General features: G+C 38.6%; 1 protein-coding gene across 1 annotated transcript; it reads left to right on the top strand.

The window, feature by feature from the left end:
• Positions 1 to 37,885: 37,885 nt before the first annotated feature.
• SPOPL (speckle type BTB/POZ protein like) lies at positions 37,886 to 71,868 on the top strand. Its single transcript, XM_051623389.1, has 11 exons — positions 37,886 to 38,121; positions 54,391 to 54,525; positions 54,687 to 54,808; positions 55,074 to 55,225; positions 57,565 to 57,692; positions 60,922 to 61,099; positions 61,197 to 61,252; positions 62,931 to 63,053; positions 65,187 to 65,329; positions 65,414 to 65,467; positions 67,564 to 71,868. The coding sequence occupies exons 2-11, from the start codon at positions 54,448 to 54,450 to the stop codon at positions 67,706 to 67,708; spliced, it is 1,179 nt and encodes a 392-aa protein (XP_051479349.1). The 5' UTR covers positions 37,886 to 38,121; positions 54,391 to 54,447; the 3' UTR covers positions 67,709 to 71,868.
• The last annotated feature ends 221 nt before the right edge of the window (positions 71,869 to 72,089 follow it).

The raw sequence follows: 72,089 nt of genomic DNA, 5'->3' as shown, positions 1-72,089 counted from the left end.
AGAGTGCTTCAAAGAACTGGACAGTATTGATTGGCAAATGCTTTAAGGCCTTCCTGTAAGTACTGTGCTCAGTTAGCAAGTTGCAGTCTATATGCACACCAGCCCAAACCTAGTGGAGCTCTCCTGATAGTAGTGAAATGGTGAGGCTACACGGCAGCAGAAGGCCAGTTTCCTGCACACAGGTAGGACCAACTTTTCAGGTTCCAGGGCCCAGCTTTTATTTCAGTCTGTTTCTCATGAGATACTTTACCAGAGGCAGTATAGCAAATAGAAAATTCAAGGATTGTTTTGTGGGATTCATTGTGAAAGTAGATGTCAGATCTTGTTCATAACTTCGTACAAAAATTCTTATCTGCATACAACAAAGAGCTGTCAGTTTCAGGCTATATTAAAAGCAGAACCCAATGTTCTTCATCTCCCTTTCTTCCTCCAAGATTTTCCCTTTATTACCTTTTTATATGAAAAAAACCCTGAAAACCATAACAGTTTTACACAGTAGGCTCTCCGGGGCAGGTACTGCTGCTTTCTGTATTATTATATAGCACAATGGGATTTCCTCCAAACACTGCAATGGTTCCTACGGATTTTTATTTTATCTTAATTTAGAGACCTTGGTGGAGAGCATTCAGAAGTATCTCCTCCATATAATAACTTGTGATCTTCATATAAAAGGTCCTAAGAGACCAGGAGTACCTAAAGAACGTGGACATGTACAAACATACTACAAACTACATCTGGTTTTCTGCAGGGACCTTTCTTGTCCTTGCTAGTATCTGCTGGGCAGAGGGTATGGAAAGAAACCTGAGGGATGGGAGAAAGGTCATATTGTCCCATTTTCTTAAGAATGTCCCTTTTCTTAAGAAGGTGTCCTTTCACCATGCGATATAGGTGGCTTCCTGAGGAACAATACGTATGTGTAGAAAATACCCACTGTGAGATGTGGGGGGGTGATTCCAGCATCCCACTGCTGACTTATCTCTTAAGTCCTGGAAAATTCTAACTTTCTTCTAGAGAAAAACGACCTATTGCATTAAGAATATTAGAGTTTGCTACTTGTCTCAGTTCTTGATTAGGAAATTAGTGCTGCCCCCTCCCTTCTTCTTCCCAGATTACAGCAATTGTACCTGTGAACAGGTGCTGTAAGAAACTAGCATCCATTAGTGTATTTTCTGGTTTCATGATTAGCTGATACAAAACTGAAATGTAATCAAGTAAGGATTCATTCGTTTGATTAGCCATTGAAATTATTCTGTGCCTAATCAGATGCCTGGCTAGTTTGTCAGCCTACTTTATGGAGTCTATCTCTAATGGATAGTCCAAATGCACTCACAACAGTGGATCTGATTTAAGTATATGTGTGGGTGTCCTCTGACTCATTTTTAAGAGTCAAAATAGACAGATGAAAGAACAGCTTTGATGTGAGCTTATTTCATTCGTTACCTACAAGAAAAAGCAATTTTAAATTGCAAAGACTTGTACAACAGAGAAAGACTAGAGACATTAACAGAGAGAATGATCTCACTGCAAGCTTAGCTATAAAAACTGAGATCTGCAACAAAACACATCCAGACTTAAAATCCCTATCCCAAGACACTGCAGATAGGCTTCTCATTCATAGATAACAAGATTTTTGTATCCTCTAATCTTATGTTACTCATCTTTGGTAAGTTTTCTGTATAGTATCAACGAAGGGCTTCCCTAAGACTTAACAATTGTAAAAAATGGGCATTTCTTTCAGGTCTCTATTAGAACTCATTGTCTGACTATAAAAAGAAAGACAGAAGACAAGAGGCAGCATATGCAGCTTTTTTTGGAAAAAGGTTCTTTCCCAGTTCTTACTTCTCCAAGTGAGTGGACTGTGGGCAGGTTCAAAATCAATCAACAAGCTGGTCTTTGAGAAATATCTTTTTCTCTGGGATTCTTAGAAAAGCAGAGGAAAATGAATGAATATTCCTGCTCTGGGGCTCCTTATCTCCACAGCTTCCCTCCAGGAGAGGAGACTACTGCAGAGGGATGCAGAACTTAGCCAATCATAGCACATGGACTGCCTGATTTGGGGACCAAAAAGTTAGTTAATTTTTGGTATCCAGAGTTATCCAGGGAGGAGTGTGCCCAGAGGACCTATTCTTCTGCCACTATTGAGCCAGTCCAAGTCAGTCCTACAGCAAAATCCATTTCCTCAGCTTAGAGCTGTGATTTTCTGCCCCCAGCAGCTGTCGACTTTACCTGTGTCCAAAGCCAGACCTGCTCAAATCAATAGTAAATTAAATTTTCCATCTACCTAATTATTCAGGTAATTCTATTACTAATCCATGAAATAAATTTCTTGCTTACCTTGCTCCCTCCTTACATACTCTTGGCTTGTTACACTGCAACATGTGTTTAAAAGAAAACTATTTCAGATGCAAGGTTACAGAAAACTTCTTGCATTTGATTATAACACTGAAGTTAAAAAATTGCCAAACAGGAGCAGGAAACTGGCTGTAATTTTACCATTGCTGCAAGCATAACAATTCTTTTAAATGCTAAATATCCAAAAGCATTTTTACCTTTTTTCCACATAAATTATTTGAGCACAGAGTTAATAATGTTTGATTCAATATATTTTTCAAAATATTCTTTTAAAAATACCACTGGTTAAAGGTAACATATCTCCATAAAACACAAGACACAGGGGAGGTGCATTATAAGCTACAAACACAACCTTAGATTGAAACATTGCTGATAGGTAAAAAAACCGGTTTTGCTCTTTTGATTTTCAGTGTTTTGTCATCAATTGCTGCTATTGAAAGCTAAGAAAAAGGCAAAAAAGTCACTACAGTATCTCAAATAATTTTGTAACTTAAAAGAATAGAACTATTTGGCCTTTCAAGTTCAGAAATAGACAAATATTGTAACTATAGCAAATATGTTTAGATATTAGAAAACACTTTACTGGAGAAGCCTGAATGCAATAGTTGGTTATTTTCAGCATTTTAAGCCCAAACTCAGATTAAAAATTGAAGATTAAACTTTGTTTACACTATGACTGACTTGAACACTTCACAAACTCCAGAATCAAAGTCTGCTGGTGTTGAATACCACACAAATTCCAGTTCAGCTGCTGGAGGAAAGAAAGGATATCAGCTATTTCAGCAGCCACACTGTTTATAGGAGAAGTGGTTTTCCAGCCTCTGGTAATGAACAACTAAATTCTATACCAGGTGTAGAACTGTGATTATGATTTCAGGGTGGCAGGAAAGAATACCAGAGTACTCTCAAGCTAAGGAAGCAGTCTACAGAAAATTGATAACTAGACATGCCTTTAAAGTGAGATCTATTCAGCTCCACCTGCTTCACTCAGACAGCAATTTGTATTAAGAACATGTCTTCAGATGAGGCAAATCTCTCTTCCCCCACTGCCCAACAAAATCCAGCTGTCTTGAGTAGTATTTTAGAAAGGATTAATATGACTCACAGTTTAAATTAAGCAGGATTCAAGGTTAAGACATTGCTCAAAAAAGGATCCATTATTCAGATGGAAAAGATAAAAGTCTGCGTTAGTGTATTGACTCTCTTCCTAATTTCAGTACAAGAATCAGTTTAGCTTTTCATTAATATTCCAAGAAATTCTCATTGCCACAAGCCTTTCATTCCCATTTCACCCATTGTTGAAGGTTTCTGCTCTCCATGGTTAGAACAGACCCATGCAAAGAGCAGGGGACAGGACCTTCTAAAAGGGATCTGAGAGAACAGAAAACTTGCAGAAGCAGATCATCACTTTCCCCTCTTCTCTTCTTCTCCCAGTTTTGTCAAATCATATGGTCATCTCTGATTGAGAAGAATTTAGATTGGAGTCAAGAATGCTATATTTTTTTTTCCATTAATCAATCACTAATAAAAGATAAAACAAAGGATCCTAGTTAGAATACCAGTTAACACTCCATGGGTATGTATTTGAAAGCTGATTTAGCCTTTTCACCTCTGCAAGCTAAATACCAACAAAATTGATTTAGTACTTTTGAAATTAACGATCTATTATTGACATCAGTTGTCTCATTCATGACTCAGAAACTGATTAAATTATAGCAGTGACAGATTTACTACCAACCACCCTCAAACACCATTCAGAGTTCTTTTATTGTGTCTAACACCCAGTGCAGTGAAGCACTATTAGAGAAGAAGGCTTTCTGTGCTTTTCTAAAATGAGATGGAACTCCCTCTGCTACTCTGCTGCTTGTAGGATTTATCACTGCCCCATTGAAGCACAGGATAAAGATTTCAGTGTAACTGTGAACCTAAAAGTACGGAAAGAAGTACATCATCCCAGGATCAGGGTAGAATAAGCTAGCAGGTTCACAAAAGTCATGTCCAGCTCAGAGGAACAGCCGCTAAATAGCAAATGGAAACCTCGACCTGAGAAGACCACAGGGGACAAAAGACCACCGGCACATCTGAAGAGAAGGGTGAGACATCTGACTGCAGTATCTTCTTTGGGAACATTTTGTTGTCACTCATCTAAACTTCACTGCAGAAATACTGGGGACTTACTCTGCTGGCTTCCTTCAGGGAACTCTCCATCCTCCTCTTAAGTGTGCAATCAGACAGATCTGCATGTTCCTCACCCCAAGGTCTTCCAGCTGTCATTTGAGTACTGAGGACTATCCAACTATCTACTGGACAATTAGTGGTCCTGTCCTGTCCTGAAGGAGTGCAGGGACTTCATCCCACTCCTTTATGCAGACTCTAACACAGTGTTCATCAAGCCAATGGGAGCCAAAACAATGATCAGATGTAATAATTTTTTGAATCACTTGTAAGCCACTGATCACATGAAAAGTTATCCATTCCTTTCAGTCGTTTATTTCAACAGTCTGCTTTCTAATACTCCAAATCACCTTACAGGATTTCTCTATCTGGAGGGACAGAGTATAGCTGTTCAGTTATTGTGTGGAAAACTATAAGCTATACAGAAACATTAAATTAATGAAGTGACACAAAGAGAAAGCCAGCTGTATGGATACTAGGAAAAAAACCACAAAATCACCAAACCAACAAACAGAACAAAACAAAAACAAAACAAAAAACTAAATTATGTCAATGGCATAAAAAACCCTAGAGAATCTACTGAGCTTTGCTTTGTAGTCTAGCAGCTTGGAAATGACAGCTCATGAGATGTTCTGTAACACAAACAAATATACCCTCTGGGCACAATGTATATTATTGATCCTCAAGTAAAAAGAGAGATTGAAAAACACAGATTATAAAAAGCTCAAAGACAACCTCAATTTCAAGCTTTGTTTTAAGTTTTACAAGAAATGCAATTATAGATGTATACTTGGGAAGTGTTTTGTATCTTCTGACACAGCAGCTTCATAACTGCTGCAGTTCAACATGACATTGTAATTCACAGAGAATTCTCACAGGCTTCAGCTGATGTGGACACTAACTGGAAAATCCAGTGAACAATGGAAACTATAAAAAAGTTACATTTCAAAATACAAAATAGTGTCCTCAGAAAAAGAAAACAAAAAAAACACCCAAAACAACCAAAAGAAAACCACACAACACCAATTTCTATAGAACAAGAGTAAAATGTAAGCTCCAGAAAAGCTTACTATCCTGCAAGAAAAGTCAGGGGAGCTCGTGTACAATGTAAGCAGATATCAATGGTTTGAACTCTGAAACAAAATTAATTGTACTGGATAGTCATCAACCCTCCTGGTGGCCTCTCAGTAATAAGAGTCAAACAACAGCAAAAGGTTATGGCAACAAATTCTGAAATTTATATTACTAGATTTGGCCCAAATTACATAATTCTGTATCTAACTAACTTAACTAGTTTGAATTGCAACTGCTCACAAGGTAGTGTGAAAATGTGTATAATTTGTCTTTTGTTTAAAAAACAGAAGCAACCATCCCCACAAATAAACCCACACCTTTGGATACTTCACTTCTAGTTTAGTACCTGCTCTCAGGAAAGACACTTATAAATGTTGTGTGAGAAAATATAAAAACATTTAGCACAGGCATGTAAACTTCTGGATCACTCAATATTCTATTGTTTAACTCTCCCATCGACTGCATCCTATGTAACTGAAAAGATGTAGGTACTAAAAAGCAAAATCTACATTGTTTTAATCAAGTGTTAAAGTTTTCCATTAAATTTTTGTCTTAACCAGATACACACTGACCCTTTAAAAAGATCTCTGCCTGTAGAAATCTGCACCAAGGATTGGGGACCCATTCTCAGAAACACCTTTTTTAAAATGCAAGTCTTCTTTGATAGTGGGGAACAGAGACTAAATATAGTCTCCTGCTCACAATTAATAGCATTCTCCATCTTCATTGTCTTTCCATTAATTATTTCAGAGGTACTACAACTGGAGCTAGATTTAAATTAAAAATTAAATGTACTTATTATACATGATGTAAATTCATTATGATAGCTTAGTTACAGAATTGTTTATTTGAGAACCTTTTAAACAATATTGTTAAAACAGGCTAGCAAATTGCAAATGCTAAAGCTATGAATAATCATTGTCAAAACACATGGTGAATTATCAGTTATTACACATCTTACACCATGGAGATGTTGTGCAGTTTATATTTGGCTCTGGAAACACTGCCAGAACTGATGCTATCCAGAAAATTGATGTTATTTTGGACAACAGAATAATAAACAAGATAACAAAGCAGACATTTTAAGTAATTATATGGATAAAGTCCCACTTTTCAAACACAGATATGTCTGAAAGTAGCATTTACATTCATATTTTGGAACCTAATTAGAAATCAACTGACCTGAAGAGGTATCAAGACTATACTGGTTAAGTGGGAGCTGGTATTTTCCAGCATCATCAAAGCCCTGGCCTGCTCTGTTTAGGAGCTTACCATAACCATTTCACATTGGCAAAATCTGAAGACCTGCCTACAGGTTCTTATTCTGCATCTCTTGCTCAACTTCACTGCTATTTTACAGAACCTGATGATGTTTGCTTTTTTGTTTTTCAAAGCTTCCTTCCTTTATAGATTCTTAAGTTAGATGTATTTCCTGCTTCAAGAATTTTCTTTTGTATTTACTACACTGACAGCACACTGTTAAGGCTCCTGAAATCATCTGTGTTATTAAATTATTATTTATGCATGAGGTCATGGTAATTACCATTCCTAATGCCTTGCATACCCTAATACCTTCAGGCTGGTAATCTTTAGCATGTCTTCTTCCAGCAAGAGTTAAGAAGCTTATGCTTGAGAATTTCAAACCACTTGGAGAACAAGACACAATCCTGTTGCATTTCCAGCCTCACTTTTAACTGACGTGCCTTTTCAGCTTCAGTTCTCACATGCATTATCATTCTTTCATTTATATCCAATCTTTATACTAAGTCCACAGGGTTCCATCAATTCTCAGACAGTTTTTCCATACTGAGTAATACACTTGTTTAAATTCCAAAAAGACCTTACCAACTGATCATTTCCACACTCCCAGCCCTATTTGTTTATTCGTCTCAGCAAGATCATCTGGAAAGCACAAGCATCTTCTTCTGAAGCCAGATACACTTTCCTGCAGCTTGTAAGGGCTGTAAGAGTACCCAGGAGGCATACTGAATAGGTTAATGCTCTTTGAATAAATGCAGAGATTTCTGCTCCGCTTTTTGAGCAACAAGACAATTGCTACTACTTCACTTACTTTTCCTCATTATATGTACATTTGATTTGTCTACACTGGCATTACATTAAGTAATTCTATTTCGTATACCTTCCTGCATACCATTGCAACTTACATTTCTCATATTTATTACTTGTTTTCTTTCCTTTAATTCCACATCTTTGTATTGGTCTCTTACTTTCCTACAATAGTTAGCTTTTTATAAATATCTACTGGTTATAATCTACCTCCTTCAGCTCAAAACCAAACCCAGACCCTTCTGCAGGTTTCCAACTCATCTCTGTAACTTGCCATTCTAAACCAGGGATTTTCAGCATTTAGCAACCTTCCTCAACCCCAAAAACCACACTGAGCTGGTAATTTACAGAAGCATTGCTCCCAGCCCAACACCCAAGAAAAAAGGACAGCAAAGTTGAAGGAACCCTTTCCACTCTGATATTACAGAGTCCTGAAAGCACCTAAGCATTAAGGCAAGTACATAAGGATCAGGAAGCTTTGTACATGCTTCCTGTCAATGTTAAAGACTCAAATATAAACCCTTGGACACACTCTCCCCTCCCTGACAGGGCTCCATACACAAGGTGAATACAGGTAAATTGAGAGCAGGCATCTGTAATCAGATTGAGCCATGCAGACAGCACTTTGAAAGCAGAGAGGTTGTAACCCTCAATTGCAACATCCCTTTGTGCAGCCATGGCCTCATGCTGCATTTACACCTGCTTGCCCTGAGCAAGGTAAGCAGCCTGTGCAGGCACGGCCAGTGGAGAAGGTTCTACTGCTGGTACCGGCTGCATCTCCATAAGAAGGTTCTGCTGACACAGACAGAACTATGGGAAAAGCAGTTCCTGTCTTTCTTCCATAATAAATTAGCACCAGCTATGTGCTCTTCCCCATTAGCCACTAGGATGACCCTGTCTTGGATTGGATGTTGGCATATGGATCTACATCTGCCAGGCTAAGGCATGACAGAGTTTGTAAGTTTTAGGCTTTCAGATCAGCTTCACACAGCTTAAAGAAAGAGGTGGCATCTGGTCCAGCCTGAAGCCTGCCAGTGGAGAGCTGACTGGTCACTGTTTTCTTTAAGAAATTTGTACCAGCAGAGCAAGGTCACATGTCATCAGAAATTCACATGATGGGAAAGTGCCAATTTGGATCCAAGGTCAGAAGCCCCATTGACTGTCTCATCAAACTGCAGATTCAGAAGTATCAGCAGTGTTTTGAGGAAACCAGTTTGCTCATCACATGCTTGCATGCTAATAAGGAAGCATCCCCGTCACACCTTGAGGTCTTTTTATGGCCACATGAAATTTTAGATTAATCAGCTTCCTGTGCCTCACTGCTGGCATAAAGAAAGCAGTGATGAATAAATGGCTAGCAGGGCATGCCTCAGAACTGATGACCTTAAGCTGATGTGGATCTGCATCCTTACCCTTTCTTAGTAGCAAAGCCAGTTAAAAAAGTTCCTGGTGCCCCCATGCCTTACATTCCTGCACCTTCTGTTATGTTGTTGCAACTGTGTAGTTTCTGTGCTCAGAGAGGATACTAGAGAGGACAGGCATTCTATGAACGTCCTAAGCCACTTTTGCCTCCAAATAAAGCATTTTCCCTAAGTACAAGTTTAAAAGGCTTTTAAAATACAAATACATAATTTTGTGAATGAATACAACACTTTGATAACTACATGACTCAGCTCTAACTTCCAATACAAACTTGAAAAATTAGATTTTATGCTAATTTTCAGCATCAGTAAGTGTTTTGTTGATATATATGGAACAGGCTGCCCAGAGGGGTTGTGGAGTCTGCTTTGCTGGAGACATTCAAAACTCACCTGGACAAGATCCTGTGTGATGTGCTCTGGGTGACCCTGCCTGGCAGGGGGGTTGGACTAGATGATCTTTTGACGTCCCTTCCAAACCCTAAGATTCTGTGCTTCTGTGATATTTTCTTTATTGCCCTGATGACTAGTCATCCTATCAGTAATTCCGATGCTGTTCAGACTCTCACATTCTCCCTCAGCTGAAAGATTTGCCTCATCCAATTACCTTTTCAATCATTGCTAGCTGTTTGGTATAACTTTAAATTTAACTAGAAACCTGACTTTACTCCTATTCAATCTCAGCAATCAGCCACTTGACTGGCCTCCATGCAGAGAAGTTAGACTGAATTTGCTACAAGTTTTGCACATCTACTCTAACACATCCAGACACCTTCCAAAACAAAGCAGCTGGTATTCCAGAACTTCAGATGGCAGGCAGAACTCAGCTGTGTCTGCCTGCTCTTGACCACAGAATCCTCAGGTGCACATGCAGTGTGCTAGCTAGTGTGGAAACACTGACTAAGCCTTAGTACCAAAGCATGCCATTTTCTCTCTGATGCTTCTTCCTGCAGAAGTAGAATTCTTGTGATCCGTTTTGCCCTGCCCAAAATGGAGTGTGCACTCCTACAAGGTCCAATGCCTTATTTTCAAGGGAACAAGAATGTATTAGCTGATTGGTATGAGTTTATCTCCTCAAGGCCCAAAGTGCTGATGAAGACTAATAATTTAATAGCTACACAAATCTGCTCTCAGGAAAGCTAAAGATGGCTCTGAGAGCTTTAGACAATTCCTCCCTCCAGATCTGGATTACTGTCTTCTTGCTGGAGGTGACAGTAGGGTTGTGTTGCAAAATCAGTAATCCAGACAGGCTAGTTCAACAACTCACCCACAGGAAGGCTGGTACCTTCCTTCTTCCTCTGCTTCTCACTGTGCTCTCCAGCCATCCAACCCATGCTGCTTTGGCAAAAACACTGGTAATTTTCTTTCTGGTTAACATTAGATCTGTTCCCAAAAGCTGGTGGAAAGAAAAGGATGAAACCAAGAGGCAGTGGCAGAAGTAGGCTTCCTCTTTGAGACCAGCAAGCTCTAAGAACTGCAGTGTCATTCAACAGTTCATGTTTGTGCTCCTGAGTTGCTTAAGTGCCAAATCTAGACACAAGTTAAAACTGTCAGCAAAAACCAACTCAGAAAAAACCCCATCACCCTCTGGGCACCTAGGCTGATGTTTCTGCTGCTGGCAAGAAATGCAGCATCCAACAGATGGGTAGAATGAGCATCTGGAGGAAACTGTGGTAACATATTTTGAAATATCCTGAGTAGATGAGTTAGAGCTCATCTCTTCATGCTGTCATGACACCTGAAGTATTCTTCTGCTCTTACTTCATGAAGAGCTGAACTAATTGCACATCTGAATGTGATGACTTACTGAAACAAATAATTTCTATGGGTATGGCACCAAAAGCCAGTGGGACCCATTTCATTCTGTCAGCATTGTATTGTGATGACTGCACTGTGAATAGCCAGGGCTCTGGGTGCATGAGCAGAGAGGGCTGGTCTCATGACTATTGGCCCCAGCAGCCTACAGTGCTCTGTTCTGAAAGGCTTCTGTCCCCACTGCAGTTTACAGCCACCTTGTCCTAGGATAACCCAGAATTGGTGCCAAGTTGCTTTTAAAACATTGGGCTAAGACTACTTAAACTGCAACCTGTTGATGAGGTGTCCCTGCCACACTGCCCCTGCACTTGGCAGAAGCTCAACTGTCCCAGTGTTATGCTGTGATCCCATGTAAAATTGAGGGCAGTATAGGCTGATGCTGTCTCTATATCCTCCACTTTTTTAGCCCTCCTTTTCTGGTTTGCATTAGCTCCTGTGTGGCACAAGGGCTTAAAAGTTGAGCAGATGAGGGACTGAAACAAACCCTTCAAGTTTTGTCCCACCAAATCTGTTCTTTTTGACACAGATCTGCACAAGTCAGTAGGTCTTTTCTGGAAGCAATACATATAACTACTCAGCTTCTGTGTTGTGCAGTTCATACATGAGAAGTTTTACTAGGTTGCTTCAGAACTAGGTTTACTAGGTTGCTATTCATTCAAAAACAAGGAGCCTAGTTTAAATTTGAAAGAAATGAGGCTTGATGATCCTTTCTGAAGTTTTCCACGTCTCTCCAGCTCTGAAGAGTGGCTCCAAATAGAAAATACAGAAAGATGCAAATATTTCCAGATCAGAGACATATTAAAAGTTATTTTTAGACTAAACATTAAGATAACAAATTGTCTTTCAATGTTCATAATGGCTAAATATTAATTAATTTTAAATCAAAGGCCAATATAGGTGTTTATAATCCCTATAGGTATTTATAATCCTTGCCACTAACATGTATCCCTACACAGTATGTAATTTTGTAATTCTGTGACTATACTTCCATATTTATGCAGATGAGCTCTTCAATGTACTGCAGCTGTTTCCTCAAGCACGTAAAGTGTTTGCTTGTTGCAGGAAAACATACATAATTACATTAGGTTGGCTGCCAAGAAATAATAGTCCTAGAAGTAAAACCTATTGATCAGACAACTGGTACATCAGTCTGTATGTCACAGCACAGCTGCTGTTGCTAGAAGCTGTGGAATCATGTCTTTGTAAACTTTCCAGCTTTTCACAGATTCATACCATGCTTCTTTCCCTCCACAGAGCAGGATAGCTTAATGTTGTAAAATCAGCACCCTTCATTTCTGCTCATAATGGCAACTGCTTTTAAAAAGGCAAATGTTTCAACTTTAAGGCTAACACGTGTCCTTCAGGTGCACAGCACACATGCACGTACCCTTTGCAGTATCAAGTGGATTTTCAATGGAGGCAGTTTCACAGCAGAAAGTCTGAGTGTTCAATTTTGGATTCTGGAAGTCACTATAGAAATGTAATGGTAGGGATGGAGAGATTTTGGACATGAAAAGTTTGGCTGTTCCTCTGGGCACAGAAGCTGTTCCATCCTCTCTGGGTCCATCTGCACAGCTGGCCTCCAAAAATTTCAGAGACCAGCTGCCCCACAGAATATGCAGCCATGTTAACAGCTCTACCTACTTGTTGCTGAAAATGATACAACCTGGAAATAGCTTATGAATCATTTGGAAGTGATTTATTAAACTACGAGTCATGTCTGCTGGAAGCTTTACTGGATTATTTGTATCTTCTCTAAAGTCAACAGGTTAAAACAAAGCCCACCCAGACAACAACTCGCACTGACCACTTTGGCTCACTGCAGCCACTAACAAGCAAAACCTTTGCAGCTTGCCAAGCACTGAGATAGCAAGGCTGATGTTTTTGGCAGGGATAGGCAGAAGCTGCAAGTCCAAGACAAGAGAGATGAGAAGCTTACAACCCATTAACAACTACAGCTCTAGGTGATCTGGTCAGCTCTGAGACACACTTCTAGTGGTTTCACATCAACAGAGCTTTTTTCTCTCCCACAAAATGTCCAGGCAAGCTTGTAAAGATAACAAGAATCAGACCTGAAAACTGGGTACTGCTACCACCAACCGTGCCTTTTGTGTGTATTTATTTCACAATGACCCACACCACAGCCTCTAACATAATCTTTTATACACATCAAATGTTTTATCTGCTATGCCTTCTTGTGATCACTGAGTTAAGGAAAATAAAAAGTTCACTGCAAGAAAAAACAGTCAGCTGTAAACTGTTTGCCTGCACTTGCAGGCCTGTGAGCTCTCTAACCTCCTGCTTGGTTTCTGCTTTGGTGTGACCATGAAGGCTGAAGTGTAAACCCCTTTGCCCAGTATCCCAAAATAATTGTTCAACTGTAACAAAACACTTTAAAGAGTCAATACATAATGAAATATATGTCTCTCTAGCTAGTTATGGAACACCTAGCTACCAGTCTGAGATTCAAACTTTAACAATTACTTTAGAAAAATGCTTGACATGTTTATTATCCTGTCAATTTTCAAGGTAAAAGAAAACCAAATAATGTGCACTTTTAAAACACTTGATCTTTACTCTGTGCATATACATGGCCAAGTTTTAGCAGACGCAGTTACCTGTTCTTATGTTCAATTTGGCTTATTACAGCTTGAAATCTATTTAGTTTTATCAGATGAAATAAAATAGCTTTGTCAACAACAGAATATATTTTGTAAAAACCCTATCTGCATGTAAGCTTTGTAAATCTCTGAATTTCTTCTCAAATGGTAGCTTGCCAATGAAGAACAGTAAAGAGCAATGTTTCATCACAGAAAAGTACGCTTTTTCCTTCAATTTGTTATTACCACATCTAAAGATCTGTCCTCCCTGCCCTTCTCCAAAACAGAAGATTCCTTCTCTTTTCCTCACAGCCTTGGACTTCCCCTTTCATTTTAACCCACAGAACTCTTACCCTGAATCAGCAATCCAGTCACGGGAAGTTGGATGTACCTCACACTAGAGTGCAGCTGAGATGCAGTGAAATAAGGCACATTTGCACCAGCCGAGTATGTTGCTTTATCAGCACTCATAGCCCCTGCCAGCTTGAAAATGAAGGACTGAACTCGAATTGGTGATTCATTTTAGTACAGATGAGCCACCAGCTCTGTTCGCAAATTATATTAGAATTCTCTCTTTGTCTTCTGTTGTTGACAAAGCTCTGCAACCCACTCATGAGAACGGGTTGCTGGTATCTGGCTAGAATGTATTCAGCAGCCTGCAACCCATGGAACAAAAGTAGCCAGCTCAGATCTGCCGAGTAGTCTCTACTGCCTGACAACTGAGGGATAGCTTTAGCAATTGACAAGTCAAAGCCTGCAAACCTCTGCAGAGATACCCACAAGCACACTGAGATGAAACGCATCAAGCTGAGACTTGTCACTGGAGACATTATCTGGTGAAAAAGGCTGCTCTGACCTGCAGCCAGCCCCGTCTCACACCAGGCAGGTGTAGAGCTGTGGCAACGGGTGTTCTGCCAGCAGTGCCCGGCAAAGCCTCTTTGTCACCTCGTCAAAACACTCTTATCTTTAATTAAATTCAATTGTCTGCTCCTGGAGCTAGAAACACAGTCTCCCAGGAACTGCCATGTCTGCTGAAAAACAAAGTCACAAGAAAGTGCAGTTTGGACTACTAGAAAAAAAGGTAACTTTACAGGTAATACTTCACTCTTTAACAAATAAGCCAATACACAAATTTAAAACAAACACGTTGGTGAAACAGTTTGATGGGGTGCAGAGGACCAACTGAATGGATGCTAAGGATTTCACAATCCCAGAGAGGCATCCCACAGAGCACTGTAAATGAACTCCCACTCAATCATTGTAGAGGAGACAACAAAACACTTGTTAACAAAGCTGCATAACATCTGCAGGTAAAACCAGTCACTGTGAGGACTCGCTGAACCCAGAGCAGATGCATTACAGAAGTTCTTGCAAAAGAGCAGGAGTGTTACTGGTTGAAGCCACCCAGTGCAGGTGAGGCCAAAGGTAATGACAGTAACCCAGCTAAGAGTGACAATACCAACCTGTCCATGAGAATTGGCCATTATCAGTGGTTAGTGCCTATTTCAGAGTAGACAGACTGAGGATAAACTGATAATTAATATTCTCAAACAAATTATGACAAATCATGACTACAGTAATCACTGCCATCTTAGTAAAGCTATAGATCTACTCATTTGCCACTTAAATAACAATACACTCCTTTGTTAGTGTCTGGACTGGATGTGTTCCAACAGGTTTAGTAAAAGACTGTATCACTACTCTAAATGTTCTACCTGTTTTCTTTAGAGTAATCAAAACAAACAAACAAACAAAACCAGTTAGTGTGTGTGAGAACTGATTTCTCATGTGTGCAAGTGGAAACAATGAGCTTTCAGCTGCTTCTAGAATCAAGGCTAAACTACCAGCAAGTACAGAATCTGTATCTGAAACAAAAGTTCAAACAGGGCAAAATAATTAGAGCAAAGGGAATAATCAGCTTTACCCCAAAGACCTTCTTGTTTTCTCTTTAGGCATATTCCAGTTCCTAATGTGGGAATTTCATTGACTTCACTTGAGCCTTGTTAATTTTTTTTCACTGTTACTATGTGACTCAGACTTGAGATACCATGCTCGTAAATCTATTGCCAATAAAAGTTAAGCACATGAAAAATTATTTCCTCATGTATTCTGTCCCAAAATCAGCCCCAAAACGTATTATCAATTTGCACTGTTACTGCACTTGGAAGGTTTTCTTTTTTTACTTCAGACACCTTTTGCCACCAACAGAATAACCCCTTCAAAAAATAAAGATACTTATTTAACTAGAAGAGAGAAGATCACTAATAGAAAACAAAGCTTTAATCCTACACATAACTATGAAAGAGGAAGTAAGGGCCCAAATATATCAATTCTACTTTGGAGGACTTACTAAAAATGATAGACTAAAGAAGTTTATTTTCTTGGAGATGGTTTTTTGGTACAGCAATATCTGACATCAGTGTGAGGCCAGCAAAATTTCCTTAGTATGCAATGAATTGCCTGATCTCATGATCAGGCAGTCTCATGATCCAAAACCCCTACAACAGCACACTTTAGCAAGACTGGATACTTCTCTTCTAAATAGCTTTTAAGAGAAGCCAGGATTTTAATTTCAACTTTAACTCTTTCTAGAATACATAAATCACACTCCTTTCTGTCCGTATCCATTTTTTTTCAGCTGGAAATGTTTTTACTATTGTAAAATCTACAACTTAAAAGACAGCAAACCATCACCTGGAAGATACTGATACCAATGTATAACTGCTGATATGGACTCTGGCACTAGACCATAGCATCAGGACGTAATCTTGACCTTCTTGAACAGGACACAACAAATAGGTCCAACTGGATTTTGTCCACATTATTTTAAAACACACAGCTTAAACCACACAAACACACAGTAACAAATGCATGCTTGGATATTTCATCCCTTTGGTGAGAGGAAACACAAATGATCTTTTCCTCTGGAGCTATGTTCACAGTAGTCCTATTAAAAAGCAGAGAGACCAAACACTTTTATCACTTTATATTACACATTCAACCATTCTATTAGAGGGAGACTGATTGGATGTACTCTGCCAATTCAATCCAATTCTCAGGCAATACTCGCCTTCTTGCTATTAAGCATCTCAGCCTCCCAATCTATAATAACTGGAATTGGAATCCTCTGTCTTTTAGCACAGCATTTCCCACTGATTTAATCATTCTATTCATATTTCTTGCTGACCTGATTTTTCTCTCCTTTCACTTTTAAATCCCCTATTGACTTGAATTAATCTTGCAGAGGGCTTGTATGATTGGTAACTCACTGACTTCTGAAAGCGAGCTCTGCTGGCTCATGAAAGTCCTTCTCACACATCTATTTTCAAAAAGAGGTTAAATGCCTAGTGACAGAGGTAGCCAAAAGTCACTGGAAAAAAAATGCAGCCCACTATATACACAAGAAGAGAATGAAAGTGATGGCTAAACAAATCTGTACCTGAGAAGCTGTTCCAATTCAAGTTAAAACTCATTTGGAGGAAATGGCACAATTTTGCACAGCAAAAGTAATTACAGAATAGTACTAAAATAAAGGACCAGCCAGTTTCATATGTACATTTCTTAGGTCCTGCAATAACCTCTCTTCTTTTTATGCCATAGGCAAAATGCGAATTACGCACTACACCATCAAAATCCTTTACTAGCTACACTCCTCATGCAGGACTCAAAATAAAAACATGAAGCCATTTAACAGGATTTGATCCTAGTTTTGTACTTTTCTCCCTGTTTTAGAATTGAGGAACATTTACACAACTGCTATCTCTACCAACAAGGAGTCTTCAGTATGATATAGGCTCATGCTGTGCACCTAGTACAACCTCATTGAATAAAAACGTATTTCAGTTATGAGATTGTGAAAAGGGCATATCAGGCTGCTGCATTTTCTAGTGAAATACACATTTATTTTCTTAGCTTAATTGCCTCTTCTAAGCTGCACTAAAGTGAGGAGAGAAAGAGGCTGTAATTTCATGACATAAACTGAACTTTGGTTATATAATAATGGAACACACTAGGAATATAAATTCAATAATAATTTGTTCTAAACAGATACAAGCTCATATGTAGCAGGAAAGAACAATTTAACAGCAGTGAAAAGTGTGGAAAAAAACAGCCACTAGTGAGTACACTCAAAAAATTCTTTTTTCCCCAGTGTAACAGTCGTATGGTGGAGTAAAATGCTTATTAGAAGTACAGTGGTTGTACTTTCAATTTATACTACTATTTTATAGATAAAAACACTCTCTCAAACTGAGATCAAGAAACAACATGACACTACAGTACTGAACAACACAGTACAGCTGTAATAGAAATTCCTACTGATGTTTGCACTTCACGTAGTTTTTTTGGTTTGGGGTAGTGGTTAACAAAGTATGGTCTGTGGATCTCAGTTAAGTCATGTCAAGGGATCTACAGAGCTACTGAACATACATAGTATTTTCAGTAAAGGATTTGATAGAAGTGAATGTATTCCTGAGAAATTTAGAGGCCTAACATTGATCCATAATTACACATGCAAAAATTAACCTGGAATTATAAGGGAATATTAACAGAAGACAGCATTCTCCATGTAAAGAATGAAGTTTCAGGTTTCAGCTGCAAATGGGAAAGACTATAAACGGCCACAAGCTAAACTTTCAGTCAGGGGAAGATACTCTTATCCAATTACAAGAAAACTTCTTGTCCCTTCCTGTGATTAAACCATTTGGCTGCACTATTAATACCACCAGAACAGTCTTTTCTATCTAAAGAGGCAAAAGGCAGCAGATACAAACAGAGCAGTCATTTGGCAAGGGAAATAGTGCAACTGTAAATGCACAGAAGGCGACACTTTGTAGCAGAAACATTATTAACAGGTTTTCATCCCATGATTTTTGCTGAATCTCCCTTTCCTTTGTCCCATGTTCATGTTTATTTTAATAAATTGCTAAGAGCTTTGGGAGTTTCTGGTATGAAAAATACTTTGTAACTAACGACTATCCTAACACAGAAACAAATGAAAACTCATTTTTCGTTGGGTGCTTAGACATACAGGAAAATGTAAAGGAGAAAACAACTTCAGCTGGAGTGGCTACTGCATTTAACAAATGCGCAAGTAAAAATATGTATGAAGATAAATTTCACTTTTCAATACTATACAGATTTTTTGGGGGGCCTATGTTGACAATTCTCCTCATTACAACACCAGAGCTGTTGATAGCAGTCTTATGAAAGTAGGTATTACAGAAACTAAGTACATTACATCTCATTTTCCTTCTTTATGCTAGCACTTTGACCTTTGAACATTAGTGTAGGTTCTCAAAGTGATTATATAACTGTAACTTCATGCCCAGTAGCCACTGGAAATATTTGCAAATTTAAAAGAAATAATTTTCACCTTATTTGCAGTAGCAAAACAATTATCTTCCTACTATTCTCACCATGAAACTGCAAAGCTTGTGTGGGCAAATTACCCCTCTTGCTGCCAGATAAAAAACTGAACATGAAGCTGCTGAAATAATCTTGCAGTATGGGCATTTAAAAGTGAAGTAAAAATGTTATTCACAGGTTCAGAGGAAGAGCAATAATGAGCACTTACTGTTTTTAAAGGTGATTTAACTCATGACATTTCTTTTGGGAAGCTGTCTCATTTTAAATGGCCTTGAGAGTTCCATGCTATTAGCTGCAAATCTGAGCAGCTAAGGAAACACTATTTTCCAGCAACATGTGCATTAAATCGGTATCATGTTTTCCTTTAAGAAGTTTATGTCAGTCAATATGGGTTCTGTACATCACCCACGGTTTTCCATACTGTACCAAATTAAAATGAAACACCTCATAAAGAGAACAAGATACGCATTAATTGTTTTCAAGGACTTGATAAAGAACCGTTAGCTGCATATGGTCACTGTAACTTCTCAAATCTGGGGTTAAGGGAGTCGGGGCAACAAGAAGCAGAGGACAACAGAAATAAGAGGAAGAAAAATGCATGCTGAAGAAACAACAAAGTGTAAGAGCTATTAGACACCAATATAATAACTTCCAACTCACTGGAAAACTATCTCTCAGAAGTATGCACGGGTATTCCTGGAGAAGGCTGGGAATTTAATCTCTTGATAACTGCTAATGTTGGCCAGGCAGCTTGTTACCATTCTTCCTTGTAGAAAGATTCCCTTTACAAATATCATAACCTTTCTCTGCTGGTCCATCCTCAATATAATAATCATTCTCCACACGTGAGAGCTGTTCACCTGGAGCTTGAGGAAGCCAACCCATTTCCATGAGTCTGAGCAAGCAACAGATCCTCTTGCAAATGCTCCCCACCAGGAGAATCACTGTGTGGTCACTGCTTCCTGAAGTTTTGTAGTTTTATAGCAATGCAAATACTGCTGATTGTCCAATATGACAGTTCCAGTTCTGGTATAGCCATATTTGACTCACCTGGCTGCCATGTTACACCTTGTCCTTGAGACAGGGAATAAAACTAAGGTCAGGACTGTTAGTCACACGGTTGACCAGAGGAAAAGTCTGGCTGAATAAGCCTGGCGTTAGGATCTAGTCTTCTGAGAAGTGTATTTTCTGGTCAAGCAGCTTTGCCACACTGCATGCCTATGATTAGTTTCAATTTAGCCTGATGTAGTCTAAACAGAAGTGACAGCTAGAAAATCTGGAGCTGGAAACTGAACCTAAAAGTGAGGGGATGAACCACTTTTTGAGCAGTGATCTTTCCACTGTATTAAAGTGATTAATTTAGTATTTGCATTGAATTACAGCAATTACAGTTCGCTGAAGGGCAGGATTCCTTGTTTCTGAAGATACAAGTTTTGTTTAGATAAAAAAGATATCCTTCATTGTCCCATGCATTCATTACCTGTATTGTCAAGAGCTCTTGGACCAACCAAAAAAGTACAACTCCTCCAATTTCTGTTTTTATTCTGTCTAATGTATTTGATCCACACTCCATGTCACGTTTAGTCAAAAAAGATTAAAAAGAATTAGAGATAGTGAGATAAGACCTCAGATCTTACAATTCTTCTTAACCAGTTTGGCCTGTATGGAAAAGGCCTGTACTAAACCCAAGTCATCAGGATGTCAGGTCTCTTATATTTTTAATCACAATCACAATTTAGTGCAGACTATAGACATGACACCAGGAAAAAATCAAATAGTACTACAGAAATACATACTCAAGGATGCAGTGTCTGTATTACATTTTACTTAGTTCAACTTAACTACTACTTATTTGCAATTTCAAAACCTTAAAATCACTTAGGAGCAGTTTGGCACAACATTTTGAGTCCATACAAGAGTTCTGATCACTGCAGTGATGCTACTAGAAAGGAATACCTGCTGTTGTAATAATCATCTCTGGAGGACATACCTTTCTGAAGTGTGCAGATCACATTATGAGAATTTTGCAACTTTGTGTTTCAAAGTGAAAACTGAGCTACTGGAACATTGAAAAAAAAAATCAGAAAAGAACCTTGACTAATTTTCAGTTTTAGATCCCCATAAGCATTCAGATATAATTCACTTTCATATGTTAAATTGGAAAGAAGATTTGAAGTTTCTAAGGCCTATTTATCTTCCTCCTAATCTAGCATGCTTGTTCCCTTTGCAATGAAACTTTTACTGTTATCTGTTGCTGTCTATTATCACATCATCCAACTTCTCTCCAGCGTTTCTGACCTTCACCTGCACTTGCTGCTTCTCTCATTCCAAGCTCCCCCAGGGGATACCAGCTCTGAACTGAAACATACAGCTATTTTTTTGCAAACTCTTTTATAAAACTCCTCATCTACTGTGACACACGCAAGCTATGAGATGACTAACAATGGGTCTACCAAAAGGAAGCTGGGAAAGATTTGATAGTAAAAACAGCAATAGAGCTTTTTTTTTTTTGCTTTTTTTTTTTCTACTCTTCGTTGATTAGTTTCTTAGGGCATGTCTGCACTGTGCAGTACTTCAGGACACAGAGGTACCTCAGCTGCTACTGAATGAGCCAGCTCTGTGTGATAGAGCTAATTAACTTAAGCACAGTGCCATGCCAGCAGCGTGCTACTGCTTTAAAGAAGGAAGTTAGTGTGTCTTCACAGCACTGTGCTCTGCCCTATCACTGTACCCGTTGGTAGACTGATGATTTCTTGATCCATTGGAGTGTAGAATTTCACCAATAATTGTGCAAAGGCAACTCCATTAAAGTTTGCAAAACTTTTACGATGACTTATTTGTAGGTAGGGATTTTCTTAAGGTCTTCGATATGTGCAAACAAACACTTTCCATAGCAAAAAAACACTGATTTTGAACTTATGTCTGTTAGATACATATACACATATAGAAAATAAATTGTTTGTTTGTGTGTGAAATAAAAATAGATTGAATGCTGAAAGAAATAATGGGGATCAGTCACCAAGAAGTGTGTGACTTCAGGTGCGTGCACAGAAACTGGCTATTTGGAAGGCATGGAAAGAGATTTTTTAACAGTTATTGAAACAATGCCTACAAGGCAGAAATTATTCTCTTTTTATGTTATTTCAATATTACAGAAATTTTAATATCTAGAAACTTGATTTCAAACTACATTCAAAAATAGGAAAATGTATTTCTATACATTGCAAGATTATACATTTCTCTAGACACAAATAACAGAAGTCCACATTCTGGTTTTGTACAGATAGAACAGACAGAGCCAAGGATGCCATCCAAGGAGCAGAGGCCTCAGCCAGTAAGCCTTGCTGACCACAATCTCTAAATGAGATGATGATCTTCAAAAAAGCCATGTTAGAAACTGGAAAAATAGAGGATATAAACTTAGAAGATGAAGGCAGCCATTACAAGTTTCCAAAAGGTGAAAATAAGTGAATTAAAGTGTTAAGGCTCATCTTAGACACTGCTTAAGCAGACAGTAACTGACTGATCAGAAGCACCTATCATCCAGAGAGGAAACAAATGGACTAAACTAAAACAGCATGACTGACCAGCAAGATCTGTATAAAATGCTATCAAAACATATGCTTTCATAAAAATGTAGAAATCTCCATCATGAGCAAGTCAGGCATTCAAAACAAACCACAGGCAGTGGAAGCTCAAAATCTAAGAATGTGAACTCAAAAAGTCAAGATATATAACTACAGATTTTGAAAGGAAATCTTTCCTTCTTTCAAAGAAAGAAACCAGAACATGCTGAATTAACAAGAGTAGCTAAGAAAGATACAGTCATTACCGGTAATAAGGGATTTGAGATATGCTCATATATCAAACAGAGCTGTGGTTGGGACACTTTATCACACAAGTGCATTCTCCTTCTCACAGCAAAACCTCTGACTTCACATATAGCCTGGTATCTTTGTTTGAACCAAGAGTGAATCTAGGCACCGAAAGCCAGGCCATGCAGGTCGGTCTGATGCAGGTGATAGCTGCACCATTATCTGGATGTAATAATCATCAGTGGGAGAGATTTCTGTTTTTGCCACTTACCCCAGGGTAGCGCAGCTGGGAGGTCTGTTCCAGCCATTCAGGCAGAGGATTCCCATCAGCAGCACAGAAAACCTTCCAAGCTGAGCTACTCCGTTCACTCACTGAGCTCTGAAACGCCACCTCCCCCAAAGTGAGGCAGAACCGAGCCTTCCCTGTGCACTTCCAGGCACAAAGTCACTCAATGGGAAGCTGCTGGTGCATGCAACCAGGCACAGCACCGACCAACTGCTTTAGGAATAATGATCAAGATGCAAGCAACTTTCAGTACTGTCCTGGGGGTCATTATCAATCACAGGCTTCTCTGTACCACTATCTATTTCTGAAAACTTCCCAAAATAATGGATTTATTTGTAATACAGTGAAGTGAAAAGTAAAAAAAAAAAATAAATTAACTGCATGTCTTGAATTTTTTTCAGGCCAGCCAGTTCCATAAACTAAATTTTTATGACATACACATCCTTGATATTTTGGCTTCTGGTTTTCCCACATGGGTTGCTTACCAACCAATGTCCAGCAAGCTCCAAAATGACTCAGGCATCATTTCTGCACTAGTCTGATCACCCTGTCACAAGTTTTCACTCACACAGATCTCTACACCCATCTTCCATCCCAGACTGAGGGTCATATCTACTGGTTGAACAGCAAGAAAGCAGTAACAGTAATTACAGAAATGTTTTTGCTCTGCTGTAATTACAGTGACATCAGTATTGTATTAACCTTTAAATTACTGGTATTTTTCTAGGAGGGAACTGTAATACAAAGCAATTAAGAAAAAAGCTCCATGATCTCAGTGCAGACAAAATGAGCAAGAAAGAAAGCAGAGGGAGCATATCTGGAGGTGCAAATGCCTCCTAATAGTGGTGACAGATACCACTGCCTCTTACAGGCCAGATCCTCAACTTGTATTTATTGGAATAGCTTCACTGAGTCTGGTAGCTATAAAGCATAATTTTTATTTTTGGTCATTGACCTCTTGAGAAAAAACATCTGGAACTCAAAGTGCTAAATGTGGTGTGATAGGTACCTAGCAGCTGGAAACAGGGAGAAGCTACAGTCTTGATTATGCTCCTGGGCAAAAAAAAATAAGCACTGTTTTGGATTCATCTAATAACAATATACAGTCAAACACTGGTGAACATGAAAGATAAACTGTTCTCTTCTTTTTGCGATAGTCTAATTTGATATGTTAGAAAGCTGATCTTTCTTTTTGTTCTGCTGATGAGATTCCTTAATTTTTCTCCAGCTGCCCCTCAGAATGGAAATATCTTTTTCTGAGAAGCTAACAAAGGAAGAGGTTGGCAGAAAAACAATACTTTATGGAACAAGTCAAATGAAGTAGCTGATATTTTTGTTCATTCTGAAAACAATGTTTAATGATTTTGGAATGCTTGGTAAGAGGAAAAGTTTTTTTGTCTCTCTAGCCTTGCCAAGCACTTAATTACTTTAAAGGACGTCTGTGGAAATAGTTCCAAGAGAATATAAATATTCAGGAAAAATAGGGAACCAGTTATGCTGATATGTATTTCTTACTCTGTTTTTTTTCTGGCCCAGGTACCTGTTCCCCAAATCTACTTAAGCAGCCTGATATACAATAGCAAGCACTTCTACAGTGATCTAATAAAAATTTGTTTCCAGTAGTATATGCAGAGGCTTGGCATAGTAAGAACACAGAAGAACCAGTGAAGGAATAAACCAACCTTATTACCTCATGCACAACTGGAAAGAACCCAATACAGGTGATTTTTCAGGGGAAAAAAATTGTTCTTCCAATGAAAATGAAAGAGGCTATGTCTATTTCACAGACACAGTTCTTAATTCTGTCTAGAAATCTGCTGTATGTCCTTTGTAAATGTGTTTAGGACTGCCACTTTAGGTTAAGTCAGTTTTTTTTTTTTGCCTTGATTTCTGGCTAACATATTTATACGTGTGTACTATGAATGTCACTCAATCTATTCCTGCAGAATAGGACTGAGTAAAAAAGTTCCTACTCAAATAATTTCTCTTAAATTAAAAGACAACCTTAATTTCTTTTTTTTGGTGTATTTTCAAATAACTGTTCTAGTTTACATAAATAATTTTAAAAACTGGACCAGGTGAATGCTACGACAATAGAGTCTTGACTGAGACTCAAATCCTTGATCTGAATCAGACAGAGAAGGAACTTAAATCAGCTTTCTTGCCTCACTGTGTGACGGTCACCATGCCACGGATGATACTTGGATTGAGTCTCCCTCTGTGTGTTTGTAATTTCAGGTGGGACTTCAGGGAAATCTTCATTGGCCAAGAACAACTGAAACTGCCCTTCTCAAAGGAGAAGTTTCAGCATTTCCTCAGAACAGTTTTGTCAAGTGGATAAAATATCATGGCCAGTGGCCTTGGACCATTTTCTAAAACAGCCAAGAGGCTTCAGGAATATGATATTAATTTTCAAAACTTTATACCCTTAGAAGCCTTAATCTCGCTTCATTTCCTTGAGGGTGAGTACAGTCAGCATGGATTTACCACAGGTCAGATAAGATTACAGAAAGCCAGAGGCATAGTGAAGCATGTAACAGCAGTATAACCCTGGTGGCATTAGGAATGTAGTGCTTTCCAAGCCTTGGCAGATGTGACTGACTCCAGGACAGGAGCTCTTAAATCCACACATGAAGAATTCAGTTCTAATGAAGCAAGTAACATTATAAACATTATACAAAATTCAACTGAGGTACTCCAACACTTGGTTAGGATTTATATAGTTGTTTTGGTAGTATGTACTGGATTAGAGCTGGATGGTGTATTTCTGATATTCAAAGAGAGAAAAAAAACCCTGAACTAGAAAGCTTTATAAATTCCAAGATAAAATGATATACGATTCATTTGAAGGCATCTCTCTACAGCTCAGAAGCTGTCCTCTACTGTGACAGATTGAAAAACTCCAGTACAATTTGTCTTTTCAAGCTATCCCTGAAAGAAGATTCTGGGGGAAGTTTTTCAAGTGCAGAAACATGTGCTGCCTTCTTAGCTTTTCGTTTATATCCAAGCTACTGAACTGAGAACATTTTATATCCTGTCAGTTTTAATGTTTGTCAGTATACTCTTACAATTGTGTCACTTGTGAGATTTTGTTAAAACAGAGACTGGGGTTTGCAAAACTGTGAGGTGTGAAAGTAACACAGTAACTCACAGAGAGCTTTGTTTTCATAAACACTTATAAACGGAGGACTTGCAAACTCTCTAGTTGTCCTAGACAGCTTTGTAAACTCAAGCTTTGCCTTGTCTCTAATGTGGAATCTGTTCCTTATTCCAGAGCAGTGAATTCTGCCTGCTACTCACTACCATGGCACATTTTTTTCATTATTGTGGCACATGTTCCTTGATTCCCTTGGTCAAATACTTATTTTCAAATACAATTTCAAACCAAATTTTGTTTAGGTATGTTTAAAACTTAGCAGGCAATGGGAGAAGTCAAGACATTTTGGAACAGAAGAAACATTTTGTGTCTATGTTACAGGTTTACTGTTGAGTTTTGGCTTCTCATTAGGAAACATTTTAGAAGTCACCTTAAAATAAAAGAAAAAATAGACAAAATGATGAAATAATGTAACTTGATTTTAGATAAAAAGTGAAACATTTTTATGGTGGATCAAGTTGATAGTACATCTGAAATTTACTTAGCTGTTTTGGGAGACAGATTTCTTGGAAGGTAAGGTATTTCTGTGCTAGTTGTTAAAAAAACAGGGAACAGTATATCCCCTTATGAGGAATTTTTTTTTTATAGTCAGTCTACTGGTTTTGCAGTGCTGAAGTTCTCTTCTCATGGTCATATATCAGTTGCTTATCAGTGTTGCTAGAAAAAGATTGCAGCTCTGATAGTCAGCCAGAACCCAAGCTGTTACTGGTGTTACAGAAAATGGAAAATATAGCAGTCAGCTTCTTCTGGATAAGAAGTGTGCAGATGGAGAACGCTGGAGACAATCTTGTCACACAACATATGTTCTTTCTTGGTAGTCTCTGTATGTGCTCGCATGTGCTTCCACTTTCACTTCCTTCAGGGAACTAACACTATACTTCGTTCTTTGTCCACACAACTCTCAGTGATATTTTGAAGTTAAGATTTTTACTGTCCTGCCTTTTGTCTGTTTTCTCGACACTGAAACCACATCTGCTTTCTCAGCTAGTGTCTGCCTCTTCTGCTGCCAAGTTCCTATACCTGCAACTCTTGTATTTGTTCTATACTAACGGCTGTTAATGTTTTGATCCTTTCACTCTACAGTCTCATTCTGTCTCAGCCGAGACTTCTCATCAGGCACTTAGTACTCATTCTAGTACTTCAGGAGTTATTCCTAGTCACAGTGTCAATCGTGTTTTTTCCCTTGCTTTCCAATGGAAAAGTACAGAAGAAAAAAAAAGAAAAAAGACAACCCCAACTGGACTGAAGGAAGGCAGTTCTTCTGAGCTCACAAGGGTAGAAGCTAGGGATACTGTACAGTGAGTTTAGACAGGATCACATGCCCAGAAAACTAGTAGCTGGAAAGTATTCAGAGGGTGTGGATCCTTCTGTTCCACATCAGGAGGTGAGAACTTATGTATTTCCATTAAAGGCAGGAGTAGATTCTCTACAATAGCACTGCTTCCCTGACTATGTACACATTTCTAAAAACAGTGTTGGCAAACCTTTATTTAAAACACATTAAAAAGAATTACAGTATTCGTTCTGACACCAACTCAGATTTCTCTTGATACTGAACTTGCTCCTGTATCAATTGTTTGCCTTCACTGCCTAAAAATATGCTTTATCTGCACCTGTGTACATGTATAATACACCTGGGAAAAAGTCTTGTCATTAGCTTTAGGTTTTCTTTAGGCTTTCTGCTTTCTCAGACACATCTATAGAAGTTACTTCTGTAGACAAAGATTTGTTTCATCTTTATTTCTATGCAGGTATTCTGGCAAAGCATCATACCAATACAAAATTTCCCCTGCTCTTCTAGGCTTTGAGTTAGCCTGTAACTTCAGGGTAGTAACATACGTGAAAGCCCTTTTCCTTGCATAAGACATTTGAAATTAAAACTGATTTATTTGTTAGCAACACGTGATTTTGGTGAACTGTTACTGGGCTTGGCATAAGAATTATCTGATTAAATTCTGTGGCTGGCATTCTGCAGGCTAATCATATTTATTTCTTTTCTTCATTTGGATAGACAAGTTCTTTTCTCAGGACCGGAAATAGAACTTTGAAAAGCATCTATTTTTATGGTGTTCTTTATATTAGCTACATAATATGTCCCCATAAACTGTTTTCAGCATAGGTGACAAACATGTTTTCTTTTAAATTGTAGCTTGGAGGTTTTCCTCCACTGTGTTTTGAGCTTTTTGTTTTGCTTTTTTCCCCCTGTTGATGCAAACTAACCACCTGCATACAGGCGGGCAAAAGAGGTTTCAGAGAAGCCGCACTGCCAATAGTATGCAGAAAAAAAATCTCAGCAATGTTTGATGAAGCTTTGTCAACAGAGACTGATCAAAGTATTAAAACTAAATAATTCTCTATGCAGATGTTATGGAGTTCATAGACTCCTCCATAGAGTACTAGATGAAAAATTAGAACAGATTTCTAGAACAGAATACCAAAGCTATAAATCAAAAGTATTTCAAAGGCACTTCAAGTAACTGAACAAGAGTTATATATTGTGTCAACTGATCTTTGTTTCTTCCTTGCCAAGTATTGTTTCTTGTCTCTCAAAATGAACTGACCATATTCAGCAGTGACCTTAAAATTACCATGAGGGAGATAAGGCTCAGAGAATCTTGGATAGTCTCAAGCGATTCTACGTTTAGGATATCATGACTTCCTTTGAATCTCTTCATTTTGAGGAGATGCTGCAGTGGTCTTCTAGCATCTTAAAAACTTGTAGGCCCAAACAGAGGTTTTTGATTGCAAATCTGGTCTTTCTGTTCTTTGAATGTATTTTTCAGAGTTTCAGCCATGATTGCCAATGACTTCGAGATAACACACTTAATCCTCAAGTTTTTGTTGGCACTTACAGGCAATTTAAGGTAGTTACTGATGAGAGCATATTTACCTATCTTATATGCTTTTAAAAACACCTTAAAATACTAAGATTCAAAGGGCATATAACATTCCAGTTCTTAAGTATGCAACAACTGAAGTGCAAGGTATCTGACTGCTCTGGTCTTTACCATCAGGACCCACTAGGGAAATATTATTTACATTTTCTGAATTTAAATACAATATGTTGCAAATGTTCCATAGTCAATTTCTGCTTTTTGGATACAACCACTACTGAACCAGCTTCTATACCACTATGGATAATTCTGTTGAAATCAACAGAGATACTCAAGCATAAAACAACCATATGAAAAGATCAGATCCTAAACTCCAAATATTTAATGTAAAGTAGTCAAAGTATAAAACCAGAAAGAGTCAGAAGAAATTAAGCAACTCAACTCTGAGTTGCAAGAAAATTAGATTTTTAATATACGTATGGGAGAACTACGGAAAATTCATTTCTATTAATAGATACAGATATCTATTATATCATGCAAATACTCTGTATCACGATGTGTAATTACTGCAAATTTCACATCTTTCCAAATCAATGGTGTCAATAGACTGTTAAAAAAAAAAAAAAAAGCTACTTTCACCTTTTGAGAAAAGTGGAATTTTGACCTTATTTGAGCATGATGTACATGTGAGTTTACTGTGTAATTTTCTTCACCAGTTAGTATTTGTGTTATGTAAATTTGGTAAAGCAGTTGAAAGCTAAAATCTCAAGTGAAGTTTGCATCCAATTCAAGTATTGGAAGATGATTCTAACACTGTTTTATCATTACATATTTCTTCTGCCAGAGAAAATCTGACTCAGAAGACCATTATCTACCTTAATCTACCTTTTCCTGACCAGCAGTTTCAAGCTATCACACAGAGTACCTCCAACACAGGATACACTCTAGTCACACTACATTATTCATCTTAGCTTTTGCTCTAGGAATAGGATACTTTCATGCTGGTCTCTGTGCCAGAGCAAAAAGAAGCTATTCAGCTTATGAATCATAAGATGTCTTGAGACACACAACACTTGCCAGGAAGGAGAAATGAACCTGATGAAAACTTCAACAGTGCAAGTTGTTAATGAGAACTCTCATGTTAATGAGAACTACAGTACTTAAAGCACACACCAATATGTAAAAAGGTGCTCAATATAAATATATGCCAAAAAAAATAAAAACAGGTAAGAAACCCCTGTATTATCTTAAAATGAAAAAGCTGGCTACATCAGAATTTCAAATATCAGGCATAGCTCTATTAGAAATCATCACAGGGCTGTTCTGTGTTCTCAGCTTGGTGTTTAGGATTTGTATTGGTATCCTTCTCATAATCCTGAAAGGCATTTGATTTTTATTCTGGTATTCAGGATATGCTAGATTTCCTTACTTCTATTCATAATGAAGACAGAACCACTTCTTACACAGATCTCCATTATTTCTTGGAGATGAAATTCAGTGAGCCTGCATCTTTTCACCAGCTAAGGAACCATTCTGCTCAGATTTTACAATAGAAACTCACTCCTATTGCACAGGTTGTGTTATCTTGGCTACTATTATGCACATATACTATTATACACATACATGTAAATACTGTTTATTATCTAGTGTACATGACCCAACACACTTTTAAATTAACTTTATTTGGAGAAAAGCTGTACCCTTACATTTTAACTACTTAAAAGTCATAAAGAGCAGATCAATTATAGGTAATAGTTGTGAATAAAGTTCTGTAAATTATTATGGGGGACAGTGAAATTGAAAAATTATTAAAAGAAGTCAGTAGATCAGTTGCATTTCTCAGAAAAAAACACAGCAAAAAAAAGTTATTTCTGCTCAAACAAAAATGTTATTTGACATACAGTAAAAGCATGTTTCATTTAGTGGTTAATTAACATCCTGAATGAAGAGGTCAATTTATGTATAAAATGTGAAAACATGAGCCTTCAATGTAATATTTCTTCCCAAATTCATTTTTTTTCCAAGTGTATTATTTTCTATGAAAATTTGAAAAATAGGGAAAAAGGAGAATAAGAAAAATTCAAGATTTTTTGGGTGAAATATGCAGAACTGAACAGAATAGGCAACTGCATGTGTACCTCAAAAATTGTATCAGTTGTGCAAAAACCAGTAAATATTCAGTTATCTGTCCTGTATATTTGGCAGGTATAAATTGGCATTTACTGAAAAGACAGTGCTGGTTTATTATAGTCATTTTTAGCAGTTATATATCTAGTACTCCATGCTAAAAATGTTAGGTTTGCAAAGTACAACAGATAAGCTTGGTTCTATAAATGCTAAGTTAGAAGGAATATTGGGCTTTTACTATGTCTAGAGGCAACTGAGCCAAGTCCTGTCACAAAACTCAAGAGAATCTGGGAAATACTGATGTTGAAAATTACTTTTGTGAGTAGCATAATTTAGGATTTTGTTTATCAGCTAGAAAGCAAAAGACCATTTCAACAGGCAACACCACAGAAATCTCAAAAACAAAAAGGGCAATAAAGTTCAAAACAATTGTCTTCCTTAAGTTCTGAACTGAGGTGTGGTTTTTTCCCTCTAAATGTGCCTTAGCAACATGATCTTCACCCAGTGAAGAATCTGTGACTCTTCTGTGAACCTATTTGTTGTCTTGCTGAGCCAACTGAATTATGTTCAGATGCCTATTTTATCTGAATTTATACATGAGTCTGTTTGGGGCTCACAGAAAATTCAGAACTTCCTGCTTGTTCTTTCCTCTATGCAGGTCACTTTTAAAGGCATTTGAAAAGTTACTTGGTATTGAAATGAGGAAAAGACTATGCATTTGGCTTCATTATCAAATTTACAAGTATAAGCCACAAAGTAAAATTTGCTCTTTTGTGTTTCTTTGTGGCATAAAGACATTTCCATGCTCTCTGAAACAAAAAGTCTGCAGAGGGGTATGTCCCTTTCTGTTTCATTGCTTTTTGGAGAGCAGAAGGGAATAAAAGAGGAAAGAGCATTACATTTAAAAATACAGTTTCATTTTACTTTTATTTGGGAGAGGAATGCTGATTTGCAAAGAAATTCAAAGAGGCTTTCTCATTCTTTCACAAGATCTGAAAAGAATCTACTACATTCACAAAAAAAGCCCCAAACCATCTTTCTCACTAGAAACTATCGTTAAAATAAATAAATATAATGTCCAGCAATGCATTTAGTTTCCAAGCCACAGCCTGGGAAACTATATTTCAAAAGAAATATATTTTCTAAAGAAAGCACAACAGCTGTTGTAGTTCTTAATTTTATACCCAGCCAGTAGCACTGGTTCCTCTATTTAGACTGCCTATCATATCTCATTAAGAAAAAAAAGTCATTGTACACACATGCACGGTGGCGAAAGGGTTGTTTAATTTGGAAGACCTGTAAGCATGTTGTGATTGCAGCAGAGAACATGAACTTGGGAGCAGTAGCAGCTGTCAGGTACTTGTCTTACTGAGCATATCAAACAATTTAACTGGCTTGCTGTCTTATTTGAGATCCTCAATTAGACTGCAATGGTGGTGAAGGGAGAGTAAAGTAATAAGAACCTGGGACACAACACTAAGTTACACAGTTATAATTTGGAGTCCTAGCAAGTATGAATGAAATCAACAATTTATACATGAAGGAAGGAAAAATAAGGAAAAAAGTCGATGATTTGTAGACGTGGATGACTGAAAGGAATCACAGAATTTCATTAACAAGAAGTGCAAAGAACACTGTGGAGGAACTCACCAAAGATGGTCAGCAATTTGCAGCAGGCCGTTCTGCAGAAAAAAACTTGTGCTGTAGTGGTGCAACCAGTCTGCAATGAGTTTTCTGCCACTATGCATTAAATGTGTATCTGTAGGAAGACTTAATACGTGCTTTGAAGTCTTTACTCTCTATTTTAAGATGTAACAGTGAATAGAGCAACCATAGAAAGAGAAACTGAGGGAAAGGAACATGACAATACAGAGCAAATTCTATTTAATAATTCTTTTTAAATGCTACTAGCATAGAAGCTTCCCTTGAGCTAAAACGTGTTGCAAAGCTTACTAAAACTGTGTGGTAAACATTTTCCTGTTGCTTGAAAGTTAGAAAACTCAAATGTTTCCACCTTTCACATTTTGCACGAAAATTTTTTAAGTGTTTATTTATTTGTTTTTAACAAAAGAAGAAAGGAAAGCTTACACAGAACAGCTGCTGAGTTCAGGCAAAGATTGGAATTCCCAAGTTCAAGTCTCTGCTAAAATGAATGTTTGTTTATACAAAGTCTAAACAGGGAGGAACAGGGAAGGTTCTAACTGCATATCAGCCAGCAGCTTGGTGGTTAAGGTTTTATCTGTGATGTGTAAGACAGGAGATCAAAACTCTCACTGAATCAGGAAAAACAGAAACTTGAATCTGACTCACCCAACACTGGTAGGCTTTTTGCCATAGCCACTGAAACACTGTTTATTCATACAATCTCCTCCCTCAGAAGAAATTGCATCTTTGTAAAAATCTTTCTGCCAAAACTAGCATATATTTTACAGTGAAGAGTGTTGGTTTCAAAACACTGACCTTTTCAAGTGAAGACCCATTCTGCAGAAACATTACTGAATAATTTCAGAGCTGAATGGCTAACACGTAAGAAACGAGTTTTTTGTTGTAGCTAAACAGGTTTTATTCTTCTCCTTTTCAAGAAGGAAACGAAGAAGGAAAACATAAAATGAAGGTGGAAAAGCCAGTCTAAATTGGGTAAAGCCTTAAAACCCTCACATTTCAAATTGCAAAAAGCAATTCAAATTCTGAAGCCACTTTACTACAGAAAGACTAAAAACTTCCCTGCTAAAATTTTATACACCTTTAAAACTGTCCATAAAATTGTGACTCATATCAGCTAGATCAGGCTTTGCCTTTACTTAAAGCAAAATCACCCATACATCTTGGCAGCACATTTGCAATGTTGTCTGCTTGGTCTTTTAAAAATAAGTTGGGTAAAATAAAATAAGATATTAAGCATATATCATGATTCCTCCAGCAAGCATTCTCATTTAGAAAACAGACAGAGGAGGAAAACAGCATGTGACATTAATACTATCTTGGGTTGTTTGCCATTGATATTTCTAGAAAAAGTTAATAAAAAATAATTAACTTGATTTTAAAATAGATGAAATTAATATTCTTGCCTTGAATTTATTTCAAAAAGCTTATTTTAGTGATGTTATCCTGTTGTGAATCTTGAAAACACTGCAGAAATGTGCTTTTGCATATGTGTATGTGTGTATAATGCTTCCTTTCACCAAAAAATCTCATAAAGTTTTATAATAAATATGTAATTAGGATATATAGTTTCACTATTGAAATGTAGCTACCTATTGGGTAAAGAACTAGATGATCTTTTGAGGTCCCTTCCAACCCCTGTGATTCTATGATTCTATGAAAGAATTACTTTCACTTGCAATTTCATCTTGCAAATCACTTAAATGCATGTTAACATATGCAACTACTTTCCTTACATCTGTGGCACTACTCATATGTGTAATACTGAAAATAATCAATTTTACAAGCTCTGAGAGTTATCATCATGTATAGCAGCTGAACGCAGACATTTCACCTCATATGACAACACAAGGGTGAGAAAATCTGGTCAATAAGCTAGAATAAATTCTCTATTTCAAACAAAAACACAGGAAATGTTTAATACAGAGCAGACAGAAATCTGTGTTTCAAAGGGTTTATCTAAGGTGAAAGTCCCAACAGCCTGAAACTTGATCCCCCTGGGAAGAGGAAAGACTGTGTTGCCTGCCCAGACTAGAGAACTTAAAATCTCCAAATACTAATCCTTTTGTAATATGCTTGCTTATTCTTTCTAGGAGGATTCTTAAGTAAAATTATTCTATAAAGAACCCATAAGAATTGCTAGGTAAGGTGTTTGAAAAAGTTAGTGTTCAAGAAGGGACCCAAATTGACTGTAGTAGAAAAATATCATCAGCTGGAATATTCTATTCTGTCCTATTCCTATTCCATATTCCTATTGTAATATGAGGACTTCATAGTGAAGGATGGCACCATCATGGATCAGTGGAAACATTGGTCTGTCTCAGTGGGAACTGGGAGGAAAGAAGGTCTACAACAGTGTTTTTCTTCTTTTGGTTTTAAACTCTTTTTAGACAGCAAATAACATAACACCTTTTCCTGAAAAGCTTTGGAAGCGATAAATACCCCCAAGTTTCTGCTGGAAATAGAGTTTGTTGTAAGTGCATATTCCTGTGGGGCCCCCTTTCTGGTTTGAGAAAGTACCATCTGTGGCATTCACTCAGGATGCAGGAAATTTTGGTTCTTCTGGTCTCTGCCAGAATCTTTATTGTGTAAGTAAGTTTAATCATTTCACCCTGTCCTGTTTTTTCTACCACTTTCTGTCCTAATTAGATTACAAACTGTGTTTGTCTCACATGTTTTGTAAAATGTCTGGGATAAAAGGCCACTTATCTCAATTGACCCACTAAGTGCTGCCATAATGCAAATTATACTGATGCATGCTGACATGACAGTACTTCACCTTAATGTGACACAAGAGGCTGAGACTATATATACAGTGCACTTTAATTTAGAGCTGAGAGGAGAGAGAATCTCAGAGTGCAAAAATGGGAATCTGAGGGGGAATAGCAGGGAACAGGACTGAGCAGTGGATGAAAAGTACAGGAAAATAAATTAAATTTCTGCTAAAACAAACGGGAGTCTCCAGAACTGGAAAGTGCTCATTGCTTTGCTTGGCAGCCATTTACACACCCTTCTGTGGCATTCGCCCCCACACACAAGAATATTATGTATCTGAGGGTGAGCAAAAGAGCTTTTCAGCCCAAGGGAAGCATGAGCTGGAATCTCACCTGTTGTCTGCTGACAAATACACGTGTTTTTCACAGCTTCTGTTAATGATCCATCTTTGCAGACTTTCTCTAGAATGGGATTTAAGGGAGATGGTAGTTAGTTACTATAGAAGAAGATTAACTTGGCTCACTGCTTTTCCTATGTCATAAGTTATTCTACTTAAATCCCAAGATTCCCATTACACTCTTCAGTCAGAACTAGGAATGCACCCTTGATTTCCAGTAGAGCAGATTGAATTCTGTCTTGCGAAAGAGTGGACATTTTTCACTTCCCATTTGCAATAGCATCTCCAAGAACTGAACCACTCAGCTCAATTCCAAGAATCCTACAGTCTGTGTTCTATTTGTGTCTCATACAACCCTCAAAGCCCTACCATGTTTTCTTCTAAGTAATGGGCCATATAAAAGGCAACAGCCTGTTCCTCCTCCAAGAATCCTGTTCAGCTAAATGGAGCAAGTCCTGCCTGTGCCCTTCAAGCTACTTCCTGCATGGATTGGTGTAAAAAAGCCTCCAAACAAACAAAAACCTCTGAGCCGTCTGGAAATACAGTGTGGTGTTGGACAGGTTCCCAAACAGTTCTGAGTGAAGTAGCAACACCAAAAGCAGTATGGCCCTGCCAGTGCAGCTCCTCTCTGCAGGATGACTTGTCCAGGGCACTGTGCCTCACTAATGCAGCTGTATGGATCCTGGGACCCTGCTAGCTTGGGTATCCTTACACAGCACAACGCTCTGCACACCGTGCTCTTTGCTCTCTTTCTTTTCTCAAGGGTGGCAGCCAAGCTGTCACTGAGTCTTAGCTGCCTCCAGTAGATGGTATTTTCCTTACAGTTACAAAACCTGGCACTTACAAAACAAACTGCTGAAGTTTTATTTCCGATCCTCCACAGAGAAGCTTGCCATGCGGAATTGACAATTATCATAGAATCATAGAATCACAGGGGTTGGAAGGGACCTCGAAAGATCATCCAGTCCAACCCCCCTGCCAGAGCAGGGTCACCTAGAGCACATCACACAGGAAGGCGTCCAGGTGGGTCTTGAATGTCTCCAGCGAAGGAGACTCCACAACCTCTCTGGGCAGCCTGTTCCAGTGCTCTGTCACTCTCACAGTAAAAAATTTTTTCTGATATTGACCTTAAACCTCCTTGTATCCATTACTCCTTGTCCTATCACTGGTCATCACTGAAAAAAGCTTAACTCCATCTTCTTGACACTCACCCTTTACGTATTTGTAAACATTGATAAGGTCACCCCTCAGTCTCCTTTTCTCCAAACTAAAGAGACCCAGCTCCCTCAGCCTTTCCTCATAAGGGAGATGTTCCACTCCCTTCAGCATCTTTGTGGCTCTGTAACGCTGTTGGTCTTCAGGAGCAACTAGAAAGGTGCATGTCAATGGTTTGGACGCGACTTGTTCCTCCTGGGCCAAGACAGACTGGCAGCTCTCCCGGCCGCCGGGGGCGGGCACCGGAGCCCGCAGCCAGGGAGCGGCTCCGGGCGGGCGGCGAGACGCGGAGCACCCACCGGCAGCCCCGCCCGCGGGGGAGCAGCGCGTGCCCGCTCCCCGCGCCCGGGAGCCGGCGGCGCTCGCCGCTCGTCATCAGGTCACCTGCTGGAGCAACACGCACTCAAACAGGGGAGTCCTCAGGGGCGCCGAGCCCGCCCCGCGGCGCGAACCTGCCGGCCCGAGGGGGGGGATGGCGACCCGGCCCTTGCTGCACGGGAGCTCCCCGCGCCCCGCCCCGCGCCCATCGCCCCGCTCCCTGCGCCCCGCCCCCGCCCAACGGCCGGCCTCGCGCCCCGCCCCGCGCCGCCCAACGGCCGGCCTCGCGCCCCGCCCCGCGCCCATCGCCCCGCCCAACGGCCGGCCTCGCGCCCCGCCCCGCCCCGCGCCCATCGCCCCGCCCAACGGCCGGCCTCGCGCCCCGCCCCGGGCGCCGCGGGAGGGAGGGAGGGAAAGAGGGAGAGGGCGGGGCCGCGCGCCCAGGGCCCGGATGGAAGCGGCGCGGCGTGACCCCTCCCCGCCCGGAAGTGCGGGAGCGGCGGCGGCGGCGGCGGGAGCGGGGCCGTACGGGAGCCGCGAGGGGCCGATCGCGGCAGAGGGGGGCGGCGGCAGCGGCAGCGGCGGGTCTGGGCGCGGGCAGCGATGCGGCTTCGCCACCGCCCGGCCTCGCCGCTTCCGCCTCCCGCCGGGCACCGGTGACCGCCACGCCTTCCCCCGCCCCGGCAGTATGAGAGCCGCCGCGCCGCCCAGCCAGCGCCGCGCTCCGGTACGTACCGCCCCGGGCTGGGGGGGGGGTGTGTGTGTGAGAGTGTGAGGAGGGGGCTCTTTGTTGTGCTCCCCCTGCCCCTCGCCGGTACCGCCGGGCCCCCCTGCCCGGGGCAGCGGCCTGCGGGCCCGTCCCTCGGGCCGCGGCATCGCCGGGAGGGCCGGGTCCGCTCCGGCCGGGCCTCCGGCTGCTCGCGGCCGTGCTGCTGCGGGCCCCACGGAGGTAACGCGCCGCGGGCAGGACGCGCTGCGCTGCGCAGGCCTCGGCGTGAGCGCTGCCCGCGGAGCCGCCTCCAGCATCTTCTGCCTGTGCCCCTCAGCTGCCCCCCGACGGCCTGTCCTCCTCATCCTCCGAGGGGGGAAGAGAATGAAACGTGGGGGTTCTGGCTGGCTCTCTCGGGCTGTGGCAAACTTTCGGGGACGCTGTAGCAGCAAGTGAGTGATGTCGAAAAGCTCGTCGTGCTTGGCTCCTCTGCTGCGTGCACCATGCTCGACGTGGTCAGGAAGTGGTGTTGACCAACACCGGTTTTCACCTCCTGATGTCATCTGCTGAAATCCAGGGGAGTCTGGTGAAGTTTGCATCGTGCCGTGGCTGTTCGAGAGCAGGAGTAGTGGGGAGGGAGTATGAAGAATGGAAAAAAGCAAAGCAAAGGAAATAGCATGAGCACTATTGATAAATCAACTATTTTTTAGCTGCGGTGTGCTAAAATCAACAGTTTCTTTTAAAATGTGGCTTTGCTGTCTGAAGATGTTCTTAGTTTTCTTTCTAAAACGGTGTGAAGAGTCATAAAAATAGTATTTGAACAAAAATGGTTGTTGCTAACCTCCTGCCAGGAAGAACAATCTGTGAGAGTCAAGCTGGGTCGTTCCTTATTCTTATCAGTTCTGCAGAGTGCATTATTTTGATAGATATCCCATATGGTTAGAGGAATTTGTACCACAGTGGTGCTGAAGCAGAGCCATTTGTGTGACTGCCAAGGCGTTTTGTTTAACTGCTAAAAACAAAAGAAAAAGTTTTCTTCCTTTTTCTGCTTTTACTAAAACCCTGATGATTCCTGGAAGTAAAAATCCCTTCTTATAGGCACACTTAGCATTCACTTCTGAAAGTGTTTTATCTGGCTTCTCCATCTGATCCGCCTGATGTGTGACGAGGACAAACATAAATATTTGTGGAGGATTTCCCCCCCTTTCTCTAAGTAGATACTTGATCAGAAAAGCACAAATAAGTTTAAAGCAACATGCTTCCTGTATATCAAGCTGCAAACATGGCAGGCTTTGGTACATCACCAGAAACTACTTCTAACTCTTTTGGAAACCTGAGATTTTAAAAATCCAGAAATATCCTTGGTGTTACATTGCCTTGAAACAGCTTTCTGCCAAACTTTGAACTTCAGTGATTTGCAGCCCGCTTTAGAAACTGGTAGTGAAAATAAAGAATTACATTGTGAACTTGCATAGGCATTGTGAGCTACACAAGTTTTTAATAGCAACAAGTATGTTATAGACAAATATAAAACTGAAAAGCCACTAAGGTTTTTCTGGCCTAATCACTGATTTCAGCTGTCATTGCACACTGCTTACAGCTCTTGGATCTTCAGTTGAACCCACAAAATAGAAAATTACTTTTTTCTTTCTTTTTTTTTTTTTCCTATATGTCGTGTTTATCTAATAATTTCTGTGCTTTTGAAAGCATGAGAGAGAGAATGAAACTAGTTCTCATTAGAACATAAGCTGAAGTGGAAAAGAAATAGCTGAGGACAGCAATATGTTGTGTGGTTAAGACTTGCTCATAGATCTCATTGACTTCTCTTTTTATGAGCTGTGCCTTGGTTCTCTACCCAGATTTGTTGTTTTCCCACTCTTTCATGTAGTCTTTGCATCTCTACCTTGTCTGTTCACATTTATGTCTTTGCATCTTATCCCCTTTTATATGGTGTCCTGTTTCCAGGTGCTGGGGTATGCTCAGGAGTAGGCTTCTGCATGTCTTCCATTAAAAAGCTATTCCATCCTGTCTTGTTTTCTTTTCCTGTTCATGACAAGGAGATATTTGTGTTATTTTTTTCTGACAGTTTTTTTGTGACAGGCTCAGATGCTCCTTGTAGCTGTGTCTGTATCTGTATAAAGCAGAATACAACGTGCTGCCCTTTTGGCTTCCTCTGTATTTAGCAAAACATAGTTAAGAGTTAAGGAAATCTACATGAGATTGTTACACTCGTTAAAAGCAGTGACCTGATACTGGTAATCATAACCTGGTGATTTGCAAAATACTGTGGCCTGGATCAAAACATGAAGACTTTGAAAAGTATCAATGTCATTCCCTTCCCACTTTTTTCTTAGGTCTTTTTTCACTATACATGTTAAAGCACTTTGTCTTAACAGTCACGGTGGTTCCTTAGCCATCTCCATCAAATCAGTTAATATGCCCCACAATCAGCTAATGACAGGCAGCAAAATGATGTCCTCATGCTGTATTAACTTGAGCAAATTACTATATCAGAAGTCTACCATAGCTGGAGGGACACGAAGCCCTCTCCTCACTCTGCAGAGGTCATGAGACTGAGGAGGAAGAGCAGCTGGGTAGCCAAACAGACTGTGTTTTGTTGTGAGTATGTCTTAGACCTCCATTTTTAGGACAGAATTGAAGGCCCTTGCCTCAGTGTTTGTTTAATGTGTGCTCCATCAAGCCAGAGATGTCTTCTCCAAGAGCGTGTCGCACCTTGGCTCTTTCCTTTCCTCTCTCTGCAGAATGTGTGTGTACACACAAGAGACTTCTTCCTTGTTTTGATTTCCTGATAAAGTTTCCAGTTCACGTCCTTGTGGCACTTGGTTTCTATTTCTTGTCCCACCCATAGCAAAAGAATTCCTGTTGGAAGTGAAATGGCATCTTGAAATGGCAGTAGGAAATGCCTCCTTCAGTTCGAGCTCAGTCCTTAGGGGGGAATTGTTACAACTGTGTGAGGGTTTCGGGTTTTTCACGGTGGCAATTTGGAGAATGTAGTAGTTGTTACTGAGAGAAGATGGTTACTTGTGCTAGTTCAGTGGATTTCTGAAGTAGGGTGTGTATTATGTTACAGAATGTGTATTGTTTTGCATAAATGTCCCCATTTTTGGGTAATATTTCACCTGTTCGTTTGTGTGGTGGGGCAGAGTTTTGGCTGTAGTATATGTGCAGTATTAAAGCGAGCTTAAACAGAGAACCCCCCCGACTCTTGATTCAGTTTACCTGAGTTAACAGCTTTCCAGCATGATTTTTGGTCACCTGGTTTATACTTTGTCAGCTAGAAAGGTTTTTTGATGTTCTTTACAAGGAGTTTGCAAGCACGTGGATCCCTGTCAGTGTTGTTGTGATCAGTGTTTGCATATAGCATTTAGGAAATGTAGTGGAAAGTGAGCTGCCCTTTCAGCTGGTTCAGACACTCGTTGGCATGGAATAATCTAGAGACCTCACATGTGCAAATTCTCTGAATTAGATTACTTATCCTTGATACTGCCTTGTATCTCCTATAAGCTATTTAGCATTTGATTTTTGTGAAGATTGTTATAATTGCCACTTTTCATTGGTTGCTTCTCTTTTTCTTTCTGTGGAAATCATAAAAAACAGGTGACATAAAACAAACATAGTATGTTATTTCCAGAATTTGACCATTGCATTAGTGAAAAAAGCAGGTTGCTTTTCCCTGATGCTTGTTCAGAGGTTAAAGATGCACTAAATTATTTCAAAGTGGTCTTCACATGAAGTTGAATGCTGGGTGAATGGGGAGAAGAATTTCTGTGTTGAGTTCTCACCTTTATAAAAGAGGCTGCTCTACATACTTGTAACTTTTTTAGCAGTGTTAGAAGTGGCTAGTGTGCTCTTTCTTGATTTCGCTGCTAAATATGTTAGGAAGCTGAGGGGTTTTGTGAGCACTTTCAAGGTGGTAATTTACTACGAGTGTGCCAGAAAGTTTAATTAAAAAAAAAAAGTCGAAAACCCCCCAGCTTTAGATCTTTGCTTACTTAGCTGATGAGCAAAGTTTCAAGCCCTAGTTTGATTGTACTCTTGCTGTAGGATCGTTTTAGAATAGACAGATGCCTAGCCTGTAATTAGTGGCACTTTATCGACTGAGTAGTGAAAAGTCTGGCCCAGTTCCATCTACCTTTGTTCGTGTGACATTTGCTCTTTGCACTATATTGTGACCTGACTTCTTAAATAGTTCAGAGGTGAATTGTCGTTTGATGTGTAATTTAACTGGCTTCTTTATAGAAAGAAAAAGCAACTGTGTGCCAGGAGAATGCAACAGAGAGCTCTTGGCGAAGGCAGTCCTGCTGCTCCTGGAGTAAATGGCTCCAGCAGTTGGGAAACTTCCAAAGATCATGGGGTGGGAACCTCTTATTGTTGTACCTGCCTCTGTTGTGCAGGTACCCTGTTGAGAGGATCACTGGGAAACTTGGGAGCCAAGCTTTCTGTCTGCCTCCTTCCTACTTGTTTCTTTAATGCTTATCCCCTCCCAAGAGCTCACTTACCAGTTGGTCAAGTCACTTGCAAAATCAGTTCATAAACAGGGTTATGAATGGACATGAAGGAACTAAGGCAGAGTATTGACTTGCACTTAATTTCTTTCAAATCACTTGTTATGTATTAAATGTTTGGAAAATTAATTAGACTTGGGTGTTTCTATTGGGTCTGGGGTTTAGTTGCATCAACTGTTGCTTCCTGAACAACTGAAATATCCTGTAGGTGCAGAACTCATTCTGGCCTGAGGAGTAGCTGGTATAATTTTCTCCTTCAGTGTCATACTTTCTAGTTCTCTGTTCCATGTTGTTTTTTTCTTAGAAAAATTACTTTTCCCAAAAGTTTTAATTTTCCTGGCTTTCTTTGTTCAGGTTTACCTTCTAATTGATGGATCTGTTTTCTCCATCAGTGTGGCCTGTAGCCTGTGAAGGACAGCCATTTTTAATGGCTTTAAGTAAAAAAATCACTGGTTTGAATTGGAGTAAAATGTGTCATTTCTTGCTTTGAATACTTAATATAATAATCTAATGATTCAGATTAGTTAGCTAATAATCTCTTAAAGTTCTTTAGAGGCAGGACTTGCTTACTGTCTGTAGCATTTAACACAATAGGGATTTGAATTACTTGATCTGTAGACATTACCTCAGCAACAAAACAGCAGTCTTTGGTGGCAATTTTTCTTAAATTTCAAAACAGATGGATTCCTTGTTAGCTGAATTTAATTTCAGAGTCACTTGTTTGTAATCGAAACTCTTGAAGATAAAATCAGAACTGTTTTGTAATGAATTTAGGTAAGTGCTTAATATAGCTTGCTTCAGCTTCTGTGATGGAGCAATATATAATGATGAATATTAAACTTTAACTCTTCTTATGGGCATCATATGTACCAGTGGTCACGTTAATGTTTGCATATCAAAATGGGTAACTGTTCTCGTAATGGAGGACAAAATACATTCATTTCAACTAATGTGTTGTGTCTGTGATGTTTGTGAAGTTAATTGCAGCTATTTGCATACATCTGGATTTGTACTTACTTTTAGGTGTTGGTTTTTTTTTTTCAAGTGTTTGGAAGGTTCTGCTTACGGTCTGTATGAACTTGTAAAGATTTGAGTCATACTATTTCAGTTCTGGAAATGTTATACTAGAAACTAAATAGTCTGAAAACTCTTGCTTCTTTGGGTAATTGTGGGTTAATATAACTCATTGCTATACTGACTCTCAAAGCTGATGTGATGTTACTGTTAAGTCTGGTACTGCATTTGGTATATGGTGGTTCCAGAGGAATAGTGTGCAAGAAATCTTGTTTTGATATTTTTTTTTGTCTCCCTGCAGAATGTCAATGTAGATTCTACTTGTTACTTAGGCACATACAGCAAACAAACTTTGTAAATTAAAGATGGCAGTAAAAGAATATTTGTGCTTCAGTGGGTGTTATAGTTTGAAGAATGGAAGCATCTTATAGTGAGTAAGTTTGCATAATTACATTTTTTGCAAGTTTTCCAAAATGCAGTGGGCAGGTGGTTGGTCTGAGGGAAAAAAAGCACAACAGTGAATACATCTGGGAGACTTGAATTCATGTTGTTACATCCCATGAGAGGCTTCTGATTAGGGGAGTTCCTGTCTTGCTTATGGCAAAAAGCACCTTATTATCCATAATGTTCTTCCAAAGTGTGGTTGGTTCTTCTCTTAAAAAAAAGGGGAGGTCCTGCTCAAAACTTGTGTATGGTAAACTTTGTCTCCAGAGTTAGATGCTAATAGTGATTATCAAGCAAAATCAGCCTTCGTTCTCTAGTTGGTGGTTTTGAATATTGTTTTACAGGCCAGGCATATTTTTTTAATAATTTAAATAGCAGTTGTTTTTGAAAACGTACCGTCTCCTCCAGCCCCTGTGAGACTCTGCTCACTGGGTGGTAAGAGGAGAAGTACGTGGCGGTATCAGCATTAAACCTATTTTGTCTGGGTTACTAACAAGTACGAGTGTCTAAGCCTTCACAGAGATTTTCAGAGTCACTTGTAAAGACAGGCTCATCACTTGGTGTTAGCCGACTTCTTGATTTCCTGATGTGAAGTTGCATTTTTTTTTTCTTTCTGTTTGTTTTTCCTTTATTTTGTTTTTGTGAAAGCCACGTTCTGTGGCTGCACTGCAGGCGTTGCCCTGCGCCCTGTTTCACCAGGCGGAATCCTGGAGAGGGTTCACAGCTGGGCTGTGTCTCATGTGGACAGAGGCAAAAAGCAGCAGGCCTGGTGTCCACTTTTGCTCTGCTGTGTTTGGCAGCACTGAAGATGAAACTGAATCCATGTACTTGCCGTAGCCAGCGGGTGAGTTTGCAATCAGCGGAGCAAGGAGGGATGTTTGGCTTGTTTGAGCGTATATGTCAGTGGGTGCTGGCCTGGGCGGCCTGCAGCCCCCACGGCACCCTCTGTGCAGCCACAGCTGTGGTGACAAGGCAGCCCAAGGCAGTGGCGGCTTGCAGCGTAAAGGTTTGTGGAGCATATTGCCAGCAAAAGCTTCTTGAAGGCAGCCAAAGCAGCTTATGAAAAGACAGGTTGATCTGATAGAACTTCTATCAACCCTGTTGCTTTTGTCAAACTGAAAACTCTGTAAGTGTACCTGATTAGCCAGGCCACTCCGGTAGCCTTACGCCAGCCTGTTTGTGTTATGTTGGCTTTGCTGTTGTTTTTAAACTTGAGTAAAACAATCAGACTGTACAGGAAATACCTGATGGCAGAAGGAAATTGTGCTCAGGAGGGGGGAAAAGTGAACTGACATCCCATTCAACCAGGTGTAAGATGTTACACGCTCACACCTTGGTAACTCTAGGGCTTTTAGCAAGACAGCATTTTTCCTATAGTCTTGAATATAGCCTTAGGCCTCAGTTTAACCCTCAGAGTTCACCCGGGTTTTGTCAAGTGAGCAGATGACATGTTAACCTTTTGGAGAAAGACCTCTAGCAGGGGATCCTAATGTGGAGTAAGCTGCACCATCCCCCTGTTGCCTTTTACTCTCACTCTGGGTGAGCAATCTGAGGTTGCAGATCAGAGCAGTGAGTTCTGCAGTCGCAAGTGCTGGAGAAGCAGCAAGGCTTGGTGTTGTGGAACAAGAAGCATGATTATTGTTGAGTAGTCTTTTCTTGTGAGCCATCAAACGGTTCTGTGGAAATTGAAAGCTATAGAAATCTTCTAATCCTTAAATTAATTTTAAAGAAATAAGCTTTTTGAGGAAAAAATGTGAATACTGCTTTTGCTCTAAGGAATCACTCTAATACATAATTTTAAAAGTTACGGCTGCTAAGTTTGCTCAACTTTTCTGTCTTGGGAGATAAAACATACTTTGAAAATTATATTCTGTCTTGAGCAAGTAAGACTGTGCTCTAAGTGGGAAAAGTTATAGGAAGCTGCAAAGGTTTGAATCACTTTATTTTTTGTTACTGTTGAAAAGTGGATCTTAAGCAGATTATTTTGAAATTGTCCTTAAATCCAAAAGTATAAGCAAAACAACTAAAATCTGGATTTTTTAAATCAGTAGAATAGGAGAGGTGGTGTACTTGTTTTTGAACTTCAGAAACCAACCTCTATTGGACTAAGTTGGGACGTGGACTTGATGAGCTTTATAGGTTCCTTCCAACTTGAGGTATTCTATGAACTTTTAGGATTTTCTTCTGTGGGTGTGAATCTCTTTAGCTGCAGTCCAAGACTGAGATGTCAAATTTTGCTTGCCTTGATGGCTTTCATACAGCTGTGCTTCAGGCATTGCTGCTTGATATTGTCTAAAGTAAGTGAGTGTGCAGCTCTGCCTCTGGAGCTACCTGTCTTTCCTAGGATGTTGTCTAATCAGCTCTTGTGGATGACATTTAATAGCCAATGCATTGAATTAAGTTTCAAGACTATATGGGTGAGCTACCATTGAATGAAGCTTGATTCCCTGGCAGAACTGAGTTCAGGGGGTTGGAAATAGTGTAGTTTTTGCTTGATTTCTTAGCTTCTAAGTATTAGTTGCTTTTTGCACAAAGTATAATAATGCTCATTGTGACTGGTCTGTTAAGAGGTATTGAACTGGTTTGAGCCTCTCAAAATGTCCATGAAGATGCCACAAATTTGTTCACTGTTTGCCGTGACAAAATAATGATCAAAAACCCCTCCTGATAATGTCTGTGAGGATGAGCTTTTGGTAGTGGAATGCAGTTGTGCCATTTCAGTGTGGACTTTCCAGGTGATAACTATCTGCAGAGGTTAATGAGAGCATTATGCTCTGTACAGCAGCTCTCTGCAGCAAATGAAAGCACCTGTCTCTAGAGAGTACAGTCCAGTGCTTTTCACAAATCTTACAAATCTAAAACCAAAAGAAAAACAAAACGCTCCAAAATAACTGTGAATCTTCTGGAGAAAGATATTGTTACAATTGAAGTCAACTTCCCTTTGGGTAATGTAGGTATTTTTATTATATGTGCAGAAACGAAAGATTAGCATTTTCAATTTGGTGATCTCTTGATTGTGTGTAACTGAAGTGTTTAGGGAAAAATGTCTTCATTTAATATACTTTCATGTGCTGATGATTTGTTTGACTAAGAGTAATGGAGTGAAACTGAGGAGGGGAAAAGATGGCTTTGGCTGTATACCAGGAAAATAACTCAGTGGCAATAGATTATTTAAATAGAATAGCTTCCCAAGAGGAATCGTGGTGGAAATACCCATCTTTTGGGTCCCATAAAACTAGACTGGGCAATGAAATTGAAATATGCTGTAAGAAATAATCTTGCATTACTTCTCCAGGGGAATGCATAGATGACTCCTGTAGGGAATGGTCTAGGTTATCTGACAAGGAACACAGTAGGTTTCCTATATTACAGAGCAATAATGCAACACTAATGCTGAAGGATTTTTATTAATAAGCTTGGATGATGTAAGATATTTACAGTTCAGGTGCTGCTGGACACTAGGCTTTCTCTCAGCTGAGGTAAAATTCAACTTTATTTTTCAAAGGCATACAATAGGAAAGAAAATTTAGAGAAAAGCCTGAAAATTACACATACTCGCCTTTACAGTTTTTACAACAAATAGGATAACTTTGCTAATTTCGAGCTGCTGACTTTCCGTGTTATCAGGTATAGCTGCACCACTGTCCTGAAAAGCTGGGCATTTCACATGTGCTGGGTTTTGCCTTGCTGAGGCTCTTCTCCTGGAACTACCTCAAGGATGTGCTTTTAAATTCTGGAGTCTTAGTTGAGGCTATTTTAAGATGGCTCTGACCCCAGCTGCCTGCCCGGTCTCTGCTGGAGTTTACTGTCCCTGGAGTAGGGGTGACTGGGGATGTACACGGAGTTTTTCAGTTGTCACGGTCCAGTCCAGAGTAGTATTTTTTTCTCACTGGAGAGGTGCAGAGAGGGGTAAGAACTGGCTTGTGGTGTGGGTGCTGAAGTGTGCATGTTTGTCTTGGCTGGGCCGCAGCTTCCAGCAGAGCTGAGCGATGGCAAGGGTGAGATCTTCAGTGTGAAGCATGTAGGAGCAGCCAGAGCTTATGATTTAAGCCCCAAAGGTGGTTTAGGTTTGTGTAAACTTGGTTGCTGTTGTGTGGTTCCAGGGCAAACATATACTTACACAAGCATTTTAAAATACTGTGCTCTGAAAAAAAACAAAACAAAAAACCAACAAAACAAGCCCTTCCTTTTAACTGTTACAGACCCTCTCACTTCTTTAGTGTCATGGGGTTTTTCTGTGTGTATAGCCCAACTGCTGTTCCCTTCTGCTTGCTCGGAAAAGGAAATGATTTGTATGTTAGAAGTACTACAAATAATGTATGAGGCAGTATATGTCCTTAACCTATAGGTTTTCTAACTTAGTGGGGTGAATATATATAACTGCAAGTGTTTGTGTATTAGTAATGCCGTTCACTCAAATGTTGCAGTGATAGATAGGGATTAAATTCAGTAAATACTAAACAATATTTCAGTTTTCTGCGTATATCTTGAATCTGTTTTCAGTGAAGCGAATGATGATACTGAACAAATTGGAAAGCTTCCTAAGCTTAATAAATCCTTTCAAGTGTCTGTTACTGTGTTTTGCATCATCCAGCAGAAAATTCAGTTTAATAGATATATAGGAAATATAATAATAAATAATAAATAATAAAAAAGATAATTGTGAAGGGCTGTAAATCCTGCTAATTAAATGATCCTATCTTTTACAAAGTCCAGATTTTTTCCTACTTAGTATTAAAAAAATTATGAATTTTTGTAAGCATAACCAATTCACAAATTAAACTCTTTAAGAGGAAAAAAGAGGTAAATTTCTCTCTTCTACTGGATATTTTTTTTTAAGTCTCTGAGATTTGGTGAGAAAGATAATGACACTTTTGTGGACTTAGCAGTGTTCATTCTCAGGAGTTTGTACTGCTGGATAAGCGTGACCAAGGTGAAGGGTGGCTGTTACACAAATCCTTTTGAGACCAAGGAGAAAAGGGCTTGGCATTCTTGGCTCCTCAACAGTTTGACCTTCATAGATGCTACCTAGAACTGTGGGAGTCAACTGGAACATTGCTTGAGATGAGGGGTGCAAAAGTAACTTCATCCTGGGTCTTAAAATGTCTTTCACATGTTTTTGATCTTGTTTCCTTCATCTTTAGCTTCATAAATGTTTCTTCTCTCACATGAGAACTGATAAGATAATGAGCCTTAAAGCAATTAAATATTTTTCCCAAGAATTCGCCACCTCAGTAATTTCAAAAGCAAAGCTGAGACCTTGAATAAGAGATGCTGCTAGATAGTGTATATATAATGCTTATAATACCGTAATACTTATGTGATACATTTTTCACTGGTGATCATTTAATGAGAAGAAATTTAATCAGTATCTCCAACTAGACCATGTTTATTTTGGATGGGTTTTTGGAAGCTGATTTTATTTAATGGAAGGCTTATTCACTTTAGATTTATTTAAAAAAAAAACAACAAAGTTTGGTTGTATAATTGGACAAACTACATTTGGTTTCTGAATTACATATTTACTAGGAATAAAAATTTGGAGGAACAGGATGTTATTTGCCAGTTGACCTTTAGAAGATGATCTTTTATTTCAGCCAGTGATGAAGTATCAGTATTTCCAAAGGAAGAAAAAAGTTAATTCAGAACAGCTTTGTAGTTCTTGAAATGCTCAGTTCTCTTCAGGAAAAGACTGCTCAAACGCACGTGGGTTTTGTTGGTATAATAATTTATTAGGCTTTCTTTAGAGACTGCGAAACAGTATTAATATCAGTTGCTCCTGGACAGTAGTTTACTCTAACTTTTACATTAGATGTTAAATGCTTGAATTGGTTTGTTGGGTAGAGATGTTAGATGTTTCAGGCAGGGCAGGCTCCATTCTGCCACGGTGATTTGGAACTGCACAGTGACATTGCTGTTAAATGTTGCTTTGTTACTCAGTTTCTGGACAGAACTCGAGAATAAGACTGTGCTGTGCCAGACTCACTCATGTTCAGTTTTATCATGTGATGAGATGTTAGAAGTCCTGTGATGTGCCAAAGTCTGGCCAGCCTGGGAGGAAAAGGCTTTGATCCTGGAGGCTCACACTCTTGAAAGAAGGCAGAGCAGAGAGAAGAGGTCAGCAGGAGCTGATGGTCTATTTCACAGCATGCTTTCCTTCTTGCTCTTGAGCAAGGAGAACAAAGTCACTGATTTGCTTGGTGAACTGATCTGTGGGTTAGGTTCTGGCAGGCTGAATTTGACTTTTGGGGTATGTTGGATATGCTGCAGCAGTCGGTTTATTTAGTCATTCTTGTCAGTGATTTGTTGACCGCGGTACCTTAATGAAATAAAAAGATAAAACATTGCTATGATCACTGGTTAACATGCACATCTGCTTGTATGCTACTATTACTCTGAAATAACTTTTAGGATGTAGTTTTTATACTGAGCTTCTGTTCTTAAGACATGAGTGCTGTGAAAATATGTTATTACTTAGCATAATTCTTCAAATAGGTTTATTATCTGTTTTGCAGGTTTATTATTGGGGAAGTAGAAAATTCCTCGTTGTGTTTTTAAATGCATGTGGGACTTAAAGAACTAGTCTTTTTTTCAGTGAAAAAGTTGCCGAGATGATTCCAACACATGTAAAATGACTAGGAATGTGTTCTTGTCATGCCCTAAGAAGTTGAAAAGTAAATGTGTTTAGAATAATGTTGACAAATAGTCCAATTCCTGGGAAGGGAAACAAGCTATTATGTTTGATGACATTCATGTTATATTAGTATATAAAATAGTGTTGAATCTTAAGAGCTCTTAAAAGTTAAGAAAATAGAGAGCTGATACAGCTTTTGATGAAATTTAGTGTAAATATATTCTTGGAGGGTAGCCCATGCTTTCTTTATGCTCTGTGTGGAGGTAATTAATTAGAGATAATCAGCTTCAGGTGGCTTTAAGTTTAACACAAGTATTTCTTTGAATAGGAAAGTACTTCAGCTGATTCCTAAATAAAATGTGCTTTAAGAAATCACTTTTTTCATGTTATCTCTACCTACTCTCTGCTCTGTAAGTAGAACTCTGTTCTTTGAAGATCCTGATTTAACAGACTGGTCTGTTTGTCAGAGTGATGAGCAGGTGAAACTATCACCTACGTTAAGAGACCAGTAGAAGTGATAAGTCTATCATGTTTGGGGTCTGGGAGTATAAGTTAAGTAGAATACCTTTGAGCTTTTTTTTCCTATTTTGAAGTAAGCCAATGAAAGCAAACTCAGTGTGGAATCATCACCAACTGCTACACCACATTCAGTGTGGGTGTATCACTTCATTAAAAAACCCAAACAAACACCAAAGGTACTTGACACACTTTAAAAATGCATCTCTGATTTGGAAGCCAGAAACTTCTTTTGCCCTCAACCAAAACTTGTTTTAGTGTTCCCAGTGCATGTTTCCTGTGATGATCAGAGACTTCTGCCTGGCAAAATGGCCACACTGACTGGTTTGTTGAGCCATGTCCAGACAAGCATGGCATTGCCTGAATATTTTTGGAGGTACTACCTGATAGTGTCCTGTCGCCTCTGATGCTTTGTTCGTGATAGCCTACAGAGCTAAATGCAGGTTCTAGCATGAAGATTGTCCCTCTAAGTTGTTTCTTCCTGCAGATAACAGGCGTATCTTCCTGCACTTCACTGATTTAATTCCGCCCAGTTGTTCTCAGACTGGTTTTGTGAACTGCAGCTCCATCTGTTCCCAACCATTTGATCTAACAAGCTGTGATGAGGGTTTGGTGCTTGAAAAACCTTTTTGTTGGAACTAATGATAGTGGCTAATCAATGATTCATAAGCACACTCTTCAAAATAGTATTTTGTCTTCTCCCCAAGCAGAATACAATACGTAGAACAAAGGGGGAGGTATAGGTGCATCTTCTCACCTTCAGTCAACTCATGAGAGTTCCACTTGGCCTTCATGACCATCCATGGCCACATAAAGTGAGTACAGCAGACAGTGGCCCACTTGTTCTGGGCATCAGCTTGTGCACTGAGAAAATCCTTCCTTTTCCAAACACCTCTATACTTCAGGTTAGCATCTTTGAGGCTTGTGTGCCCTTTTGCCTTAAAGATTTGGTAAATCTGCACATCCCCACCTAAGTCCTGGTGAATTAGAGCTGAGACAGTTCTGTGCATCTCATGTAAATGACAGTGAGGAATGGGCTGTATTTCTTCTTGGATTTAGCATTGGAGAATTGAAGAAGAGCAAATAGGTTCAATAAGGCAGAGGTAAGCTGTTCTAAAACTTTCAGGATATGTTTCTGTCTAAAATCCATCATGTATTTGGGTAACAGCTTCAGTTGTTACCATTGAATAGGATGTACTTCAAGAAATAATAGTAATAGAAGTACTAATATTTGCTTTATGAAAGAGGGCCATTCACAGGTGTCCTTCTCAGAATGGTTCTGTAGAGAGAATCAAACCAGTTTGTAAACCTGTAAACAAGATTTATGTAAACACAGCTTCTGCAATACATGCAATTCCCATTGAAAAAGAAATAAATAAATGGGGCAGACAAGTTCTGTTATCTTAAAATTAGAGTAGCTGTTAGTTACTAGTGTTCATTTATGGAAAGTGCTAATTAAGTACTGAAATTGCCATAATGTTTTATTTGAAAAGAAAAGTCACTTGAGAGGCAGCTGGATTGTATTTGTGATTACACTTTAATGTCTTGATGATCCATATCTTGCAGGAGAGCTATTAAGTTATTTTTTTCATCTTGTCATAGTACATCTCTTAGTAGAGATCTGCTAAGGGATCTGATTCTGTAGGATCTGCTTCCTCATCTGATAAAAACAGAATCAGTTTTGTGTTCAGGGTTTTATACATTTGCGATGCAGACTGATTCCCGTGTCAGCAGGCTTAAATGTGGAAGGGCTAATTCATACTGCAAGTGAGAAGAGATACCAGAAGGGCAGGAGGGAAAGCACCCCCTGAGGATCATGGCAATTCAGAGAATTTTTCTTCCTGTGGGAACAGTAAGCTCATTCACATTGTGACTGAATTACTTGTGGTCTTGCAGTGTCTTCTTACCAGTGTGTGCACACAACCTTGTTTCTAGGCAGTGCCCATCCCTGGAGGAAGAGTTCCAACATGAATAGTGATGTGCAATCACAGCTTTTGAGTGAGACAACTAATGTTGTTCTTTCACAAGTAAAAAGTCCTGAATGGTGAAGCTCTGAAATGTTGCAGAAAAATGGTTGTCTTCTGATCTTGCTTTAGTGATAGCAGGATGTGTTTAAAGAAACTTTCTGTTCTAAGAGAGAAAATGTATTGTGGCAGAAGCAATTGTGATTTTCATCTGGTTTGATCAGGGTTCATTACACTTCTTTTTAGCAATTTAATGGAGCTGCTTAAGTTAGAAGCTGTTCTTCTGGCAGGAATCTGTCTAGAGAGTCAGAAGGCCTACCTGAAGGAGAGCCAGCCCAGTAACCCAGAGCTACCCTGACAGGCTCCCCTTCTTTCATTAGCTGTGTACAAAGGCTGGTGCAAGTAGGGCTTGACTAATTACAGGTCTGTAGCTAGATGTGATTAATCTGGGCATGTGACTCAATTTCTAATGGGCAGGAGAAATTGTAGTGCTCTGGTAGGTGATCATCCATAACAAGATTGCTTTATTTGCTATTAGAAAGTTCTTCAGACTTGGTGAGTTGACATAAACTGTTTTTCAGCTTTGGGCTTTGATAGGGAAATGAGCATGTGGCTGTGGTGATTAGGGTGCTTTAGTCAGATCTGTTGGTGTTAAAGATACAAGGCAACTCTGAAAGATGTGTGAAGAAAATGCTACTTTGAGTGCAAGTTTCTTACCCTCTCTTGAGAAATCCTGGGATTCTGCTATTCTGCTCCTGACTGGCCAGGTGCTCTTTCAGGACTCAATTAAGCCTGTGTGAACAAATGCATTAGTACTAATAACTGCATGCTCACAGGGCCCTAGTTACTCTCCAAATCAAAGGAGAAGATCCCGAAGAAAGTTTTAACAAGACTGGAATGGTCAAGGTGGTAATTTGCAAAGGTGATGTTGAAATAACAACATTAATGTTAACTGTATGATGCATAGGTGCTTGCTTACCTGAAGTGTTGCTTGAGGATTCACCCTGTAGATTTTGAATACAAGTGGTCATTAATGTGTGACACCTAGCTTGGCCAAATACCAAAGCCATTGTCCTCTTGAAGTTTAATTTTAGATGCATTGTTTAGTAAACACAATAGTATGGATATAAAATATGGATTTTTTTCACACTTAAAAGGGTGAACAAAATATGTGAATTACTCTTTTTAGGAGAATTACTGACGTTTGGATTGCTATCTTGATACTATAAACCTGCAATAAGTGGCAATGTCAAGGGTTCCTACCCCACCTCCTCCTGGGGAGATGTCCAGTGGACCTGTGGCTGAAAGCTGGTGTTACACACAGGTAATCTATGTAAATTACAATGGCTTTATTTTCTAGTTGTAATAATTTTTTTAAAAGAAACCCTAAACATACTGAGTTGTGCTGACAGTCTTAACTAGTTCTCATAGTTATGCTTGATATGTAAGTTAATTTCATTGAAATTTTCTACATCTTTTGTTCAGGTTAAAGTAGTAAAATTTTCCTACATGTGGACCATTAATAACTTCAGTTTTTGCCGAGAAGAAATGGGTGAAGTTTTAAAGAGTTCTACCTTTTCATCAGGGCCAAATGACAAAATGAAGTGGTAAGATCTTTATTCTAGCAACTGCTTCTGGCTTTGTTTTGTTTTTTTCCCCCCCACACTTGCAAAAGTTGCAAAATTAAGTTGCAAATAAATATGAAAACTCGTTTCCCTAATGCTACAGGTATGGGTTTCTTCTAATCTCAAAGTCTCAACAGTCATAAGGGAAGCATTTGTTTGGGGAGCATGTATCACTGTATCTCATAAATATATTTCTGAATTTTTCTGGGTATGACTTTAAAATGTACAATTTCTGCACTTCTTTCAGGTGCCTGAGAGTGAATCCAAAGGGATTAGATGATGAAAGCAAAGACTACCTGTCATTATATTTGCTTTTAGTCAGCTGTCCAAAAAGTGAAGTCAGAGCAAAATTCAAATTTTCCCTGCTGAATGCTAAAAGAGAAGAAACAAAAGCAATGGGTAAGGGAATCTTAGTGTATTGCATGTGGATTTGCCAGCATGTCCCAAAGAAAATTAGCATTTTAACTTTTTATTCGGTTGAGAACAGATTTTAATACTGAGATAAACTTCAAAATATCTTTAAAAAATATCCTTTTAGAAACTTAATTGCGAATCTTGTTCATGTTTCATACATTTCTGATCACTGAGGTATGCTAATTCTGTCCTGAGCAGTATAAATTAGAGTGCATTACTAGGTGCTGTCACTCATTCTTGTCACTTTGCTTTTCTTGCTTCCTGCTAGAAGAGGTGTGTTTGCTTCTTTCTAGCTACACTGGAAGTAAGTGTTTGATTTCCATAGTTAATTAGGACAGACACTCGTGGTTGTTTTTTTTAGACACTCCTTTACAATGTTTTGGTCTATTTCATCTGACTTATACTGTAATCAGTTCAAAAACATGAGTCACGTACCCAAGGAATCAGAATACTTAGGAATAACTGGGGATTTAATTTCCTTCTTGAGATGAAAAATGTGTGGTTCTTACTTTCAAACTTCTAAGCACAAACTTAACTGGAACAACTTTTTGGGAAACCTGGATTTCTCATGAAAATTGGTAATTTAATGCTGGTCTTAACTGAGTTTATGCTGTTACTAGTCTCATATGTGAAGAATCTGTCTCCTTTTCTTCCCTCTGCTATTCCAGGACTTCACAGATCTTGCAGGTTCTGAATTTCTTGGGAAATCTGTAGTTCTCTAGTACTCTTACCCAGAGTTCATGCTACCTTCTCCTTACGTGGCAAGGCCCACTTGTAATCCTTAATAAATCCACAAAACTGAGTTCAAATCTGAAAAATGATTGATTGGACTTTTTTGGAAGAGAAGTAAATGTATGTTTCACTCTGTATTGATCCCCTTCCACTGGTGGAGTTGGTTCCTTCAGTCCCTGCAAGCCTGCTGGTTCTGGAGCATCTATGAACAAAGCTATGCTTTTCTGCATTTGGTGGATCATTACTTTTGCCTTGAGACACTCTTCCAGATCTGTAGTGGATTGGTGTATGTAATTAAATGAAATTACAGTGTGTAATACACCATCAATGTTTTGAGATAATCATAGAATTAGATTAGGTTGCAAGGGACCTCTGGAGGTCATCTATTCCTAAACTGCAGCTTGAAAGCAGGGTCATCTGGAGCAGTCTGCTCAGAACCTGGTGTGCTTTGAGTATCTCTGTGCTGTGTAGATGAGTTTGCATGCACTTCAGAGAGGGACTCAGTTTTGCTCCTTCCCCAGAAAATGTACTAGAGCTTTCTTTGTAGTGCTGTCCTAAAGGGGGGACACGAAGTGTAGGATGGAAGGATTTTGAGAACAAGAAGATTGTGTCAAGTATTACTTTAAATGCCAAAAATCACGAGGTGCTAAAACCTGTAAGTTCTTTAAGTTGATGTGTCTTCAGTTTCTGCAATAGTAGCTATCCTGTATTTGGCAGTACAAAAATTATAAACATCTTTTAATTTTGGAAAATTACCAACATAAATCTTATTTCTTGGATTTTCCAGCCATTTACCATCTGCTTCTGGAGATGCTTTGTTTTTATTTATACAGTATAATCATGCCTGACTGTAAATGTCCTTTGATAATTCATACATAGACTGCTGCTTCAAGTGATAAAGCTGTGTGTAAGATAGATAGCAAACTAACCTTTTAACCTCATTAGAAAGAAGAAAAAATACATTTCCCCTTTTATGCTGCTTTATTCTTGTAATTTCATTTACAAAAATTGCTACTGATAATTTCATTTCAGAGGGTTAACACTAGTTCTTGCTGATAACAGTAAAAGCTACCAAATTAACTGTAGTGTAGAGAAGTCACTTTCCTGATGTCTTTATTTTGGGCATTGTAGAAGAATGCTAACTATATATATATAATTAACAAATCTGATGGATTAAAAAAGGAACTGTCATAGCTATGGCTAAAAGGTAAACACAAATTATGTCTCTTAATGACCAAAGAAATAGTTTGTTACTTGAAAACTTTTATTTCTGTTTTGCTTTTTTAGTGCTTTTACTGAATTTCAAAATAATTTGAGCCTGTGAAACATGATTTTTCATTTCAGGAAGGAGTCAAACCAGATTGTTATGACAACTGCGGAAGTGTTGTCAGAATGCATTTGCAATGACAAATTAATTGTAATGGTAGTTCCCTGTGAACAGCTTCTGTTTTGACACATTGGCATTCTTAAACATTAACTGAAAAAATCTTCTCTTGCTGGATGGTGCCTTAGATTAACCTGGATTTTTTTAGGTGTTGTTATTTAATGTTGGATTTAACTTGCTTTACTTGTACATAACTGTTTTTTATCAGAAAGCCAAAGAGCGTATCGATTTGTGCAAGGCAAGGATTGGGGTTTTAAGAAATTTATCCGAAGAGATTTTTTGCTAGATGAAGCTAATGGTCTTCTACCAGATGACAAGCTTACGTTATTTTGTGAGGTGGGTATAGTTTTTTTAAAGTGATAAGCTTTTAAATAAAGTGTTCTCTGCTCTAATAAATAGAGGTTTGTGGTGATTTAAGCACTAATATTCTGTCAAAGTTGTATTCTGTAGGTGATAAATATCGTAAGATACTAAATTCTTTGCCTTGTCTGTTTTGGTTTTTGATGCATGTACCCTGGAGAGGAAGAGAGTATAGAGAGTAAGACTGATTTGACCACCTGTAAAACATTGGTCTCCTTCAGCAATCTGCCAGGATTATGTTAGAATTGACTATAGAATTGTTTATGCAAAAAGTGGCTGATATGTTTGTAGAAGTAGTATTTTACTGAGGTCAGTTTTATTTTAAAGAAGTTTTATTTGGAATTGTAGGATTGTTTTTCACTGCATTAGAAAAAAGAAATGTCTGCATGCTGGTTTGCATTATAAAGAGAACCAAACCATTGTCAGAATCTGTGTTCCCGTAATGTTAGAGTTGATGGCTTTACAAATGAACAGATCTTTCAAGCAAATGAAACATTTTATAGTAATTGTTACATTTGGTTTTCTGAACAAGTGCAGGTATCAATGCTGAGAAACCATACTGAGAGAACTCTGGTATAAAATTAACTTTATAGCATATTATGGGTCACTTTTGTAATATCAGTTATGTTGGTAACCTAAATTGTCATATTAAAATTCAGAAAAAACCTCTTCAGTGTTAAAAATGGAAACTAGAGAAAGTTGCAGTGTAAGTACAGTGTATGTTAAATATACATTGGCCAGTTATCTTTGCTGCCATAAAGTGATTAGGGGCTTAGGAGGCTGATAGATACTCTAACTGCTAATAAGTTTGCTTTGATCTGTGTATTTACAGAAAATGTGTAAAATTGTCCTGGCAAGATTACAATTTAATTATGTCATTATACTGTGTAGGAAGAATAATTGAAATGTGGCCCCTGAGACTAGATATTGCAAATATAGTGCATCTTATTTTCACTTAGACAAGTTAAATTAGCTGCATTATGAATTTGTTATGAATACAATTATTTGGGTGATAAAAGCAGATGTAACAAGTGGTTTATGGTTCTTTAAAGATACTTCTGAGTGTTTTTTTCATTTTAGCTTGTGCTGGTAATGAATACTTTGATGTAAATGAACAGCTCTTAAAAATAGTGATTGATTTTGGAAACGGGTCACTATCTAATTTTAGATATAAAGTTTGTTTAAAAAAAGTAATGGAACAAATACTGAAATTTCCAGAGACAAATAATGTTATTTAAAATTTTATGCTGATATTTAAATAGAACTGTTTTCCTACAAAACTTCTTGATGTTTTAATGTGAGTTGCTTTTGTGAAGTGTTTGGCCTACCCTGATTATAAATGCTGAAGGAAGCACAGCATTTAGATGTGCACAGTGAGCATGTTAAAATAACTTCTGGCTTGTTTCAGGCTTCAGCAAAAAAAACACAATTGGAAATACAAATGTTTTTAAAATTAGCTTATTCAGGTGTGTTCTTCTGGCTCTTCAGCTGTAAGTATTTGTATTTAGGGTCTGTAAAAGCTGTTGCAACCTGTAAACAATACGTCAGGCCATTCAGGTGTGAGATAAAATTTTGCTTCAATTAAAGTCAAGATATAACCCCCTTGAAAGGGTCGTTTGTGTTGTACAGCTATCAACATATATTAGAAACCATTCTAAAACAGCAGAAGCTTGGAACACCAGAGATGAGTTTAAGTACACCTAAGGAATGTGGAGGTGACCTTCTATCTATAGCTAACAAGAGGTTGCTGTGTGGACAACTTGGATCATGAACTTTGAGTCAAGCCTCGGGAGCAGCAGAACCCTCACCTTTGACAACAGAAGGCTAATTTTGCTAATCTAAAACTCAGTTTGTATGTGAATTTCCTAAAATCACTTTACATGTATGAAAACTGAAACAGTGCATGCTGTACCTCTATAGATATTTCAGTGTTGCGAATGCAGTCTTTCTGTGAAAGTGGGATTTTGCAGGGCTTTGGGATATTTTTTTCCTTTTAAAAGGTGGAAGAATATAAGGGACTTTCTTAGAATCACAAGGGGATAGGGGATGAAACAGGGAATTGGGCAATGATTCAAATCCCCAAGCTGCTGTCTTAATTGGATCATCCTCCTCCTCTGGATTTTGGTTTGCAATGCTCTGACTTCTGTGAAGCTTAGCTGTACTATTTTTGCTTTATGCCAGATTTATTCCAGATGCTGAGCCTCTGGAAATCAACCAAAGCACTGATCTCAACAGTATCAGCATTCTATATTAATAGCCCTAATTTTCTGTATTTGGGAGATGCAATGATCAAGATCTTGCAGTATGACTCTCTCCTTCTTTACAAAGGTTTTAATTTCAGGTGTGTGCTCTCAGGCAACAGAAATAAAACCTGCTAAGCTCTTCTGTTTTCCAAACATACTGATTAAAAAGACTGAAAAAATCAAGTAAGAATGCCATGGTGCTGTTTATTTCTTAAGTCAAGGACTTAATAATGGGGAATAATGGCAGTATATATTTTCTGTACAAAAATTACATCTTGTGAGCATGTGTTTCATTTTTGTTGTTACTTGCCTATCGCATTTGTACTTTATTAAATTCTATTTCTAAAATAATAGCTTTTAATCTTGTTTGGAAGACAATCACTCATGATTTTTCTATCAGCTGGACACAGTAAAATGAAATAATGAAGGAGCCATGTTACTTGCACTTAGTTTCATTATCAAATTGTAGGTTAAGTATGGACTTACTGGATATCATACTATTCAGAATTTCTGTGTTATTTTTATGAAACTTTGGCTTTGTCATCATGATGGTCTTTTCAGAGTTTTATATTGTAGATATTTTACTGAGGCATGTGGAGAGTTTTGAACTGTTAATTTGTCTCTGAAGTAGCATTAACATTTTTTAATCCCACTGGCATCTCAAGAGCCATATCTGTCCTTGACTTACTTAATTTGCCATCTCTGTCAGGTGGCATGTGGTATTATGCTCTTTCTTCTAGTTAAGATTGACTAAAAGCACTGTGTTAAGAGTTTCTAAGTAAAGTAGTATTTATTTTACTTAAAATTAACTGTACAGCATTGGTTTATGCTTCTGGCCTAATGCCAGAAACCACTGTCTTTTGCTTTGCTTTGTAATTGCTGAAATAAGCAATAGGTACTGTAATTTAATTATTATTGGTATGCAGTTATGAAGGAGTTGTCTTGCTGTGATTTTCTGTTAGGTAAGCGTGGTCCAAGACTCAGTAAATATATCAGGACAGTCTAATACAAACACTTTGAAGGTACCTGAATGTCGACTAGCAGAAGACTTAGGGAATCTCTGGGAAACAACAAGATTTACAGATTGCAGTTTTTATATAGGAGGACAAGAATTCAAAGCTCATAAATCTATCCTTGCAGGTACTTTCTACTTTTGTATTGCTATCATTTTGTAATTAAAATTGCTACAAGTTTTAGATTTGATTACATTTATGTAATATTCATCTTCTTGCTACAGCACGATCTCCAGTTTTTAATGCAATGTTTGAACATGAAATGGAGGAAAGCAAAAAGGTAAGCCTGACTGAAAAGTTTGCATGGAAATATTTTACATTGTGAAAAAGGGAAAAGTTGCAGGCAACTCCCAAGTGTTGCAAATTGAGAAAGAGGAGTACTGCATGATGGTGCATGAGTGGAGGAGGTACTTCTCCTGGACACTTCCCTGATGAGTTCTGCAGGAGTTTCTTTGCGTAGAAAGGGCACATGGAGCCAACTGTGGAAAGGTTCTAGAGGATTTGTTCTTTCAAGTCATGGCATCTGCCTTGGATCAGGCTTGTTGGGTTTTTTTAACATTAGCTACTGATGCAACTGGCCTAGTAACCTCTGCCCCTTTTTACTTTAGTTTATACCCTCACATAAGCCAATTTACTTGACTAGGGTTTTGCTGTATTCTATTTAGCCATTTGATATAGTAGCCAGAACAAACAAACAACAGGTGAATTATGAGTCAAACAAATCCCTGAGGCAGTGAAGCACTTGGGCTGCAGTTTCTGCAGGCTCTTGACCTGTGAGAGTGTTTTGGATGGATAGTTATGGATAGTTACTTAATCAGCACAGAGACCTGCTTCTGCTTTCATGCACTTGTTATCTTACACAGTGAGGAGTTGTTTGGGTCTTTCATGAAGATGGATATCTAAAATGGGTTGGTTGTAGGCACAATCCATGAAAAGGCAAGGAACTGATGAGCTCACTAAGGGATCATAATAGATGATCATCATTTAGTCTTGGAGGCTGCAATGATGCCACTTCTGTGAACAAATACCTGAGATGAATGTGGTGCTCTAGTACAATCAAGTTTCACAAACATGGTATTTTTCTCCCCAGCACTTCTCAGGAAACTTTCATAGGTAGAATTAGAACATTGGAAGCATTTCATTGGGATTTCTGTAGTGAAAGAAACTCAGACATGTTCCAGCTTGAGTGATGTGCTGTGCCAGGGGCCTTTGTCTTCACGTTAGCAGCAGATCTGCAGTGCAGCCCAGCTCCTGGAAACTTTGTGGTTCAGTGGATAGGAGACCAGAACATGCACTTCTCATGTGCTGACAGCCTGTGATTTTTGTACTCCATTCAAAAGTCTGGTGCTTGCTTCTTCAGCTTTGACATAATTTCCTACTTCGTTAATTTCTTACAGAGGATACTATTAGAGGATGGAGTCAAGCATGCAGCACCACAGATTTTTTAGAAGGGCCTTTTGCTACATGATATCAGTCAGATGTGCTGCTTTGTTTGCTTTTTGGATTCTGAGAACAAAACATAGGTTGTGTTGGCTCAACTTAAATTGAGCCAAAAGTAGTTCACTTAATTCTGTTTGCTGCTCTGACTTCTGATGTTCCAAGCACATCATTGTTGTGTTGGAAACTCAGCAGCACTTTTACATATTCCTGAAACTATGCCTTGATTTTTATGTACAGCCTCTGTGATAGAGTCCAGAGTTAGACATTTCTAGAAAAAAAAGTTGCAATTAGTTGTAACTACCTAAGCTTTTCCAACTGGTTTCTACCTGACTTTCAGAGCTACTGTTTTAGATTACTTTCTTCTTAATATTCTTGAATGTTAAATTATATTTGTAAGGATTTTGTATGATAGATGGTAAATGAAAACTTGTGGCGTGCATGCAGATGATATTTGGTATGTTCACTTTAAAGTTGTAGCTAAATTTCAGAGGCTTTTATTGATTATTCTTCTTTACCAGAATCGTGTAGAAATAAATGATGTAGACCCTGAAGTTTTTAAAGAAATGATGAGATTCATTTACACAGGAAAAGCACCAAACCTTGAAAAAATGGCTGACAATTTGTTGGCAGCTGCAGACAAAGTAAGTAATTGACTTCTACGTTCTCATGCCTGATGTTTGCGTGTGAAATGATCTACAAAGAAAATGTCTTTTTTTTCAGATCGATCTGTATTTTGGTATTTTTTTTAAATACGAGAAACAGATGTCATCAGAAACAGAGAAAGATGGGAAATAATAGGCTTTTTTAGTGGTGGAAAGATGATAAATCTTTCTTGTCCAGAAGTGTTTCAGATGTTAATTGTTTACCATTCATTTTTTTATATATAAATGAGGGATTATTTATATGACTTGCAAAATTAGGCTTGAATGAAGTGTCTTCTACATCTGTGTATTCTTGAAGAGGGTTTATGCAAGTGTTTGAATTAACAGTGCTCCCTAAAGTACTGCTACTTCAGAACTACTACTGCTACTTCATCTATTTCTCTTCCCTGAAAACTGAATGGTTCTAGCCTTTCATCTCTTCTGTATTGGTATCTTGTCTACTCTAAGTTGTTGCTCTGGGAAATACTTTTTCTACTGTGTGGTTTTTTTAGCTGAGGGGACTTAAAACTGCCTAGCCATTATGATGAGATTGTTCCCTTTCACAGTATAATTTATAGTTTTCTAAATTTTTAAAAACTTGACCCAGTACCTTTTCAAGTTGGAATTTTAGTTAGCTATCTGCAGAGGACACACTTGTTTCCTGAGAAGGTGTAAGTAGTTTAGAATTCAGAAAATATTCACTTCAGTTCCTGTAGTACAAAACCTTTTCACTCTCAGCTGGGAGCATGGCAATTCCTTCAACTGGCTTTGCCATTTCTGCGTTTAGTGATGACATATCATGAATCCTAATTTAATTCATGTAAGATCAGTCATCCCAGTAGTTAATTTCAAGAAACCATTACAGTATTTTTTTTTTTTGGCAACTTAATGTGTTCTGTTTTTTCAAGATCTCTTGATCTGGCACTGTCCTGGCTTTGGTGATTTACCTCTCTCCTTCTTTTTGCCTCTCATTGCCAGCATCTCATCTTCCAAAACTGTTGATCTTTTGTCAAGTTTCAGTACACCCAAGTGGGAAGGTGAAATGTTGTTTTAGAAATGCTGGCTTTTATTTGGGACTTAATTGATAAATGTAGAGAATTATAATTACACTTGTGTGATTGTCTGCAATAGCAGGAAATAAAAATTGTGAGCTAGGAGGTTCCTGTAGCATTTTGTAGCAGTTAAAAACTGCTAGAAGCTTTCTACTATTCCTTCTGAATATGAAATAACCTAAAAATGAGTGTTCTGCATGTTACCAAAGGCATTACACTGCTGTATTACCTGGTAGGTACAGATTTGTTGTAATTGATATTTACTCTAGAGGCATCCTGAGGAGCAGTATAGTAATAAAATGGAATAAAAAAGGAGTAGGTCTAGAAATGGAGAAGTTAGGCCAATAATCTCACTTTTCTTTGGTAGCATTTCTTTATTGTCTGGAACAGTTGCTAATAGAAATGCACAAGTGGCAACTTGAATATATGCCACTTATACCTCTACAGTTCTTTTCAGACTTGAAAACTGAAACTAAACAGGATGGGTAAGAACTCGGTAGAAATGTGTACAGCTGAATGAAACCTGCTTAGACCATGGCATCCTTCAAAAAAGCAGCAGGTTATTCATTCAAAATATAATATGGAAATGTAATTATTTGACATCCATTATCTAGTAGGCTCTGTGAAAGGTATGGAAGAAATGAAGGAATTCGGAATGGGGTGGGGATAAACTTGGAATAAGCTAGTTTCAAACAGGCTAATGTCTTTTACTTTGGACTGTTTAATGGAATTTTCCATTGCACAATTTCATGCCCCTTACTTTGAGATGTAAACCTGTATAATGATTATTTTGATAAAGAGGTTTTGTCTGTTCCTTGCTTTCCCTCTCTTTATCAAACTGAGGGAAAAGCAAAACTTCTAAATAAGTTATTTTTGTTGCTTTATAAAACTTCTCCCAGCGAAGCATTTGGTGCAATGCTGGTGCCAAGCCCAATGCACGTCTTGCCACTTGATGATTCTTCAGTGCAGCGTAATGAATTTTGAATTACCTGTTTGGAAGCAGTTTGATCTAAAAACTGTAGAGATCATGGTAGAAAGAATGAGTTTGAAGAATGATTAGTGTAGTTTTTTCTTTTATCAGTATGCACTGGAACGGCTGAAGGTGATGTGTGAGGAAGCACTCTGTAGTAACCTCTCGGTAGAAAATGTTGCTGACATTCTTATCCTCGCAGATTTGCACAGCGCTGAACAGTTAAAAGCACAAGCAATAGACTTCATTAACAGGCAAGTAGTACTTGAAACTCTCTAAATACATTTGTGTTTATGCTTTGTGTACCTTTTCAATATTAGCACAGTTCTCTCTTGCAGGTGCAGTGTTCTTAGACAACTTGGGTGTAAAGATGGAAAAAACTGGAATAGCAAGTAAGTTGCCCTGCCTCGTGATGTTCTGTACAAACACTGCTAACTAGACTGCAGATCTTAAGAACTGTTGCTTCATTTCCACACTACTGGGGCCAGTCACTGACTGTAAGTAAAGCAGGATTCATCAGGTGCTACCCCAGTGATGGTTGTCACTTCCCTTTGAAGTGATAGGGAGAGAGTATGAGATCTAACAGCAGCTAATTTTCATTCCTCTCCTAGGGACATATCAGTGGTGTGAGATGGTGGCTGCAACCACCACAAAAGAAGGGAAGCCATTCTCTTGACTAACCAGGTTGCCTGGAGGACTGGCAACCCCAGTGTGGTTTCAAGACTTGCTTAGGTCAATCTGAGCCTGCAGTATTTCCAAAGAAAGGAGAGCAGTTGCTCTTTTTGCCTTCGGGGAGATGTTTGTGCACCTTCCCACATGCCAGCACTAGTACTGTGGAGGCCACACAACTAGTCAGTCAAGTCCCTCTGATCTGGCTGACTCTGCAGGTGCTCATGCCTACACTGGAAGTAGGTTGAGAAGATGTGGCTCAGACTGTAGGACTGATTGCAGCATAGACTTAGAACAGCTCAAGTGAATCATGAAATAAAAGACAGCCTGCTTCAGAATAACAAGGGACAGGCTGAAGCAGTAAAAGGACAGCAGGGCACCTCTTACTGCCAGAATCTCCAGATAAATTAAAAGCTCGGTTTTACCAGTTACTTTTAAAAATAGTGTTTCTCCTTTAAAAAAAAATAATAAAATATTCGTGGGCCTAATGATTGAACATGATGTGGAAAAGGAAAGGAGCGATAGGAGAGAAATAATAAAATGCCCATAGAAAAGCTAGTAAAGATAAGTCAGAATACATAACAATGTTAGCTAGTTGATGTGTTCATTCTCAAGTGATTTTGAACTTACTGAGCAGACTTCTGTATTGGATAATTGCTAGAAAAATCCTGGTCATCTTTGCTTCAGCTAAAACATCTACAATAAATCAGGGCAATAATGTGAGATGATCTGGCTTAATTTAATGACTCTGGGCACCAGGGAGTTTAAACTTTGTTATTGTTTCTCAAGGCACTTACCTTTACTGACCTGCAACAGAAGATTAAAGGCTTACCTTAAAAATCTGTAAAAGGTTTTTGAGAGAACATATAGTCTAGAGCTCAGCTACTAACTTTATGCTTGACTGTGTTCCTGAAACAGTATGAAGATGCTCATGAGAGGCTTGAACATGCAGGGCAGTGGAAGGTTGGGATTGATGCATAAGCTGTTGGTTCCAAATTACAGATTCATCCTGTGTCAGTGTGACATGCATTCCAACCAGTGTAATACTCTTCATGTGCAGAGTGAATTTTATGCTTTGTTTTATATTATTTCACAAAAAAAGTAAAAATATACATTGGTTTTGATCTCTTTGATGTCAATGTGATACTTGCTGAAATCTGTTGTTGCTTCTGTATTGGTTAAAAATCAACAGAGACCATTGAAAGCCATTCTGAATGCAGCCCATGATCTTGTACTGAAGAAAGAGTGAATGTTCTCAAGTATGTTCCACTGGTACTCAGACTGTGAGCTCCCAGTGAAGGGTTCTGTAGGCAGCCAGCTAATCTGTCTTGATAGCTTTTTCGGGCGTATGAACTGCATCATTTTTGCTAGTTTCAGCTGATTCATCTTGTCATCCTTATCTCTCCCCAAACTGAGCAGGCCCTTCAATGTAATGAGATCATCAGGTCTTCCCCTGCTTTTCTATGCTAGACCTCATCTTCCCTAGTTTTCCTCAGCACGTTTATTGTTTTTCCTGAGCAATCATAAGGCTGTTAACAGTGTGCCCAGAGTTGGATGCAGTTCTGTAGCTGAGATCTTGCTGATACTGAGTAGAGCAGAGTGAGCACCCTGTGTCCTACATGTGTTGGTATCAATATCCCCAGACTGCAAGTTGCTCCTGCTTTCCACTGGCATCCTTTCTGGCATTTGTGAAGCCTGTTGTCCTTTAATGCTCAACTCCTCCGCTGCAGTCGTTCTGCCTTGCCTGCTCTTCTCCACTGTGCTTTGATGCATTTGGTTTGTAAAATTGTGTGACTATTCTTACTACTTCTGTTTTCAGCCAAGCAACAGACATAATGGAAACAGCAGGCTGGAAGTCCATGATCCACTCCCACCCTCACTTAGTAGCCGAGGCCTTTCGCGCACTGGCGTCTGCGCAGTGTCCACAGTTTGGCATTCCACGCAAACGGCTAAAACAGTCATGAAATCTTCCATGAACTTTAGAGAAATTGAATTGACTCTACTCCTCCATGTCCAGAGGTGTTTTCACAAACCATAACGAGAGTTTTTGTTATCCTTGTCCACAGAACAGAAGCTGAAAAAGCCTATTGTTTGCTTTTCAGATGGATAATTTATGGTTTAATCCTCAGCTTTAAATTAGACTGATTACTCTAATTCACTGAAAGGCCTTAAATTATCTTCAATGACTCTCTAGTCCATATAGTCTAATGTATCTTGATTTTTTTAATTATTATTTTTTAATGTGCCTTGTCTTTTTGACTAGGCTCTGCAGGATTGCACTAGCTCCATAATGCAGTAAAGTTGATAACTGAAGATTAATTTTTGAAAGGGATCTTCCATTATTTTCAGAAGAAAAAAAAAATATTATTATAGTTTGGTCCTGTGCTAACTGGAAGGTTTTAACCAGCCTCTCATTAAAAGTGCTTGAACCAGAGGCACATAATGTACCCTAGACAAGTGCTAAGTATAGAGAGAGCCTGTTTACCTTCAGCGAATGCCTACAGGCTATTTATGGCAATATACTGCTTTGAACATAATTTATTTTTCATTGTGGGGGCAAATATGCAATGGTTTGGCCCAAAAATGTATTTTCATTACAGTTTGTAATGCTTATTGTGTGTGTGTCAAAGCTGTCGAAACGGTAAGAAGAAACACAGAATAAACCTCTTGCTTGTGTTTCTTGATGGTCCATCATTAGTTTACATGAAATGCAGAACTGAATGAGAGGTGAAGAGTTCAATGTGAGAACAGAATAATACTGTGTATGGAAAACAATACATCCCACGTGTATGGTTACATAGGAAAGTAAAGGATGCAGAGGATGACCAAATGTAAATTGAAGAAATGGGCCAAATGGATTCCGAATATGCACTTTTAATGTGTAACTTTTGTATGTTGTGTGGTACATATATATTTTGCTTTTAATGAATTAATGAGGTACAGGTAATTGTGGCTTAACTTTTTAGATACAATTGAAGATGCCCATGGCCACAGGGGATTTAGTTTTGTTAGAAAAGAAAGGCATGTCTTTTTGAGACTCAATCGAAGGTGGCTATTGCAAGCTTTCATATTTAAGTAACAGAATATTTTCACTTATTTGAAAAAGGCTTGTGAATGGTAAAATTTTGAGGGGATTTTTTTCCCGTTTTGACATCTGTGCACAGCTTCCATTAACACCTAAGGAGGTTATGTACACATCAAGAGGAATATTTCCCTGAAATGTCAGATGGTGTTGGCAGGCAGAGACTTGCTCAGTCTTGCATTTCAGTTACTGTACTAGCATTGTGGATGGTATTGAAGTTCTGCATAATGTGAAAAGGATGAAACATTTGTAAACTGCTTGTCACGGGCCAGTTCTTTATGATATGAACCTTAGCTTTAATATCAACATCCTCAGTGTTTGATAGCTTTGTTTACAATTGGGAGGAAAAGTCTGCAGTAGTGCACACTCTAAATGTTTCCTGAGTTATTACCTTGAGTTTACTGTAATAGTGATAATATGCTATTTTTCTTTTTTGGGAAGACTTGGGTTTAGCAGTGGGGAATGGGAGGAGATCTCACCTAATTTATAGACATATTTGCGTAAGGGTTTGTTTGCCTATTAAAAAAGTTATGCAGGGAGGAGAGAGGAAGAATTTCAGGTTGTTCACTATCTTCAAATCTATCTCCATCCTCATTTCATTAAGATTCATCTGAATTGCTCTGGATGAAGCTTTTAGAGGAAAGAGTAGATTTATATGCTGGCATCTAGTAAACCATTAGGAAAGGTAAATTGGAATAAATGCCCAGTCCAATTTTGAAGACTAAAATAACCTGTAAACATGCATTTTCTTCTGACCTTCTAACTAAATCTTTATGATTAGATGGATAAAGTGTAAAATCAGAAACTTGAATAGTACGTAAGGCATCAAATGATATATTTACAGAGAGTTATCCTTTTATCAATTTTAAAATATTTATCTAAAATAAGATCTCTTAAGCATTCTTCACAATAAGTCCTGAAGGTAACTGTTCCCACCAAAATAGTGGTGTTTTTGCTGCACTCTGTGATGTGTTCAGACTATATATCCTCATGTTCATCACTGGTAAAACTTGCAGCTCTAACATACAAAGTGACTTGAATATTTCATGCTGTAACAATTGTCCAGTTCAGCTTGTTCTAAAGTAACAACATACAATAATCAAATGGAAAGCTTAAGGACTTCTATGAAAACTGTTTTTTAGAAGCTTAATAGCACACTTTGTACCAAAAAAAATGTCAAACACTGTGCTATAATATTATCTACATTATAGAGTGTCCACTTTTCCAGTCAGGCAGTGTATATCATACATTACACTAACAGGAAAACACCCCAACCAACAAACATGATAATGGATATTATTTATTATGTATGTTTTCAAATTTTGTCAGCTCTTAAGAAAAGGTAAAACAGTTGCTGTATTCTCAAGGGAGTGCACTAAATATTCACCTCTTTGATTCTTTAATTAACTACATGCAGTGTTCTCACTGGAACGGGATAGCTGGTAATTACAACCTTCTCCTTCAAATTCAGTAGCTTGTGATTTCAACCTTCTTCAGATTCAGTAGCTTGTTTTCATTCCCCACATCTCAAGAGCTTGCCCTTCAAACCCTCAGTTGTCAGTTCTAGGTGCAGCAGGTAGAAAACTGTCTAATAGAATGGACGTTTTTTTCAGGCTGAAATCTTAGGGATTTTTGTCTTAGTTTTATATCCAGATTAGGAATATAATGTATGAAGGTGCCATGTTTTGGCTTGCCAACACTACTCCCTTGGATATATGTGAACCACCACTTCCATACTGTTCTGGGGAGCACCCTGCATGTGTCCTGTGTGTGCGTGTGTGTATGACTGTGCGGTGTTTTTTGTCAAGAATGACTTTCTAAAAATAAGGACTCAATTTGCTGTTAAAAGGCTATTATGTATTATATATATAGATATAATTTTTTTTTTCTATTTGAACCTCTCCTAAGGAGATGCTTCGAGTGGAAGATGCTTCAATGAATAATCCTTGTTTCCTTGTCCATTTACTGCATGCAGAAATATGAACACATTGTGCCTTTTTTAGGGAATGGTTGTCATGAATGGAAGATTTAACAGGATACAAGATCTTTTGAAAGGTATTTTGAAAGGTGAAGGAGAATGCTATTTGATACATGATTGAGACAGAAAAGTTATAAATTGCCTGTTTAGGCCCTGTTGCATGTTGATTCTTGCTTCCTAAATTCAGTTTCCCTGAGGTAGAAACAACACGAAAAAGTGGAATAAATATTACAGATACAAGTTGGGTAATGGTATATTTTTGTGAAAAAATGAAAATATGTGCTGTTACAGGAGAAGTGTATGTCAAAATGTGATAATCATGGACACAAACTTTGTTTTACAAGTTTCTCTAGTGATGATGTTTTTCTAAACATTGAGTATTTAGTATAAAATTCACCTTTGCACAGAAGGTCAGTAGAAGGCTTACCTGGAGAATTGTTCCTTTTAAATCCTCATGGAAAGGTTTTTCCCTTGGGAGAATAAAATGGTGTGCAGTATTTGAAACTGTGTTTCACAAAAGACAGTGCATTGCAATTGTGAGGTATTGCTGCCTGAAATACTGTTGAATTTTGTTGACTTTTACACTTGGTTAAAATTCCTCAGCCTAATGTTTATTTGCATTTGTAATTGACAGATGAAATGTTAACTGTCCTCTTGATCTGGTGTTGATAGCCTGTTTAGTGCAGAGTTGAGCTCCCAAGTTAGTAAGACACTGGCTTAGTCTCACACCTTGGCTTCTGCATACAGTAAATGGACCATGTTTGTAAAGGGAATCCACTATTTCAAGTGTTTTGCAAGGAACTTCACCACATTTGTAACCTGGATTTTGAAGGCTTAAAGATCAGTGAGTCCTATTTTAGAAATTAAACCAGTGAAATGACTTAGACCTGTTTTGGGGTGGAGATGATTAAGAGAATTCAGATATATGTAAACAGTTGTATCAAACCATCCAGCCTTTTTTTATCAGCTGATGTTAATGGTGAAATACTTTTTGTACCTTGTTGCTGAAAATATTTTTGCGTTTCAGCACATCAAGTTACAATAAAGTTGTTACTTATACAGAAGTGTCTGTGTGGCTTGTATTTGTTTTTTTTTTTTCCTGTATATGTTTTCCTTTGCTTCTCTTATTTGAGAAGGGTATTTTACCAGCTGTCAATCAGTCTAGTGTAAAATATACTGCTGTCCTTTTGGAAACCTTTTTGGAGAGGATCATATTGCAGTCTTGCTCTGATCTCCATTAACTCAGATATTTTTCCATTTTGACCCTTTCCAATAACTTAGAGCT

The sequence above is a fragment of the Apus apus genome, chromosome 6, assembly GCF_020740795.1.
Source record: "Apus apus isolate bApuApu2 chromosome 6, bApuApu2.pri.cur, whole genome shotgun sequence".
Lineage (NCBI taxonomy): Eukaryota > Metazoa > Chordata > Aves > Apodiformes > Apodidae > Apus > Apus apus.
Note: the sequence above shows the minus strand (reverse complement) of the source record. Positions and strands in the feature narration are given on the sequence as shown.

Bases quoted from the DNA above. Each gene is read 5' to 3' on its own strand.
- SPOPL (XM_051623389.1), top strand. From the start codon at position 54,448: ATGTCAAGGGTTCCTACCCCACCTCCTCCTGGGGAGATGTCCAGTGGA. The intron at 57,693-60,921 runs GTGGGTATAGTT...ATTTTCTGTTAG, and splicing joins AGCTTACGTTATTTTGTGAG to GTAAGCGTGGTCCAAGACTC. The intron at 65,468-67,563 runs GTAAGTTGCCCT...TTCTGTTTTCAG, and splicing joins GGAAAAAACTGGAATAGCAA to CCAAGCAACAGACATAATGG.